This window comes from Sparus aurata, chromosome 6 (assembly GCF_900880675.1).
Source record: "Sparus aurata chromosome 6, fSpaAur1.1, whole genome shotgun sequence".
Classification (NCBI taxonomy): domain Eukaryota; kingdom Metazoa; phylum Chordata; class Actinopteri; order Spariformes; family Sparidae; genus Sparus; species Sparus aurata.
The window spans coordinates 35,006,664-35,070,272 of NC_044192.1; the positions used below are offsets into that span (position 1 = coordinate 35,006,664).

Genomic DNA, 63,609 nt, shown 5'->3' on the forward strand with positions numbered 1-63,609 from the left:
ATGTATGTATGTATGTGTATATATATATATATATATATATATATATATATATATATATATATACATATATACAGTGTTGGGGAGTAACGAATTACATGTAACGACGTTACGTAATTTAATTACAAAATTTACGTAATTGTAATCCGTTACATTACTGGGAGAAAATATGTAATTAAATTACAGTTGCTTTTGGAAATATCAATGATTACAACTTAAGTTACATTTGAAAAATCGGCGCAAAAGCTCGGATTGATCAAATAGTTTTTCGCCCCCCTGGATTCATGTTTGTTTTTAGTTTTTTTCATATCAACATCCTCCTTCCAAAACTATCACTTGTGATTGGCTCTCTCTGGTCATGTGCCATTCAACTCAACCGACAAACCGTACGGCGGCAGTCAGACTCAGCAGCAACAGTGTCGGCGGCGCACAAGATGTTCCTGGGCTGGAAATACAAAAAACACTTCATACAGACAGAAGCCAGGCTTCCCTGTATTACAAAGGTGGCTCTCTTTTAGCCCGACTACATCACCATGGTAACTTATGCTTAGCTCATAACCTGGTCCCGAAAAGGTTCTGTTCAGAGTTTAATCATAAAATCGGCTAGAAAAGCGCCGCTGTTTCACTATTTAACTCATTTACAGGTGGCGTGACCTTTACTTTGAAAGTCCAGTGGAGCTGGATCAGAACGGAGCATTTGTACGGAGGGAGAGATCGCGCTGATCCGCTGCTGTTTACTTTCTCTCTGAGCGTCTCCGCCTACAGATGTTCAGCTGAGGGGATACGCTGCTCAGCTGTTGATCCGACTCGCCTCAGGAGGTCATTTATTAGGCTATAGCCTATTTACTTTTATATACAGTCAGTCACCACTGAAAGAAGTTGTGCGCTCGCAGCAGGACAGATAATTTAACTTAATGTGGCCATGAATATATTAATTGTTCCGCGTGTTGCCCAAACGCAAATCTTGAGTAGTCTACTCTGTTTTCTCACATTTAAAAAGGTCTTTGTACAGAGACAACATGAGATTTGCTTGTAGCTACAGCACCTAAAAAACCCACTGTAACCTATTTTCATACACACACCAGCCTCGCTTTCAATAAAACACACACTGGCATTTTATAATTGCGATCAGTGAAATATATGAAAACAATATAAAACTGTTTAAAACAACAGTTGTTGTTGCTCTAAAGCTTCATATTTAAAAGCAGCTCAATGTAGAGCTGTCAGAAATTAAAATCAGCCTCCTCTTGTCATATTTGCAGCAACACTGTTGCTTCAGGCTGTGATCAGGCTTTTTTGTATCGCTCATACTCTCTCCATTAAAACAACCTGCTCCTCTTGGCTGAAATCAGCCCGCTGTCGCTCCATTTAGTGAGGAAGTGAGCCTCCTTCGCAGTACAGGCCAAAGGTCAGACTCATAATATATGGTTAAACCTTTGAACTGAAAGGTTTGCACACTATAGGTCTTAAAATGTGAAAATGGTTAGCAGTTGAGAGATTTCATTCAAAATTAAGAAAAGTAATCATAATGTAATTAAATGTAATTAGTTACATTACTTTGAGAAAGTAATTGAAATAGTACACTATAGTACACTACTATTACATTTTCAACAGGGTAACTTGTAATTGTAACCAACTACATTTCCAAAGTAATCTTCCCAACACTGCATATATATATATATATATACACATATACACACACACACATACACATATATATATATATATATGTGTATATATATGTATATATATATATATATATATATATATATATATATATATATATATACATATATATATATATATACATATGTATGTATATATGTATATATACGTATATATGTATATATACATATATATGTATATTTTTTTTAATGCCTCGTTGCAGGCAACCTGTGATTTTTCCACATGCTTAATCATAGCCACACTCTGGTTGAGCACCCTCGAAGCCTCAAGGTGGCTGTGGCTACTTTTGTGGTCAGTTAATGCTGATTTCTGCATGTTCGTGCATCCTCGGACAAATCCGTTGCTCATATTCGCTTTTTTACATATGTCGCAGAACATTTTTCCATCCTCCCTCCTCAGCCAGGAGAACTCTCGCTCCTGTACTCCCGCCTAACCTCCTTGCTGCCGCTTCCTCGCTCCGCCGAGGCCAAGGGCTGAGTTTGTCCGTCATCTTCATCTGCATCTATCCCTCTTTTTTCACCTCTTTTATCAACATCGTTTTTGGGCTTTTTAAAGAAACTTCTGACACTCAACTGCCGTGACATTCTTCTTCTTTTCTTCTTTTCTTCTTTTCTTCTTCTACAAGAGCCAATTACTGTAATATGCTCTTCGCCACCAAGTGGTCAGGGGTGTGAATTGCAAGCTGTCAAAATGACAGATGGCCCTCAGATTTTTCTGTCACCGTTTTAAAAAAACGGTCAATGACGGAAAATATTCGGTTAACGCGACCCCTGGTATATATATATATATATGTGTATATATATATATATATATATGTATGTGTATATATATGTATGTGTATATATATATATATATATATATATATATATATATACATATATATATATATATATATATATATATATGTATATATATGTATATATATAGAGAGAGGAGACACACAGCACTCCACACCACAGGAAAATCAGACACGATGTCCTTTGCAAACATCAGATTATCGGGCCTTTGCTCGCTTTGATCGTAAGGGGGAAATCAGGACAAAAATTGCCCCGATTATCCTGTAGTGTGTACCCCCCTTTAGCCAAAACACTGACACTCCACCATCATAGGGGTTCCTGTTCTGTAATGACCAGTGTTGGGTGTTACAGTAACGCGTTACAAAGTGACAAAGTAACACAGTAACGCGTTACTTTGTAACTTGTCTCATTTATCCAACTAGGCCCGCTGTAGCTCCACCCACATTCAACCTCTCTGCCCATTTTTAAATAGCTCTGCTAACTGTATTGTGTTGAACATGTAATTATTTTGTCGCGATTACAGTGAAAGTAATGAAGCTAAAACATGATGAAAATAAGAAACAGTTAAGATCAAAATCTGATGTTGAGAAAGTTGAATTATCTTGATATCACCAGACGAATGCTCGAGTGGAGAGACGAGCAAAAATGACCTTATAAGGAAACACACAAATTTCTGTGGTGCTAGTTTTTTCAGTGTGTCACTGCAAAAACTCACTTTTGCCACTGACTCAGCATGTAGAATGCGCACCATGAATGCATAGAGAAGAGACTGTCTTAAGTGTGCGCCGCTATCTCCATTTGGTTGTTTATTACTGCAAGACTATAAAGCAATGATGGCAATTTCTTCGAGAGAGGCAGTGTAATACAGCCAACTAGAGGCTAAGACTGTAGGACTTAAACAGCACCTTTGAGTGTGGCCATTCACTTTTGCCTTTAATCATAGTCGGACATCATATTATATGAACTGGTTCATTTCATACTGAATCTTAAGCAGAATTTGTAAACAATAAATGTGACAAAATGACTGTATTTGTGAGAAAATCATAGCTTCCTTGCTTCATTAATCCCTCAAAATGCCTGATTCTTACATAAGAGTCTCCTAGATTGCTACACATTAAACTCTCCAGAGAGTCAAATCTTTACTCCAGCTCAGAATTTGGAAGGAGTGAGTATGTGCAGTCAGGTACTGCCCAGATGGCGAAGGTGGATACATACCTAATATGAGTTTCATTCTGACTCTTCAGAAACCTATGGGTGGCATTGCTGTTTCTACAGTCAGTGGTTGGCTAAATACCCACATCTTTTCAACTCCATACCTCCAGGTTGTAATGCAAGCTTTCTACAAGTTTCTATTTATAATTTTATTTTTTTTATGTATTACTATTTAGACTTGAAGATCAAGCTGAGCTGCCAAGATAGCATAACCACAACATGTTCCATAAGCTGAGTAGCATTCATGACTAGTAAACTGGTGTCATCAGCGGGTAAATGAATATCCTTTCTACAAAGGTCATTATTGGTGTCTTGATATGTATACTTTCAATAGATAATAATTAGACAAAATAGAGAGTTCTGATTTTCCAATTTTAATATCAATAAAAATCAACAAGTGTTGTTGTCTTTTGTCTAGAAAAGTTTGGGAATGCAAACATATATATTACATATTCACAAAAAGTAGACTATCAAACTACTACCCTGGAGCGTATACATCTTACTCAATAAAGTAATAAAATACATAAACATCCACATAACAAATAGTATTTGGTGAATATAAAATTATAAAAACAAATTATATCTTTTACTTTATATCTAAAATTACATTTTCAAATTAGCTTGAGTACAGTATCCTGTGCAATTTATTTCTGAACTGTTAAAGGCTTTAGTACAAATGCAACTTTGTATTTTCTGCTCATCCATTATTAACAATCTTCATTGTGATAACAACATTCTCAACTTCTCAAGCAATGATCTTTTTGGCTAGTGGAGCCTGAACATGGCAAAATAGGAAATGACTGAAAAAATAAACCAATTTATGACTGATGAATACACCAGTGTCTTTTGCTGCATAAACAAATGAATATTCTTGATATGTGCTCACTCAGAGGTCAAGAGATATTCGAAAATGTTGTGCTCTTTGGGCCAGTTCTTTTGCAAACTCTTGAGCCTCATGCAGAGCGTTATTATCTGGGAAGTGCAATGCTGCCCTTTTTGTGGCCACAGCCAGCTGCTTCAGGAGAGCACACAGGTGGTTGCTCTTGCACAGAAGGCTCTGGCTGGAACCTCCACGTTGTGCCTCCCTGCACATGGTGTCCACCAGTCTCTGGCCTACCATGATTACCAGCTTACTTTGCGAGATGAATTTTTCTGGTGGCTGGCCATCTCGGAGACTTTCCACAAATCCCCCAATGGCCTTCTGGAGAGCACCAAAGTAAAGTCGGCAATGCTCAGATAGGGCGGATGGTCGATGTTCTTCTGTGCCACTGCCAGACTCAGTGTTGCCAGCCTGAGTAATGGATACATGGAATAAAGAAGGTGAAGATAGCCACTTATCTTGTCTTCTGGACTACAGTGTTTTCTTTCTTTTTATGACTATATGGAAAGTTTTAAATCCTGGATAGCTACACTGTTTATAGTGTCAGAAAATTTGAGATTCATACACTCCTGCCGTACACGATCTGCAAGTATAAAGGATATTATACATAGTCCTTGTAGTTCAGAAACTATAAGAGCTCTGCCAACTGTATTGTGTTGAACATGAAAGTATTTTGTCATGATTACAGTGAAAGTAATGAAGCTAAAACATTATGAAAATAAGAAACAGTTAAGATCGAAATAAATTAATCAGTGAGAAAAATGGTTGTACTAAGCTGATGTTGAGAAAATTTAATTATCTCAATATCACCAGACCATTGGTCATTGAGCGGAGAGATGAGCAAAAATGACCTTATAAGGAAATAAATAAAAAATATTTTGTTTTTAGAAGTAGAGGTGTGTTTTTGGTTCCTGGTTCAGACACTCACCTGTGCCTTGTTAGAGATTGGTGTGACATTTTGTTTTGGTTCCTTCTGCACTTCCTTCTGCTGCTTTTCAAAGTCAATCTTAGTCTGAGGAAAAGACAATGTGATAAATAATGCATTGGTCAAACTGCTTTGGATTTTTCTTGGTTAATTGCTCATCATTCAGTTACCATAGTACCTGTATTATTTATCATAGGAGATTGGAAGCTTTTACCTGTAACTCTACATAGTCATTTTCATCATCCACTAAGCCCCCTCCTTGTTCACTTGGCAGACCTGTAGTGTTAATAGGTTCTGGATCTTTCTGCGGGGCTCTGAAAAGAAGCTTGCCATTGGCGTTGATGATAGACACCAGGCGCTTGACATCCTCTGGAACAGTGCGTGCCACCATAACGAAGCGCTCCAGTTGGTCAGGTGTCTGGACCTGCCCCAGGTCCTGACAGAGTGTGTTGAGAGGCCAGCCAGCCATGTTCAGAGCACTTACTGTTTGTTGTAGGATCACACCTGAGTCTTCTACAATAGACAACTGTTTATAGAGCCTTGTCTGAAGGTTGGCATCGGTCAAACGACAGGCATTGCCCTTAATGTCAAGGGCAAAGTTCAGGAAGAATGTCAGAGAACGTGTAATCTCCTGTGCTGCTTCTTTGATCTCTTTCAGGTGTTTCTCCAGATGCACTTTGCTCCTCCAGTGACTGCTGACAAAGTCCATGAGACATGGAACAGCCCTGCAAATGGACTCCTGCAGGTCCAGAAGTCTGCGGCAGGCCTCCTCCTGGCTGAGTGTCACTTCCCGCAGAGGCTCAGGGGAAGAGGAGCTCAGAGCCAGAGAGTCACAGGAGCTGGTGGAGGAGCTGGAGGCCGTGCTGATCCTTTGACTGTCTGCTGCAGAGAGACGTAAGGTTCTACTGCGCTCTTCATCATCATGCACCAGTGATTCCCCACTTCCTTGAAGATCATGGAGAGATGTACAGGCCAGGAAGTTTCTCATTCTCTGAAGACGCACCCTTTTGAGTTCATGAGTGTTGCTTGATTCGCCCCTGCACTCAAGAGGTATATGATCTGTAGGGGGATCACTGTGAGCTTGGTTGGGGGTTTCTTCCTGAGGTGGAACTGCATAACCTAACTCTTCTGGAAGCCTCTGTGTAGGTGGCTTGTCATAAATTGGGACTATTGGCAACACTTTGGGTGGACTTGGAAAATCAAAACAATTGGATTTTGGTACATCATATAAGGAGGCAGTTGGACTGCCTCTTTGAATAGGCCAAGCATGTGCTGGAAGAGTGTCATAAAGCTGCCTACAAACAGCTTTGGAGGGCATGGTAGCATAGGGGCCTTTGGGTGGACTTTGTTTCTCAGGACCCACTGGAACATCATAAATCCACTCAGGCTTGTTGGGGTTGAGAAGGGTGCTGTATTCACTGAAGATTTTCTGTTGGGCCTCTGTGGCAGAGGGAACAGGTATGTCATAGTTTGGGTCCAGGGGCAAAGGTGGTGGAACTGCATACACCTGTGAACAAGAACAAAGATGTAGAAAAAAAAGCCTTTAGGGATGAAGTGGTGGAAAGTAAGTGCTTCTATATGCTTCAAATTAAGTAATAAGTACTTGTTGGTTCCTCTCAGGGCTCTGACATACCATGATGACAGTTGGCCATTGGCCGATGTCAGGCTTTGGTGAGCATCTGTGATGCTAGTTTTTTCAGTGTGTCTTGCACTGCAAAAACTCACTTTTGCCACTGACTCAGCATGTAGAATGGTAGTTCACACCAGTTTGCGGCTATCTCCATTTGGCTGTTTATTACTGCAAGACTATAAAGCAATGATGGCAATTTCTTGGAGAGAGGCAGTGTAATGCAGCCAAGTAGAGGATAAGACAGCAGGACTTAAACAGCACCTTTGAGTGTGGCCATTTACTTTTACCTTTAATCATAGTCAGACATCATATTATATGAACCGGTTTATTTCATACTGAATTTAAGCAGACGTGAAGAATTTGTAACAAATAAATAAAACAAAATGACTATATTTGTGAGAACATCATAGCTTCCTTGCTTCATTAATCCCTCAAAATGCCTGAAACTTACATAAGAGTCTCCTGGACTGCTACACCTTAAACTCTCCAGAGAGTCACATCTTTTCTCCAGCTCAGAATTTGGAAGGAGTGAGTATTTTCGTGGCTTGTGTCTTGGAGTAGTTGGAACCTGCAAATAGAACATCACAGTTAACAGTAAAGACATCAGACCCACCCAAGTGGCAGACTATCATTACTTTTGATGCATGTTGTTGTGTATATTATCAGGAGCTCACAGTGAAAAGAGAAGCCCTTCTTGCTTGGCTTGGGACATCGTAAACCTCCCCTTTTGGACTGGACGCCATGCTTGAGAATGAAGGCTGCAGACAGGACAGACAGGCTGTAAAACTGATCTTGATTGTTAACACTTGCACTGCTGTGATCAAAGCTGCCTATACCCAACTGACCTCTACTTCAACACTTTTATGGGGACAATGTCTGCTCTGAAGCTCACTGAGAGTACCAGAGAACCCCTTTATGCATGCACTTTGCCAATTAACGCAGCTCTATAATAGAAACCATGCTGCTTATTGAATATTAGGTGGCTACTGCAGATGGGAACTCCCCTGGAGCAGGAGAGGAAATGGTGAACATGTGGGTATATTTCATCCCACCTTCTACTACACCGGCACCCAGACAGACACTTCTGTCTTTTTGGGGTCCCTGGCGGCATGGGCTGCTGTTTGCAGTTAAAAGTGTCTGAAGTCTGTTTGTCTTTTACAGTCCAATAAAGACTCTGGTGCTGCATGCCTGTCCCCATGGAGAGGCTCTTTGTCCCCATCTGTAAGCTCTTTTGCCAGCAGGGGTTTCACAGCGTTGCATTTCTGCAACTGTGTACCTCTCTAATAATGAGGGCAAACCTTCCCAAGAATATGACTGACCTCTGACTAATAGGAAGACTAACTTCTATTAAATGTAAATGGTTGTATGTCTTTTTTGCTATTCCCTACATTAATTCAGTAACGGTAGTAAAAACTGTTTACCTCAGGTCCTTCTGTGCTGTGCTTAAGTGCTGATGGGACTGGGCTTTTTGAAGCTGATAGAGGAGTGGACGGAACCTTGTAGATTATGTCCATGCATTCATAAGCTTGACTGCTGGAAGCTCGGGGAACACTTGGGATCTGATAGATACTTTGGGCACTGCTATCATTTTTATCATCAATTAATGTGGGTTTTTCTGAGACATAGCTTAAGGAGCCTACAATGGGTCCAGTTTTTTGTGGTAAAAGCTGCAGTCTGTTTGCAGGGGCCAAGCCTTGCCGTCCATAAAGAGAACACATCCACCATCCACTTGTGCCAGCCACGTTCTGATCCATCACTGTGATGATATCCCCTTTTCTGAAGGCCAGCTCATCTGCACACTCTGCAGTGTTGTCATACAGAGCCTTTGCAAACTTGTTCTAAAATAAAGAGCAGAGAAAAGGGGATTAGGATTAAGAGGTAAAGCATCTGGAGGCAGGTAGCGTGGCTAATTTTAAATGAAAAATATGAGATACTTGAGACACATATAGATTACTAAAAGACGTTTCATATTCAACAGTTACCTCATTAATTTTATATACCAGAGGTCCCCAAACTTTTTCCCTTGGAGGAGCTAAACTCAGGCCAAAAAGCCACCACCTCGTATTGAATTGTATAGTTAAGATGGAAAATGGTACTTGGAGCCCAAGTTCCCTTAAAGGAGAACTTCGGCCGTTTTTAACCCATATCCCTGTTGATCGAGGTTACCGAGTGCTGTCATTAGGAAAAATAACGAGAACATTTGGCACAATATTTACCGAGTATCAGAACGGCAGCTAAAGCGAACCTATGGGGGCAGACATAACCGAAAGTGAAACTTAAGGATGCCTGCTCCTATAGGTTAGCTTTAGCTGCCGTCCTGGTATCTGGTCAATATTGTGCAAAAAAATTAACGTTATTTTTCCTACTGACAGCACTCGGTAACCTCGATCAACAGGGATATTAGTTAAAAAAGAAGTTCTCCTTTAACAGTGAATTTCTGTGTCCCTCTGCCTGCCCTGCTCAGATAATGTAACATAATACATAATTAATGATCCTACAAAGTGAAAGAGCAATTTTACATCATAAAGAAAATGGAACATTATGGTGAAATAATGGTCCACAGGCAGTGTTGGGCACGTTACTTTAAAAAAGTAATTAGTTATAGTTAGGCTACTAGTTACTTCTTCCAAAAAGTACCTGAGTTAGTAACGTAATTACTCCACTATAAAAGTAACTAGTTACCAGGAAAAGTAACTATTGCGTTACTTTTAATTATTCCCCCTTTTGAGCTCGGCATTCATTTTAGCTACTCGGCATCCATGTAGCCTACTTAGAAAATGTCTTTCTGCTTGGCGGACCGGTGTTATGCCGAGAAGTGCCTGCATGCCGGGATCTGCATGCCGCTCGCAGCATGAGGGGAATGCAGTATTCGGCAGAGCTGGTTTTGAACTTGCCAAGATATGCATCCCTGGCTATTTATGACAGACACACTGCTTTATGTATGGAGTCCATGTTCATATGAATAAACACTCTTAATTACAATTTCTCTAACCTCATAACAGTGTTTATTTATATGAACATGGACTCCATACATGTAGCAGTGTGTCTGTCTTAAGCAGCCAGGGATGCATATCTTGGCAAGTTCAAAACCTGCTCTGCCGAATACTGCATCCCCCTCATGCTTCGAGGGGCATGCAGATCCCGCCATGCAGGCACTTCTCGGCATAACACCGGCACCTGTTATCCCCGATATTTTTGCCAGTGAGTGCTCTGAAGGAGTATGGCTCAGCTATTGATAACAGGAGCATGTTCTCAACAACATACCTGCCTATCATTGCATTCAGTTCAGTTTGTGTCAAGATTTTGTGAAGCTGGAGCAGAAAAATCCAGCTGTAGCTGCTTGGACAGCTCCGTGTCCTTCTTTGTAAGCGGGGCTCACGTTAGCCACACCAGAGGGGTGTACTGCAGCCAGTTTAGTGGGTTAGCGAGGTATGTTGAGTCTAAAGTCAGGCTTCCCTGTACTACAAAGGTGGCTCTCTTTTAACCCGGCTAAATCACCATGGTAACTTATGCTTAGCTCATAACCTGGTCCTGACCAGGTTATGTTCAGAGTTTCAGCTTAAAATCGGCTATAAAAGCGCCGCACTGTTTCACTGTGTAACTCATTTGGAGATGGCGTCACCATTCATTGAGAACCCGGTGGACCTGGGAGCAAGAATAATTCGGGCAGCACTACGACGTGAGCGGCGTCTTCAAGATCGCGCTGATACGCTGGCATTTCCTGATGAAATTCTCTGTGAGCGATATAGATTTTCAGCCGAGGGAATACGGTACATTTGCTCACTTTTTGAGCCGAGTGTCAGGAATGCCACTCGAAAGAAGCTGTGCGCTCACTGTCGGGCAAACTGTTTGTGTAGCCCTTAGTTTTTTTGCCACGGGAACCTACTTGCATTCAGTTGGTGATGCAGAAAATCTGAGCAAGAAGACTGCGTGTTGCGCCATCCGCAAAGTGGTTCTTGCTCTTATTGAGAAGCTGAATATGTTTGTAGTGTTCTCAAGTCATTTGAGCACAATGCTTGTTAAGGAAGGATTCTATAAAATATCCGGTAATGTAGGCCTACTTTCATACCCCTCTACATAATCAGTAGGCTATTAAGCCTACTTGCATGCATAATGGAATCTAATATAGCCTATAATATAGGCTATGTAACTAGGATTCCCCAGGGATCATTGGTGCTGTGGACTGCACACATGTACCCAGGTGTTTGTACCATATTAATGCGATGGATGGGAGCCAGGCGGACAAGGAGGGAAAGATGGAAAAGGCGGAGGTGGGAGGAAAAAAAAAAATGTAAATCCTCCAACTTTATGTAATGAGCTGTGACGCGTCTAGGTGGAAAAGGGGGAAAAGCCATGCGATAACCAATGGGGATGTCTCGTTCTGCTGTCGTCCCTCGGTCAGGTCGGGAGAGTTATCATACCGTAAATTACCAAATAATAGCCGGGGCGTTTATTTGGGACCAGGTGGCAATTTGTGACAGGCGTTTAATTCCTTCCTCTCAAAACCCGGGATGAAAATGTCACAAACTTCGCCAGCTTCTCGGCGAATTCTCTGGCATCTCTCTGCAAGTGAAGTTGTTGTGGCGGAGGAAATGATTCAGCCAACCAACGCTCGCTGCAAACTCCTCATCTCTGCTGTCACTCACGGTGGCGTACATTTGTTTCGCCCTGATCATCATGCAGGACACTCTCTCGTGGCGTGCCCGTTTGCTGATCACCCATCCCCGCATGTTTATCTCTTGCCTCCAGCAGGTAGCCTGTTGCTGTCCTCCTCGGACAGACGCTGATGCTCAGTTTGATTTTTTCACCAATCTCTCACTCTCTTGGGGTCGACAGAGAAACGTCTAGGTGCAGCAGAAATAAATAAATAAATAAATAAATAAATAGCCTAAATAAATAAATGAATAAAAATAAAATAAAAAATGGCCGTCCATCGGCCCAACGGGAAAAATCCCGGTACTCCCGATGGCCAATCCACCCCTGCAATAGCAGTTCTCTCCAGTGGCTGTGTGTGTGTGTGTGTATGCGTGTGTGTGCGTTATCAAGTTACTGTTCAAGAAGTAACTATCTGTGATCAACGATGTCGGTAAATGGATGGGCTGTGCTACAGCAGTAGTTGCGTGGTGGAACGAACAGGGTGACTAAGCGACTTAGGTGGAGTGGACAAGGTGGACAAGGCGGATTTTCCTCTTTGTGCGCTTTCGGTCTGAACGCACAGACACTGTGTAATATTTTTACACCAGACCACCATTAAATTTTTCATCTCGCGCACCCCCTGGTGGCAGCTCACTTTGTGAATCCCTGAATTAGGCGAACCTAGTATTTATTTGTCACAGATAATGAGTAAAGTTAATTATTTCTTTGATGTGGCCATGAATAAACTGATGAACTGATCAATGTTTCACCCGTTGTAGGGCAGTGTATGCCCATACACAAATCTTACAGGCTTGAGCTATTTTCACTGTCAAAAAGGTCTTTATTGTCATTGTACAGGGACAGTAGCTACATTTGCTTGTTCATCCCGACACAGTGATACAGAAAAAAAAACACTGAACATTTACAGCCTACGCACACTCAGCCTCGCTTTCAATAAAACACACATGCACATTCTATAACTGAGATCAGTAAAATGTGAAAACAATATAGACATCATTCAAAAATGAAAAAAGATAGTTGTTGCTTCAGTTTATTTATTTTTTAAATGGATGAGGGTTGATATGTAAAAGTTGCACAATGTTGAGCTTTCAGAAATTAAAACACTAAGGGCTTAATATAATATTGATCATAATATTTATCATTGTTAACTTACGCATTTACACGGTCAGCAATTTTCTGCCAGCAGCCCTCCCTCGCTCTATTGGCGGCGACAGTGTTACTTTTTGCCGTGATGGTTTCTTTGAATTCTTCATAGCCTTGCATAATAAGAATCTGCTCATACTGAGTAAAATATGTGGCCCGGGATCGATCCATTTTCGCATGGAAGTAGAAGAATATGACGTCAAACGCCCCCTTTTATGTGAACGCGCGCAGAGCACAAAGCAGAAAACCGGACTTGACAAATTAAGTTGATAACCACCGTCGCAGTACCATTTAACTCTGATTGGGGACTTGGGGCTTTGTTGAGCTGCATCATGAGCACAAAGCCTGGCTATGTTGAGCCCCCTTCGCAGTACAGGCCTCTGGCCTGCTGTCATCATCAACCCTGTCAACAACGGTGTTTTTGGCCACTAGTTTTGTAGAAGCGTGTGCCGTTGAGAGATGATTCATTAGATTAGAGATGCTTACAACGGACGTAGACAAAATGGATTAAAGTAGTGTCTGTACTTCCACTTTGAAAACGTTAATTTTCCCTCCGGGCTCGCCATTGCTGCTGCTGACCTCTGCTAGTTAGTGTGAGCGAGGCTGCTGTGTGCGTGTGTGGTTTGTGTGTAAACTGAACACTGCCTCTGATTGGCTTACGAACTCTCACTCTACATTAGAGAGCCAATCACCATCACTTATGTGGTTGTCCCGTCCCTCCCTCACCAAGCTAAAAATAATAAAGTAAAACAGCTTTGCAGTTTAACTGTAACGCTGTTATTCCCAACACTGTCCACAGGCCCAGCTTTTGGCAGCCCCATTCTATTGTGTAACTTGCAGTTTCCACATTAAAGTACTTGAATCTTGCTTTGATTTGCAGTGCCATTCGTTCTACAGTTCCTGCATGCAATGCATTTCTTATTTTGCTGCTGTAGGCCAAATGACAACATTTCCACTTGCAAAATGTCTCAAGTTGCACATCTGAGTTGTCGTGAGATTCACAAGTAATTTTATGAATCATAATTAACAGAACTAGTTGTTGCAAAGTTACTCTTTCTTTTATTCTTAGTGATTGTACAGCAACATAAATCTAAGCAGAGCTCTTTGTATTTTGAATGACATCTTTTTTCTCTATTTTCAGTTCCTATTTCTGTTTCCTACAGAGAGGTCAAAGGAAAACACATTTCTACAAAGCTTCCTCTTGCAAGTTAAAAATCTAAAAAAATAGATTGAACAATGCAAATTCATCCTCATTTCCTCACTCTACATGTTTTAAATGAGATTTGTACTTCAACCAAGAATGGTCACTGATTACTATGCACTCTTGTCCTTTGCAGGATTTCCTGAGAAGTCACTGTCTTGTGTTGAGGCATTCTTCACTGCCACTGACTTTGCCACCTCCATGCTCTTTATTGTATGTGACAAATCTAAATCACATTAGGCATTAGACATAGACCCTTTACTTATTTGCTGTGGTTGCTCCTGTTCTGCACACTTGTCATTATGAGAGACAATCTGCATGGCATCTGCCTCTAAACCAAAACCACTCGGCATAACTCAATTCACAGGCAGCAGCTTGTGGCTACAAAGAACAGGGTGTTTTCACACTTATCTCATATTATTGAAATTCTCAAGAGAAATGTGGATGTTTAGATGACTTAAAAAAATGTAAGCTAAATCGTGTGTGGGTCAGTCATTGTGAATCGTGCTGTGCAGCTAAATATTGTCCATTCTACAAGGACTCTGGCCCAAATTTGGAAGAAATTGAAGACCCAGTTTCTGCTCAGCTGTAGCACTGTTAGGGTTAGGGCTTTTGACTTCCGCACTCTTTTATGTCTCATCTCTTAGATTTTGATTTTTATCGGCATCATACAATTAAGAACCCTAACGTGTAAATGCAATTTCAATATCAGGAAAGCATCAAAATGTCAGTGTGCAGCTTGTGCTGGTCATTTGCTGTCACACAAATAATATGGAGTACTGTCAGACATGAATAGGATGATTTTTCCTACCTCAAAGCTACTTAAGAGGTTATAGGGGAAAAAAGGGGAATGTTGGGTATCTTGTGAAAAAATCATTTTTTAAATATTGTTGTCTATATATGTTGTCTACAAAAATGAACTTCATAAATTGGAAACATGACAATACAACCCATAAGGGATGGGTGAAATGCAGAGAACAGGTATAAGTATGTTATATTGAGTATGATTCTATGTGAAATATAAAGATGCCTCTTCTTTCTTCTTATAAGTTACCAATGATGGTTACATATGTTTATTGTCTTGAATTTAACATACTGTACATAAATAAAACATTATATACCAATTTGGGGGCATTATTTATTATTGTATGTGATTGTGTTTGCTATATTATTCATATTTTCATGTTTTTTTAATCATAAAATACCTTGACATTAAATAATTTATCTATGTAAGCAGAACAGCTCTAGGAATGTCATTTCATCTGTTGGTCAGTTTGTTCACACTGTAATATCTGTACATTTAATGGATGGATTAGCACAATATTCTGTACATTCCTTGTTTCTAGATGTTAATCTTAATGGCTCAATGACTGCAGACATCCATGTTTTCCACAGGATATCATACATTTGGGGAATCTCTCATTTCCAACACTATGTCCTATGATCAAACACCTGCAAAACTAATGGCATTCCCATTGACTTCAGTTGTGTGGTGCAGTTGTGTGGTGTGTTAAGTAATAGTTAGCATAAGTTAGCATGCTAAAATACTACATGGTTAACATTGGTGATAAAATAGATTTTTCTCAACTACATTACAGGGAACCTTTAACCGGTTAGGAAACAGTCTTAGTTTAATATGGATGGCTTTGTATAACCTACATATGCAAACAAGACCATTAGTGGGAAGACTGACTGGGCAACTGTAATAGCAACACAAAAATAGCCAGACTCTGAGTGATCCAGGTTGGATAAGTCGTGAAACTATTTCTTGTGACAGTAGCTCTGAGGATGAATTGAGGAGTCTTGCAGCCTGAGGAAAGCAGCTGCTCTGTAGTCTGGTGGTAAAACACATAAACAAGCTTTTTTTGTTTCCCCATCAGCATCTTTTGTCAGCAGGCCCTGCCAGTATCAAAACAACATCAAAGTTCCTTGTATTCGCTTTAGCTAAGTACAATTCCAGTACCAATGATACTATAAATACTCTACTGCAAGAAAAAGATCTGCAGTATTATCAGTCAGTTATTCGATTTTCATTACTTATGTTGAAAGACAAAGAGAGTCTGTTGATAAGGACTCAAGAGCCAAACAAAAGACACAGAAACTATACCCTCAAATTCATGGACGTATATTGCCAAGCCAACAACACTAGTAACTGGGCTAGTAGACCAGTGGAGAAATATGGTTACAATACGTTAAGTGAAATTACACTGTAATATCTCCAATGATTCACTATAATATGGAGTTACAAAGGTGTTGAAGAGAGAGAGTGAGAGTAGCTGGCAGGAGCAGACGAAGGGGCAGAGGTTGAATTGCAACTGGTGTTTCTGGTGCTGAATGGCTGGAAGAGTGTTGTGTGGCTCGGTAAGAAGTACTTTGTTGTTTCTCATTTACAGAGCCAGAGCTGAGTACGTACATTGTATTTTTGTTTTAGTACACATAGAGGTGGACCGTGAGCTGCTGTTGGGATGACAACACTGCTCTCTCTCTGAGGGTGAATCCTCTGGAACAAAGAGCTCATTCACCATCAGAGCCCAGCACACTCAGCACCTGTTGGGATGCAGGCCTGTGGAGCACACTGACTGCAGCGCACACACACACACACACACACACACACACACACACACACACACACACTATTCCTCAGTAAACTGCCTGCCTAATCCTCTGGGTCATGCCACAGACATGCAAGCAAAAAACATAGGGTCAGATGACAATCGGCAAGCCTATTAGCACTACTTTCATCATTCTCAACAATAAAACCACTGATAGTTGATGTGAATATCAGTGATCTTCTCGTTGGGAAATGCAATGTTCCTGGCATTTCTGGGTCCTGGCATTCATGTGTACGCCACTTTACATGCACCACCCATCCAAACACTGTTGTGGACCAAGTACAGAGCTATTTTGGTCACATAAAGGTTTTAATGTTGTGGTTGATCAGTGTATGTTGTTGTACTTCATAAGTGTAAACTATTCTAAAATGACATTAGCAAGCTCTGCTTGTGTAAGGGTATTTTATCCATTCAGGTCATGATAACGTGTATGTCTGTAAAAAGCCTGAAGAATTTCAGTTTCTGTAACTGCAGTGGGTAAGAAATGCCATTTTAACTGCAGCCTATCATGCAACCTGATAATCTGTGGTGGGGTCTTTCTTTTAACCATGCCCATTGTTGTCAAACCATGACTCAACATGTAAAACTGTCAGAATTCAGGTCACTGATTTCCTCATGCTGATCACTGAGGACAGCAACAAAGTAATATTCAGCTGTGACTCTTTTGGATTCCTGCATACGCCTGCTTGTGCAGATCAGCCCCTCTGACAGCCGGCCTTCAGCACTTTAACTGCACAGCTGTCTCTGCCACTCCCTTGCCTCCCGTCTCTCCACTCCATCCTGTTCACAAATTAACATTGGCCTGCCCAACACAACACGTTTTCACACACAGCATTTCACACACGCAAGAAATGCCTTTAAAAGTCACAGATAGGAGCTTCTGTTCAGGCAACAAGTCTCACCAAGTGAAGTAATGTACTTCAGCCCCTTCAGCCCATCTCAGCTATCAATTTAAGTTCTGATGTGGAGTGGATTATTGTTTTCATGACACAATGTTTCTGTCAGAAGTCAGAAAGAAAACAATTCTATTTTTTACTCATAGCGAGCCCACAAGCCCAATATCTACAGGTGCTCTATACATGAAGTTATTATTATTATTATTATTGTTATTATTATCATATTAATATTGTTATTATTTAAACACATTTTACAGTGTTAAAAAGAAAAAAGCTAAGATTGATTTGACAATATATACAGAAAATTAAAATAATCTTTGTTTAGGACACATATATGTACAACATGGTGCAAACTGGTACGCTGCATTTAACCCATCCCAAGGGAGAGGTGGGTAACGCACAAGCTCAGGGATTAACTCCAGATCTAAGCCACTGCCTTGGTTAGGGCACTGACTGGAAAACCTAGTATGCATGTTATGATGGTGGGGTAAACCAGAGTACCTGAAAGGACACCCAAGCAAGCATTGGGAGAACATGTAAACGCTGTACAGAAAAGCTCTGACCTTGTGTAATTCCAACCGAGGACCTTCTTGCTGTGAGGCAGCAATACTAACCACTCCGCCACCATGCTGCAGAAAGCTAAATTATATCAGCTCTGCTGAACAGCAGCCACAAGTGAACATTATGGGGTGATGCTTAATGCTTTAACTAACTAAAAAGAATATGTTATTTGTATGTTCTACAAAAGCTACATTGTTGAGCTTTAGTGTTCTCATGACACGGCCAACAGAGGTAGAAGTCCACTGCAGACTCTGCGGACTGGCAGCTCCCAGTATTTAACACAGCTGGATTGGGACAGTACAACATAGCCTCCAAGAAGACAGAGGCCAGTTTGACATCTACAATACCAAAGTAGTCTTGGTTGTTTGGCTAACGCCAGCTGGGACTGAATCAGCAAATATGACCGCTCATCTAGCTGCACAGCTAACTGAGCAAACTACCAAACAGCAGCTACACCTCATTAACAAAGATGTCCATCAGGAAACTCCATAAAGCATCTCAATACCGCAACTTGCCTCCATCATTCTCATAGGCCGCATGTGCAGAGATCTGTGTGGCCTTGCCCTCAGAAACACTCTGGTCCGGCAATGTGCTTTTTATACAGACATCCATGACAGCTTCACAAAAATTAAGAGAGCATTTATTGGACGAAAAGTTAGTATATGCCCAGTGGAATAAGAATCATCAACAATTTTTAGCGTTTCCAAGGAAGTTACAAACTCAAAATTACCATTAAAAATCATATTATTAGACCTGCTACTAGTGAATAACTGAGATATATAGCAACACACTTCAACATCAATTTTGGACTCCCGGGAACTTTAAAGGACTAATTATCAAAATTGCTCATGAGTTCAGGTAACATTGTATAGTATACTGTATAGCTAACCTAATTAGGTTAATATACTGCAGCCATTGATGTAATTAATGAAGTATGTTTTAGGAGCACTAAAGAAAGGAAATCCCCGGTTATGAAAGAGTGCCACTGTTGGGTCATGCAAACTTTTCCCCATAAGACCAAGGAGCACCTGTAAAGACACTGAGATTACTGAGTCAACATAACAACATCATGTCCCGGAGAGTCACTAGAGCAGGATCCAGTCCAGGAAGTGGTTGCCAGTGTGGGAACGACACACTCTTGGTTCATTCTGACCTTTTGCCCAGTCTGGACATGACCGTGGGGTCAGGTCAGCACCTCATCCATTTCACAGACACATGCCAGGTCCAGCACAACACCCACGGTGGCGCTGGACAAATCTGTCATACGTGACTAAAAAGTTTGCTAAAATCTAGACAGAGTTGCAGCGGCAGGGTGTTCAGGATGAGCACATAGTTAAGATACTCTCTTTTCTTATAATTGGACAGGAAGTAAGCATGTAAATATAGCATATAAGACTTTCCCACAGTATCTTAGATACAAAGACAGGGGCAGGGGGAGAGACAAGGAGGAGAGAAAGGCACAGGCAGACAAACAGAGGGAAAAGCACAGAGAGATTTGGTGTTCTAGTAAATTATTTTCTGACGTGAGGAATTTGCTCCTGGTCAATCAGTTTTATCTTCCTAAATTATCCTCAGATGTGCTGCATGGAAAATCACCTTTGTCAACCCTCTCTCCAACACAAGCAATTCCAAGAGGAGGTTGTGGAGACAGCAGTGACACTGACTCGCTTATAGCTGGCCTGGCATTTCCTGTATGGGAACTGGTGAGAACTATGACAAAGTCTCATACAAAACCACACACAACCGATGAAAACTCCCTAGGACCTTTTTAGTGGATTATCAACAGTCCATGTAGACTTATTATCTTCTTTTAAAAATACAAGACTAACGAATAGGTAAATGGACCTCATATGTTACCAAACTAGAAAAGAATCCTTTTGAAGGTGGTCTTTTTGGGATGTAGATATTAAGATTTGCTTCACTCTGATGTGTTTATGATCTGTTTATATACTGTTAAATGTTAAAATAATTGAACTGGCAGTTTTTATGAGTCTCTTTGACTTGAGAAGAACTTGCTATGATCCATGAGAATCATAGCAAGTGACAGGAAAGGCAATGAAGTCAAGTGACAAGCTAGGTGTAATTTCCTCCTGCAAACACTGTACTTTAACAACACCATTGCTGTTGTGAGTTGTTGTTGTTGTGTAACCAATTTGTGTTACTACAGTACATGGCTGATCAAAACTACAAAAGACGATAATTCAAGTAAGCTATTGCCTTGCAATCCGAATGGAAGGCTGGAACAATTCCCAACATTCCAACACCAAACAGATGTTGATAAGTTTTATCTGGCTATAATTTAAAAAAAACTTTGCCTAATTTTTCAAGACAAACAGTTAAGGATTCCAAATTAAGGACAGCTGCTCATAATTCATAATTTTCCTGAATTTTTGGGACATCTGCTCAACCTAGAGGAGTAATTTTTATTTTACAAACAAACACATATTGAAATTTTGCGAGTACTATAACTCATGTATTCAATTACATTTTGTATACTAGCAAGCTGATGGAAGTTACAGGTTTCAGTATAGTACAATTTAGACCAATAATGTAACCACGCCCCTACAGACTTTTAACAGTGTAAGAGATCAGACTACTGGTTCAACTTTTTTGTGACGTTTTTTAGAGAAGTACCAGAGACGACCGACAAATAAGCTGATTCAGCTTCATTGCAATGTATAATGGCTGCCAGATGACCTGTTTGTGTTAAATAACAAGTCTAACTTCTGAAACCATGCCTAACAAAATAATGAGAGGAGATAGTTTAAGATGCACTGCAGTGAGTAGTTTCAATCATCTACAGGACAGAATTGTTGCCGTCACAGTGGATGACAGACTGGACAATGTGAGCAACAGCATATAAAAAGTAGACCGCAGGCTCAGTGGTTAGTGGCAGGAACTTATCTCACCCCCCACACTCTGGTTTTATTTATATTCACACTTCCTCTGTCTCTTCTTCTGCCTTTTGTCACTGTGAATATGCTCACCAAGGTCACTTTGCTGATTTACTTGAAGCTGAGACAGTTACAGTGTTTAAGAACATGTTGGGTGGTTAAGATTTTATTACTTAACTTTGACCCATTCGTATAGTTTAAGTGCAGATCATTGTTTCATCTTTCTCACTGCGCAGACACAGAAATTAAAAGATGCTATATTTAACATTTGAAGACGATTACATTCTTATTGACAAGATGATAATAATGTGAAAGTAATGGGGGACATTTCCTATGAACGTGTACACTGCTGTCAATGGTGTGTAACAGGGTCACATTTGTAAGAAAACTAATGGGACTTAGAGGAACCCAGAGGAATTGTGACTCCCATTGGTACTATGGATCAATATCTTGATGAGTGGATTCCTGTGAATCATAGCAAAGTGACTGAAAATACACTGAAGACAACTGATGACACATAATGACAATCAAGCAACCAGTAGAGCTGGTAAATACGGTTCCTTTTAAGGATTCGAGTCATTATGAGTCACTCACTAAATTGAACCGGGTTGTGCGAGTCACTTGAGTCAGTATTGTCTTATCACCATGGAAACTCAGTCCTATCCCATTGTCTCTTAACCACTAAAGTAGTAAAAAACACAATGCAATAAAACATTAAATACATGATTGGAAAAATAAAAGATATACAAAAATGAAACAAAATAAAACAAATAAATGCTAGAGTACTGAGGTAGGAACGGTGTAGATGGATAAAGTTCCCAAATAGAGATAAAAATAGCCTACTTACAATATACTACCTAATATTTATATAATATTTATATATGAATTATTTTATTTTGCAAAGATCGATCGACCTAATTTCATCTTATTATGCTACATCTATACACCAAACCTACAGTAGCCTAGGCTACCTGCAGAACATTGTGTAACATGTTATTTCAGAAGTGGAAGAATGGCTTCTGTTGTACTATGACAGGGATATGCTTTTCACACAGACTCAAGGAAGAGACTTCACTCGCTCGTCCGCTACTCATTCAGAATGGCTGTTTGCGCTATCCTGCTCTGACTGAGTCGCGGGCGTTTCGAGCATTGAGGCTCGCAAGCTAGTGCAAGTCGGCTGTGTTTCCAGCAGTGTGCTACGAGCAACTAGCTACGAGCTTGCTACAAGCTACTAGCTACGAGTGTTTCCCGCATTGGCTTGCGGGCTAGCTTGTGAGCCTCGATGCCGGAAACACAGCCAACTTGTAGCTGACGAGCCTCGATGCCGGAAACACAGCTGACTCGTTGCTCGCGAGCCGCAATGCCGGAAACAAAGCCGACTCTTAGCTCGCGAGCCTCAATGCCGGAAACACAGCCGACTCGTAGCTCGCGAGCCTCGATGCCAGTAGCTAGTAGCTCGTAGCAAACTCATAGCTAGTAGCTCGTAGCATGTAGCAAGCCCAGGGTTAGTGGGCTACGAGCTTGCTAGTATGTGTACGGCTCTGCAAGACATAATTTATCATTTTAGATTTGATTATAATAGGACTCAAGTGATTCGAGTTACTGATACTAGAGACTCGCAACTCACAGGTTATTTTAATGACCCGGGTTAAAGATTCGAATGAGTCACGATTCATACACCTCTAGCAACCAGATGAAAACCATGAGAAGACGAACAAGTGGACGCCTGAAGTTAAGATTTTCTTGTCTCTAAGATCGATATTGAATGTTCACGCTCAAATTAAGGAGAGAACTGCTAGCTAGCAAACATGGATGTGGAAAAGGTGGGTTTAATAGGGTTTCAAAAATTGATAAACTATTTTGTTGATTACATTGATACACAGTGAGAAACACTGAACAAAAACATAGATGTGTTTCTTTTATGAAGAGATTCCACACAGTATCTCTAAAATCACAACAAAATGTTGCTTTACAGCACCAAACGCCATGTATAAAGCATCAATATTGTCGTTGCAATGGAAAGCAACAGGCTTTATGGGATATGCAGTTTGATACTCACTGTCATATTAACTGACAGATGCATTAGTTTGTCACGACAAATGGCTGTAAATACAAAACTGACATATTTCATATGATGATGTTGATAACATGCAGGGGCAGTTCAAGGGTGGGGGCATCAGGGGCCAGTGCCCCCGTGACTCTGAGTCTGGACCCCCCTGTGCCCCCCCTGACAGAGATTCTGCATTAATAACACAATGACAGATTTCTTGCAATGATTTTGTTCTGAAGGGAAAGGCAGAAATAAAGTGTCTCAGCAGTTTACTACCCAATCAAAATTGCTGAAATTGTAAACACTGTTTTGTCTGAATGAGGGATTTATCTTTTTTTCCAGGTTGTATGTGTCCCTTTACAAAAAAGCCAGCCCCAACCTGGCCCCCCTATTAAAACTGGTCTAGAACCGCCACTGCTAACATGTTAGCAAAGTGTTTAGAATGTGTGCTTTCCTTTCATTAATGACAGCACAGTGATTTTGCCGGGTACAAGGCGCATCCACCGACTTCTGTAAGCATCACCGACGTTTGTAATGGCATGTCATGGAGATAGTGGAGTAATATTTAAGTGACTAGCTCAGTGTGTACTCATGCTGATGTGATCCAAATATAAATGTCTAATTGACCAATCACATTGCTCAGTTGGAAGTGCTTGTCAATGAGTAACTATGAGCATTGATTTGGCATCATGTTCATGTCCACCTGTTGAATGTGAGTCCAATTAACACTTTTTACTTCTTATAGTTCTGGTTTGGTTTCACCAACTGGCTCTTAGCTGCCAAGTACTCTAATTCTTGAACAGCTAGTTGCAAACATTATCTGCTTTTTAGTACTGGGCAGGTATATTATAGTGGGTTCAGTAGAGCCCCGATTCACTGAAAGCAGTGAATCAAGGCTCTCTTAAACCCACTTTATATTGCTGTGGCTGGAAACAATGCTGAGGAGAGCTTTGACACTGAACCAAAATATTAACATTGTGGGTCATAAAATGTTCTAAAGATTCTCTGGGAGGTTGTGACTATGACTGACACCTTTGATATTGCACAGTCATTTTATAAATCATTAATATAAAATACTGATTACAACAGCTTTGAAAAGCAGTCGGATGGAAAACACAACCCCCTCAATCTCAGAGAAAAATTCAGTGTTACAGGTGCTGTGCAGGTATTATGTACTTTTGAGCGAATAAACATGAATGCAACTGACTTTAAGGGACAAGTTCACTCAAAAATTCGAATTGAATCATTATCTATTCACCCTCATAAGGAAGTATAGTCAGGCGAAGTTTTGTAATCCAAAAAACATTTCTGGAGTTTCACAGCAAAACAGTGTTGCAGCCTTCTCTTGAACAACTTAAGTCGATTGGGACTTGTTTTAAAATCTAATAAATAACCACAACAACAACAAAAAAAACCAAACATAAAATGGCTCCATATAGCTTGTCTGTCATATCCATGGTGCCAGGAGCCCTGAGATCCCAAATTGATTTGTGGACGTTATACGTTAAACCCCTATTTAGGTCTAAAAGGGTTGCTGTGCACCCTGTCTAAAGCATAACCCACAAGTAGATCACCCCAACAAGTACAGAGAGCATAGCAGCAATTGTGCTTAAGATTTTAGAGATGAGACAAAAACTGTGGTGATCAGCTGTTTGAATGCTGAGAGCTGATGTTAAAGTGAAATATTACTAGGTTCTGAAATGAATAAATTAGTTTAAAATAAACCAACAATAGTAGGGATGCACAGATTCACAAAGTACAAAATGCAAAAACTTACATGCCTACCTAATGTCCCAATTATCTGTTTCTGAGCAGTCTGAGATGATAATCTCACTCCTAAAGGCTTGTGTGTTAATGAGGCTCAAAGTTTCACTCTCAGCTCTGTCAGGGTAGGCCCTCTCAGGTTACAGCCTACAGGAGAGCAGGTTAGAGGGGCTGTGTGTAGAAATAGGCGGTAACTGACACCGCAAGTTAAAGTGAAAGCCAAGCAGGTGGTCTACAGGGACATTCCTCTGGATGAGCAACAGTGCACATCACATCAGAGTAGATACAAAAGATCTCACAGTGTATAGTCAAAACTGAGATTTTAACTCATGCAAAGCTAAAGTTGAATGAGTAACAACGGAAGTTAGATGAAGTTTGTAATTTTAAAGTCAGTAGTAGTGTAGCCATGTCAGTACTCACCATTTTTGTTCAGCAGTTGTATTCAGTGTCCACCAGGGGTTAGCTTTCAGTGAACCATCTCAATCATGCGTGTGTGTGCAAACTCTTGGGTATTTGCTTCTTCTGTGTGTATCTCAAGCATATTGTCTGAGCTGTCACTGAGAACCAGACTGTTTTACACCCAGGGTGGGGAAACTAAGCTCCACGTCAGTGACAGAGCTGCTGTGCTGCAGCCCCATTGGCCAAAGAGACTCCCTCCTTTCCTTAGCTGCTCCACCCCACCACTGTTTTTTTCCTCCACTCAGCCTTATGTTCTCCCCCCTCCATCTTCCTGATAAAGCAGAAGTACGCAATTCAGTAGTTTACTTTTCTAAATAACTGAGGGGATTTTTGTTGTCGGGTTTTATTTTCCTTCCTCTTTTCTTATAAATTGGACACATTCTCCAGTGCGACAGCTTTATGAGACACTGGGGCAGAAGCAAAAATTCTTATGGCTTTACTCGATGTTGTCTGGACAACACAGACAGCAGTGTCTGGGAGAGTTGGGTTGGGGGTTGGGTAATGTAGAGGATTGATGGGCCAGGGTGTCCTTCCAGTCTGAGGGGCAGGACAGAGTAGAGAAGGAAATCCGGCACTTTGAGAAGATTTTCTGTATTCTTCTTCTGTTTTTTGTTAAGGATGTCACTTAATATAAGGTATTTTAAGATTAGAATGTTCTACCAACAGCAAAATAAGCCTGCATTTGAAGTTTGGATTTCCTGTCTTTATGAATGAAGCCACAGCCAAAAATAAATACCAAAAAAAGCAAGCTCATATCTACAATGTTCACTTATTTGCTGTGACAACTGTGGTCTTAATATAGCTGTGGTTATGAACCCTGAGGGGGACTTTTCACCGTCAAATTCATAGAAGAGGCATGCTACTGAAAATTGTTTAATAAAAATCTGAATTACAACAAAGGACATCAACAAAATATAAAAGTGGAAAAGACTAATCACCTCTGCTGTCACCTGCAACACAAAACTGACAAACTGAGTTACAACTGAAGTTTCAGAGCAGTTAATGAAGTTCAAAGTGTTATCAAAAATGGAAATAGATCCCTCATTCTTCACTTTTAAGATGGTACAGCACTTTCTAAAACTCCACTGCACAGCTTCAAATGAAATCAAAATGAAGTACACCACAGATCAGGAGAAAGGGGTCAGCATTCAGTCTGGTTCTCTGAGAGCGGATGAGGTGGTGTTGAAGAAGAGGCCGAGTACAAACATGGGGATTGGCCGTGTCTCAGTCTGTGGTGGTGCGGCGGTACCAGAAGCGGGCTCTGAAGTCGTCGCTGCAGGTCATGAAGCCGGGATTGGTGGGCGAGTGGACAATGCATCGGACGATGTTGTTGTGTCCCAGAGACAGCAGGTTTTTCCTCTCGGCTGTGCGCGAGTCCCAGCAGCAAAGGCTGATTGTGCGCTCGTCGGGCAGCAGCACGTAGTCCTCTGTGTGGTTGAACACACCCTGCGTACGATGCATCTGACGGCCGCTCAACCCCGCCCCTGCAACACACAGAAGGAACATGTCACTAGGAGGGTTCACTGCACTAAAAAGCTGATGCATGTCAACCTTTCCTTTCTCATAAAAAAGCCATTTCTTGTGGTTTTTAAGCCATTTAGAATGATAATGGTGGCAGATTTACAATCAAAATTTTTAGTAGTTTTAGTAGGGCTCCTTGACAGTGATACATAAAAAAGGGCTCCTCATTTCCCGTGGAGGACCATTGATTTTGTTGGCTGAAATGACAACTGTCCCCAGCAAATGTGGTCAGCAGTAGCTTGCAAGCTAATTAAGCATATGTGAACATTACATTTGAAAATGCTATCTCCAGCTTTAACAGAACATCCACAGCTCCCTGCTTATTTACTTGCAAAATTCTCTCTGTTTTTTGCTGGTTCTATGGCTATTGATCGAACTGCAGATTGTGCTTACGCAATTTTTTTAGGCCTGCCTCTATGGACATCACAGTTATTAAATGTTATTTATTGTTTTTTGGGGGGCGATTACTGGAAGCAGCATCAGCCAACACCGATCACTGAGCAGAAGAACATTTCTTTAATTTATCTTCATCTATAGCTGTTAGTTGTTAGTGAAATCAACATTTAGATATTCTGGAAATAAATATTCATCTTTATGTTATATTGATTCAGAAGAAATAGGTGCAAAACATAATGAAACGTTATCTCAAAACTGTAAAGTACAGAATTCAGAAAATGTAAATAGGATAGAGAACTTAGGAATAGTTCTGTGTCTCAGTCTTTGTACCCTGAAGCCAACTGCTCCACCACCTGTGCAATTTTTCCACTAGCACTTTTAGCTGAGTCCAGACAAATGATCGATGGCGATAGACCTCTGCAGTTTTCAATGTTGGCTAACAGTACTTTTAAAAGTAATTCATCATGTTACAAAATATACTGCCATTAAAAAAGTAACTTGTTACGGAACTGCATTTTCTACTGAGAAAAGGAATGCATTAAAGTGCTTGGGATTTACCAAAATGACATGTGCATGTTCCTGAAACATTGACCCCACCTTCATTTTGTTACCTTTTTTAGGGCCCACAATTAGTAGCCTAATAGCAGGAATGACAGATACAATACAACATTTAAAGCTCTTTTTTTGCTAACAATCTGACAGCGAAATGGGCAGAGAGACATACAGTATTAGGCAAAGCTGTTTCAATGAAAACAGTACAGCACTGTGGCTACCAAAACTGGACCTTCGCCAAAACCTTCAAAAGATCCAGAGCAGACAGAGAGAATGAGAAGAGGAAACGCAACAACATCGTCATTCCGTATGTCATAGGAACATCAGAGAGACTCACAAGGATCTTTAATAAACATCATATCCCGGTTCACTTCAAACCTATCAACACACTGAGGCAGAAACTTGACGATACTCAAGACAAAACACCCAGGCATACACAGAGTAATGTAGTTTATTCTGTTCAATGCAGCCAGGACTGCACAGATTTATACATTGGGGAGACAAAACAACCTCTCCATAAACAAATGGCACAACACAGGTCTCCTCAGGTCTAAACTCTGCTGTCCACTTACGTGAGAAAGAGAAAAAACATTCCTTTAGGCGAGAACACAGAATAATTCGTCCTGAACGGACATAATAACAGCTAGTCTCATGCCAGTACTTCAAAACATGAAAACAAGAAATGACGAAACAGAGTGCGTAGAAAACCAATGCGCACACAGTATTCGGCCCCTCCCACACACCGCGCTGATTAGCTAGCACACCGCCAATCAGAGAATCCAATGGCTCAGATAGCTGACAGCCAACCTTCTCAGACTTCGCATGTTGAATCGGATCAGACAAGGTCCGCGCAGCTCAGAAAGCTTCCAACGCAGCTGAACATACTGAACAGATTTGTTCCCGACCTCACCCGAACCTCCCCAAAAACTTCAGACATCCAACTGTTGGGCCGGTGTGTTCCTGCCTTAACCTGTGAGACCTAATGTTACCAGAATTGTTCTGCAGTACCAGTCCATCTATCCCCTCAGTCACACACTGCTTGCTGTCAGGGCCTTGCGAATATATTAGAGCTGAAACGATTACTCAAGTAACTTGAATAATTCGATTGCAATAAATGGTCAAAGCAAAATCTCTGCCTCGTTATGTGGCCTGCTTAGCTCAGGGATAATTTTTCCACACAGACTGTTATTGCAGACACACACCACTACGTTCAAAGTTGGCAGAGTTGGCAGTGATGGCGGAGAGCCAAGAAACTGTCTGTAAAAGACAGAGAATGTCCAAAGTTTGAGGTCATTTCACACTTAAAAAAGAAGATAACAAAGTGCAACATGTCTACTGCAAAGTAGAACTGGTGTACCACAAGAGCACATCAACAATGATTCAACATCCAAACCGAGGGCATCCAGCTGTTAGCACCAGCTCACCAAGTGTCGCCGACACAAGCTAATGTAAACATTGATGTTAGCTAATTTAATGAATAATGAATGCTATCATTGCTATTGATAAAACGCCTCATGAACAGTTCACAGTCGCCACTTAATGTCAATTGATTTTTAGAGTGTATCATTAGATACAGACTTGGACTGCACAAATTAATCGCAAATGAATTTAAATCACATTATGGCTATATAGTGCAATATCCAAATCTGCAATTAATTTATAAAGATAAATGTGTTATTATGTAATTTAGTAGTGCTGTGGAGATGCTCCGGCCTACAAAGCTTGTTCTCCAGATGTAATAAAACATGTTTGTTTGGCAGAGAATGGGAGAAATGCCAGATTATTATGATTTTACTAGTTTTTCAATGATAATGAAAATGTGATGAAAGACACTTTGTTTGATGACTGAAGTTACTAGTTACAACTCTGCCGATTCAGATTATTTAGAAAAAATAAAAATCAAACTAATAAATTGATGTCTGTTATAAAACTGTTGTAGATTAAGGTAAAAAGGCAAATAAAAGCAATATGAGCTTTGTCTTATCCAGTTCAAGTGATGAACAAACTAATACATTTGCAATTATATTCCAGTAGTTAATTATTCAGAAGTGCATTTTAATGTTTTGGAAAACTATATTATATACATCCCTTCCCTCCATTCACTGGTCACCAGCAGTGGCACCTTCTACCAAAACTGAAACCTTTTGCTAATTTTAAAATGTTAACACCTAGCTGCTCTGTACAGTATGTCTGTATTCAGTTTGGTGTATTATAGGTTTTGTGCATTTTGAAATTTTCTTACCCTTGGGTTTTTATGCTACAAGTGCAATAACTGAATAATGCACAGCTAATACTGCTATCTGCACACACAAGACACAAGTGCTTATAACCTCAAAGTAACATTTATCCTTGTCATTTACAATTCGCAATTTTACAATTTAATCTTCATCTACCATGCAATACAGACAAGTACAGTGTTTTTTTGGGGGGCATAGGGATGGGGGGATGTGCTGGAAGTTATTGCCTCACCTTGAGCAATGCATCCCTATTTTCCCTTGCATGTAAAATATACAGCATAGTCTGTTCAAGTTCATTCTCACATATGTCACTTCTCTTTATCCGCTATATGAACCTGCACTGTGCTTCTATTAAACACATCCTCCTTACCTGTGTACTTGACCAGCGTTCGGCCTGTCGAGATCTCCCACAATTTGACCACGGAGTCTTTGCCACTGGACAGAATATACTTGGAGTTCTTGGAGAAGATGGCGGAGCAGACCTCAGCTCCGTCATGGGCCTTCTCAAAAGTCGTCACGCAGCGGTTGGAGACGCCATCCCACAGCTTGATGCTGCCGTCCTTGCTGCAGGTGACGTAGCTGTTGGCGGAGGGGTTGTAGCTGACGCCACTGATGGTGTCTGTGTGCTGGTCCAGTGGATTGCACGACACAAAGCACTGGAAGGTGTTGACATCATAAAGGCGGAGGGTGGGGTGCTGCGTTCCCACTAGGAGGAAGTCACCTGAAGGGTGGAAGGAGATTGATCGCAGCATTTCTGCTTCCTGTAGGGAAACAGAAGAAGAGAGGAATATGTCAGTGCACATCCAATTTCTGATAATAACTATGGAAGGTATTGAGGACTGCTTATGAAGTAAATAGGAAAATGACAATTAAGCTTAGCAAGTAGTGATCTAAAAAGATATATGTGCTTATATATACACACACACATATATCTATATATACACATATGCATACGAACACACACACACACACACACACCACCGTCTCAGCCCAGTTTACATTAGCTTAGGCAATTTCTACATAGCTCAGCATCTCCACTTTCAACAGAATAAATGTTCTTAGCCCAAACCTACCTGTATATATTTGAATGCCCTTTTAGCAGAGGGCTTTGAATAGTCAAAGAGTTTGAGGGTGTAATCTCTTGAGCCAGAAGCTAGAATCTGTTCAGTCGGGTGGAAGGCGAGGCAGGTGACCTCGTCTACATGGTCATACAGTGTTCGAATCACAGGGTGATTCTCCATGTTTTGCTGTGCTGTCTCATTCATCATCACCTGACATAGAAAAAAACACCAACAAACAGTTAACATAAGTCAACTGGAATGGATGGAAAACCTGAAGTTTACACTGATCTCAAATCTGCCTCACCTCAATAGGCATGGCGCTCTTGGCCAGCATGCGTTCAGTGTCCAGGATCTTGATGGAAGCATCAGCAGAGCCAGTGGCTATCAGCTGGCCATCACGACTGTATGAAGCGAAGCGGCATGGACCCTTATGGGATGTCACATAGCAGGTCTCATACTCTGATGCCTCTGGAGACATGGTCTGGACATCTGCATCAAATTCCAGATCAATACCCACACCAGGGGCTACTGTATCTGAGCGCCCAATGGCATACTGAACTGCACTGTCATCGTTCTCCATCCCTGAAAAAAAAATAAATTTCACAACTAGGGTCTCATAAACACTCACACACTACTTAAACATGCAGACATAAAGAATATGTATCCTACCGATCTTAGCCAGCTGCATCAGCTGCTCAGAGGGAGACACGACACTCTGCGGTTTGACTTCATTAACAAGACTGTTAGCGATGTTGGTGTATCCATCGTAGAGCAGCTGGCTGATGATGAGCTTGTACAGGTGCTGTCGGTCCTTCAGAGTTGGTTTAGGACGATACATGATGGGTCAGGTTGACCAGCAGCGGGCTCTTACCAGTGGCAACTTATCTGGCTGAGGAAAAGGACACAATAACTGGTGTTTATTTCCGTTTCACAAACAACATTGTTATCTCGCGAAGTAATAAGTATGCAAGTAACAGCTAGTTTTATAACCACATCTCCCATACGTTTCAAACAAGTGATAAATTGGACTGTATGCCACAACGACTGAATGGAGCTTATGCCTAGCAGTAGCAGTGTTGCTAATGACGTTAGCTTTGTTGCTGCAGTTGAAACGGGGCAAGAACAACAGTAGGTTGGCTACGGATAAAACCACAAACGGACTACACATCTGTACTATGTAACAGCGGCATTATGTAATGTTTAAAGACATGAGCTGAATATATTTTTTTCGCTAGAAACTGAAAAACATTGAAAATATCTGACCCTCTTCCAACTTGCAACGGCGAAGCAAGACCCAAATGTGCGTTACGTACGAGCGTCACGTTGTACGTACTGACGTTATACGTCACAGCCATCAAAGGTTCTTCTTCCCTAAGGTTTTCATGGCAACTTGTATCATTGGTGTTGCATTACTGCCATCTTCTGGAGGCAGTTAACTCCGGCAGTGTCCGCCAAGTGTGTTTGACCTCTATTGAAAACTTAGCTCTGAAAAAACAGAAATTGACAAAAACTATTCGACTATTCGAAATGTAGAATTTACTCCTAATTTAAGCAGGCCTATACCTTTTTAATTGTGTTTTGTTTTGTTTGTTGTTGTCTGTTGGTGTCAGCTATAAAACCCTCCCACGTCCTTCCTTCTGCCTGTCATATCATGTTTCTCTACTTCTACTGCCTACATATTCTCCATTGATAAAGAGGGTCAAACTATCAGTAAAAAACTGTGGACAGATGAAGCTACAGCAGCCCTACAGGACTGTTAGAGTGCATGGACTGCCACATGTCCAGAGATGCTGCTACTCTCGTGATAACAACATCAGTCAGGACCCAGGACAGGAAGGCCTGATCGTCGTGACCGATTTTGTTATCAGTGGGTGGTTAATATGACACAGAACATCACTGATACCCAATTACAGAGTATCTGTGACATTGGTGAAGTGAGATGTCTGCAAGGAGGATACTAAAAGACAACACCAACACCAAACACAGTCTGTTCACCCTGCTGCCACCTGGCAAAAGACAAAGTATCTGCTGCTGTACCACCAGACAGCAGCTTCATTCCCAAAATCGTGAGACTTCTGAGCTCATCCATATCACTTATTGCCAACAGACACAAGGACTTTAAACATTATTTTTTATTTCCATACATTGCTGAAAGCATGAAAACTGTACAGGCTGTGGCTGCCTTCAAGGTAAATATAATTTTCATAATCAAAATAATCATAATAATGACACACTGATGCAACAGTCCTGGGAAAGAGACACTGGTAATGTGTGTAACAAGCTAATCTGTAATATTGGGAGAAAACTGCAGCTGCACGCAATGACTACATTTCTCAAACTTGGAAATAGCAGATTAAGTTTTCCATGGTTTAAAAAATGTCTTTTATCATTAAACTATTAAAAAAGGACCTGAAGTTGCATTTACATGAAATGTAAACATGCTTTTAGTGCAGTTAAAAACTGTCTTTAACTTTGCTTCTTTACAAACAACTTTGCCCAATGATCAGTGCTGAAATAATTTGTTGATTGATTGAAAATTAACAAGAATTTGGATATCTGATGTATATTTTTACATTGACATTGCTTTTGCTTTTGTCCAAAGTGACTTACAATAAGTACATTTGTCATAAGAAAAAGACACCACAACATATCACCGTCGATAGAGTAAAAAGGAGTAAAATAGAAACAAAATTCAAGCCCTCATGTGAGCATAGTAGCTAGTCATCAGGAATACCTTAAGTGCATTAGTGCTATGATTTAAGTGCTAAAGGTAAGAATGCTATAAGTCATGCTATGTGGGGTCAAGGTATGTGAGCAAATGAGTCTTTTATGTTGGCAGAATGCCAAACATTGCTGTTTATGGGTTAATTGTGAGGATTTGCTGTGAACTCTTTGTTTGAATTTTCTTTATTAATATAGTTTGCTTTTGCAGTGTTGCTCAGGCTATAAAAGCCATATGAAAATGTCACCCACGTATTGAGCAATTGTAATGAGAATTTCTCTCTTCTTTCTAACATTTTCTAGATTTGATAATAAAAACAAACAAACAAACAGATTGATGGATAATATAAAAAACTGCAAAAGTCAATGCAGCTTTTAATGCCATGGATTTTACTGACCTCAATTCTACCACCTTTACACATGTTTTTAAACCTTACAGTATTTTACTGTAGGCCTACACTCATCATGACCCAGCAGGGGGTGCACAAGTGTGCAGCATCTCAATGATATAAATAAAGAAAAGCTGTAAGCTTCTGCCCAGGATTTGATCTGTTATATCTGCTATAAAAAAAAAACTGCAGTTTGTACGCTTATTTAATCATGTTGCTGAGCTAAATGAAGAACAAAGCAGGTGAGACTGTGTACTAGTAAACTGACAGACAGAAGCGATAATTATGGATTACGGTTTGACAATGACAGGTGTTTGACAATGACAGGTGCGCACACTGTGTTTGGTGCCTGGTTTTAGTTGGTGATGAAGACAAAAGTAGGGTGTGAGACTGATTTTCCAAAAGCTGCTGAAAGGGCATAAGTAAAGATGTAAGTGGATATAGGCCCCCAGCGACTTAACAGCCACCCACACACAGTCTCCCAGTTGCCACCCCCTGCACATTGGCTCATCAGTTCAAATGCTGGCCAAAAAGACAGAAATGTAGTGTCATACAGAAGATTAGTCCATTCAAGAGATAGGCTCATTCACATTCTACCTCTGTTAATTATCATTTCATGTACAACAAGGAACAGATCAACACTAGTGAAGCTAACTGGACGTTTGCCTTGAAATCTTCAATCTAGGACTGTGACTTGAAAGAGACTGTCAGTGGCAGACAATATTACAGTCCTCACAAACTAAGTAAAGAACAGGGAACTATCTGTGTCTAAACATTTATGATATCATTTATATAAAAACAAATATAAGTGGTATGACTCTTTTTGTGTCTGATAAGTCCACTCTATGGCTAAAAATACATACACGAATATAAGTCAAATAAATGTCTATGAAACTGCAACATACCATTGCAGAGAGTTCAGCAAGAAGACCAGAATGAGTAGAACAACACTTTTTATTAGTATATGGTCCCTGCTGACTATCAGCTGTAAAACTTGACTCAATATTGTATCCTAGTAACCTGGGTAAACCACAATATGATTTATCAACAACATTAAGTGCATGCTGACTGAAGACGACATCTGTAGAAAATAGACTATAGACAATCTATGATTTAAAGATGCTGAATCTGACTCACTCTGTGAAAACATGCAAGCATGCCTGAAACTATACCTCCACCCAGCAGGACTGCGAGCTGTATGAGGATAGTAGAAAACATGCGTGGTTGGTGGTGTCTTGTTACCATGTCAACACAAAGCATGCTCTCAGTGGGCCAGCCTGCAGTTGCCTTGGAGACCAGCTCGAGTCTGAAGCAATGAAATGATATAAAAACTATTTGTTTTCTTTCAGCAGATGTCAGCTGATGATTGCATGGTCTCTCCCAAACAATGACATACTGTTAAAAAAATTACTTACATCAGAATTGCTGAGAGTGGGTATGTTTTCCATTTAAGTTCAACACTTACTCACATTTAAGGAAACAGAATAAACTAAACTACTAAAATAATTTTGTATTAACATTGGATCAATTGATTTGGTATAATATGAATGCAGTCTTGGCACTGACCTACAGAAAATTATCCCTGACTTTTCAGTTGCCCTCTGTTGACCGTTTAAGTGTCCTTCAGCTCAACATTTACTGTCTTGGTTTAGTCTCAGTGTTGTTTTTCAAGCAGTAGCATTCTGAGCCAGGTATCCTTCCCAGTCGTTGGAGACATGTATCTTGCCTGGCCAGGCAGCTGGATTCATGAGATCATGCAATCCAATTAACCAATCTTCTTCAGGCCTCAAGCTTTGTGCTATGTGTTTTGAACACATAATGGTTGAACCAATCAGTGTGGTTTGAGTAAATATGGTCATGCTTTAGGTGTGACAAGCAGCAAGAGAAGCATCTGTTCAGCAGCTCCTCAACAGGTTAATGTTGCTACTATAGCATCAGTTATATCAGAATTGGAGAGAATATTTTATTAAAAGAAGAGCAAACAATGGCACTTATGGCTTATTTTTTATGGAAAACATGTTGTCCCTCTTCTCTTGAATGACTTCAATAAGCGTTTGATTTACCAACTGGCTATGCTACTGGTAGCGCTTCCTACTGCTCTTGTTAAAAGAGGATAACCCATAATAAATGGTGATCGACAAATGTGTCATCCTCTCAACTGCCAATTGTTTTTTGAAACAGTCTGCCTTAACATTCCTAAGAACAACTTCTTACATGGTTCTGTGTACAAACCATCTAGCACAACAGGTTCTCAAACTACTTCAAATGAATGCAGGGATGATATGTCAGAAAGTATGTGTTGCTTTGTATTTTGATGCTATCATGAACTTTAAAAAATAGAAATGATCTGTCCATCAACAATTTGGTCAAACAAACAAGCTGGTTGTGTACAAATCGGGGATCAAATTTCTCCTGTAGGTGTTACTTTATTGACATGGAGCAATGACAATCTGACTTGATTTCACAGATCTTTGTGAGTGAATGTTCTGGTGTACACTATGACATGTTGAGGAAAACAATATCCTTAGGATTTTTCAGATTCCTTAAATGAAACATTTAGATTTTTTAAAAATGTACTATTGTACTACTGTGTACAGTGTGAACTTATATACCTGTGCAAAAGGATAATATTGCAATGGGGGCTGTGGTAGGAGGTGGGAAATTCACTCCAGCCACTCACAACTCATACATTTGTTCTCTGTCTGAGAGAGTGAGAGCTGTGCAGTGCACTTGCTGCCAAGCTGCTACATCAACATTAGCTGTGCTGCACCCTTGTCTATGTGGGTGTATGAAATACAGTGCGTGGGAGGAGGTAGGTAGGTGGGAGAGCGAGTATAAAAGTGAGCTGGATACCGCCTCAAACTGTTGATGGTAAAGTCAGTCAGTCAGTCAGCTTGTTGAAGGTAAGCTTGCCTCTGTAATTGCACTTCCTCTTCCAAACAGTCGCTTTCACTTCCGCACAACACTTTGTATCATCCTTTTAATCCCTCCATCTGTGCTCAGGGCCTCTGCTCTCTTTCACTCCTGCTGATCACTCTGTGTAATCTATGTTTTCAACTTGTCTTCCGGAAGTCTTTGTTTAACAGCCACACACCCACCCAGCCACCCAGCCAGCCCTTCTTCTTCCCTCACTCTCCTCTTCTCTGCCTCACCACTTTCATAGTACATCTTCTCTCTCATTTGCATTTGTTCCGCTTCCTCGTGACAAGAAATTATTCTGTCAAAGAGCTGTGCAAGAGAATCAGAATGGAGAAGAACACACAGTCTGGATGTCAGAACAGATTGAACTGAGCAGGTACACTGAGGATATGACCGTTCAGTGGAGAAGACTTTTCTAAACTGGATAACTGTTGCTGATTGAAGTGCAGAGCAAGAATGTAAGTGACTTCTACTGTTCCTACTCTCTCTTCTAATATGATGGCAACATTAACACATATTTTTCAAATGATCCATTTACAAGATCAGAGCAATTTAGTAATGAGATTAATAGAGTAGACAAGCTGAAACAAGATGATAAAAGAGTCCTCTTTTATTTACATTTTGATGCTTGCAATTTTTGCTTAATCTTATTCTGACTGTAAGCAGAGGCTGTTTTTCAGTACAGTTTGACCTCTTTTTGAACCCATTTCCCCCTAGGACGCAGTTGTATACCATTAGAAATAACTACAAGTCACTGTAGAAAAAATATGCCCTTCTTAATGATTCAAACTGCACTGCATTTGTATTTGTAAGTACAGCATGTAATAAAATGACAAAGTTACACAACTGTAAAGAAGTGAAAGTACATAACAGTGAGAGTGTAGAAGTTCCCATGTAAATAATGTTTTTTTTTTAAAGAGAGAACTCACTTGAATATGAACAGAAACTTTTCACAGCACTACAAAAAGTATCTGACGTGGGTGTACTCATGCTGTAACTAAGAGAGTGTGCTGCATGCCAACTGTAGCCCTGAGGCTGAATTATGCAAAATCACAATACATAAAGAAGCCGCATCACAGCAACAGGAAATTAACTGTGCCCTACCTAATATGACAGCATTTATGTTTTTATGTAGGTAGCTTTATGTTTTGATTTGATTACTGCATAAATATGACAGGAGATAAAGCCACCACATACTGCTGAAAATATTAAGGCTTTGCCATTTAATTGGTGCAGACGGGTGGCAGAGGCAACAGCTAATGTCAGCACACATTTCAATTAGGTAGATTAAAGCCTCTGCTCTATTATGGGAGAATCTGATCTCATTCCCTCATCCCTCTCCTGATGTGAGTCAGTCTACTACATCACCTCCTGCTTCTCCATGTGTATAAACATTTCTCTCCATGTTGTGTCTCATATGTGTCCACTGCATGCAAAAAAACCCATGTCTTGAGTTATATTCCTGCACCACCTGCTCTTTAAATGAAACGGTACAGAACACATCTATTCCTCTCTGCAATTTGTAACCTTGGCTATTATTGCTCATGACAAAAATAATGTCACTGAGTTTAGATAAAGGAGAGATCCAAACTGGATTAATTGCTTTACTAGCCATCTGTCATTAACGGTACTGCATGTCTATTATCATTAACTGCTTAAGTACATTTATTATGCATCGCTTTTCTTTGTTCCACTGGAACAATTGCAAAATATTCACTAGGAATTAACTTTTCAAGACCTAGAGACATCCACGATCACATAGACAGATCTGCTCCTTTGCTATGTGGCAAAGCAGAGGTGTAATACAACATGTTCTTATCTTACAGGTTATTAGAGACCTGGCGCTAGTATATCACGACAGCAGCAGTGTTACCATGGAGACAAGCAAGCCAGGATTGGCGCATGCTCCAGTGCACATCAACTCTGTAGCAGCGCAGACAGAAAAAAGGATGGAAATACAGACCCCTCTGACGGCTGTTTACATCCACACAGTGCCTGCTCTACCAGCACAGCCTTACCCCCAGCCTCCTGCAGCTGCCCGGGAGCCAGCCACACTCCATCTGGCCATGCCACCGCTTTACTCCAAGGGGACGCTTCCTTGTCTCACACTCCATATTGCTGGTGGGCTGCAATCTCAACGTGGATTTAGTCTGGCAGCTGCCTCTCCTGCAGTTAGACCTAAGTCTTCAGGAAAGCATGTGTGTCCTCACTGTGGACGGGACTGTATGAAGCCGAGTGTGCTGGAGAAGCATCTCCGCTGCCACACCGGGGAGCGGCCTTATCCCTGCACTATTTGTGGAATTTCTTTCAAGACTCAGAGCAACCTCTACAAACATAAGCGTACTCAGGCTCATGCTCGCCTCTCATCTGAGTCAGAGCAGAGCAGCCTGGGCAGCCTAGAGACCTTGTCCAGCTCCAGAGAGACTTGCACCTCCAGTTTGTCTCTGGATGAGCACAGCCAGGAGTCAGGCAGCAGAGAAGAGGAGGCCACACAACCTGCTGCTGAGGTCAACTGTCCGGTCAGTCCTGCAATTGTCTGCTCTGTAAAGACGCATGCTGCTGTTGGTGAACAGAATGAGTTGACCCCTACAGATCACAAGACCAAAGAACCAAATGAAAGTGGAAAAGAAACAATAAAAGGGGAAAAACAGAGGCTAGAAAATAAAAAACAAACACTAACTGCCAGTCGACATCTTCCCCTTCAGAGACAGGAGGCCACTCTGTTCTCCAATCAGTGGGAGAGCTCTGTAGCCAGAGGGAAATCCCAGAGCCATGAAAGCACAGACTCAGGCTTCAGTGAGAGCAGTGACCACAACCCAAGCCCTGGCAACATTTTACCCGATCACAGTATGGATTTCCTCACCGAATCCACCAAGGAGCATGTTGAAGAAACCACCAGCATGCAAACACAGTCACAACCAGTCCAAGGTGGGCAGGAAGCCAAAGACACTGCAAGGAAGCAGAAGCATAAGACATTGGAGGAGCGTATATCTAAGCTGATATCGGAAAATACAGCTGTTGTGGAGGACAAACAGCTGGAGAATGTAAGGCCTAGGAAGACAGTTCTGTCAAAACAGGGCAGTATCGACCTCCCTATGCCTTACACGTACAAGGACTCCTTTCACTTTGACATGAGGATCAATAAGGCTCTGAATGTTGGGCTCCAAAGAAACAGGAAACCCGGCTACTACAGCTCTGTGCCCACTCAGCACTCCACCACCATGGAGCATGCTCCCTTAACCCGAAGCAACTCCCTCCCTTTCAGTGTTACCCTCCTGCAGCCTGAGAGGAGCAGCCAAACCTCTTCCTTCCAGAGTGATTATGGAACAGTTGTCCGGAGGGGAAGCTCTGGCCAGATCAATCCAACAGGTTTCACAATGAAACCTGTGAACCAGCAGTCATCCACCCACCGCCCACTGGTCCGGCAGGCAGCCGTAGACTGCAACCACGCAACAGATGGTCTCTTCATGAATTCATCTGTGGAGGAGGCGTGCACTGGCAGTCTGAGCTGTGATGGGGACGGTGGTGACATTTGTGGAGAGCCAAGCAATAGAAAGTTCCGCAGGAAGAAAGCACAAAAGTTTGCCTACAACAAGTGGTACATGTATGGGGGAGGGACGTTTAAGAAGCTCTACACTGCAGAGGAAGGTGGTGAAGACAATGTTATCAAAGGCAGGAAATGTTCAACAAACCCAACACATGAGGCTGTTCAAAAGAGGCCGTCGGTCCACAATGAGTCTGAGGCAACAACAAGCTCAACAATGATCTTTACCAGCAGCAGTACAACAGTATATCGTCCAGACTACCCAAATTCCAAACTATCCCTTGGCTCTACTGTGGATCTAAACTACTCTAAACTAAATCTAAACTCTCAAAATAAGCCGCTTCATACCCCAGGGAGCTCTCTCAAGAGCACACTCTCAAGAAATCTGTCTTTGTCAATACTACCATTACCTATAACTGAATCACTGGTTAGCAACAAAACAACCAGTATGAGCAGAGCAGAGGATGTGAGACTTACAAATGAAGACAAACATACCGACTCCAGCTTGCAGCTCTGTAGAGCCCATACTCCCTCTGACAGGAAAAAGCAGAAAACAGATGAGAAAATAATTTGCACCCTAGAGATGGATACTAATCCAAACACACTGACTAACTTGCCTTCCTCTGTCACCAGTAATGCACCTAAGGATACAAATCTTAATTATATTAACCCTGAAAAAGATGCAAAACATACTCAAGTGAAAGGAGCTCTATTCCCACCATGCATAATCAATGCAATTACACCGTCTGTTAGCACCTCGCCAGCCACTTCCACTGCCTCCAATAGGAAGACCAGCTTCCTGCCCAAGTATCAGCTAAAGCTACCCAGTGCTCCTGAACCTGAATCAAATCCTTCACTGCAGGCTCTGGATATTCCAACAGGGGCTGATGACTACAATTTCAACTCCTCTCTGCCATCATCTCACACTGAGAAAACCCCAACCTCAGTCACAACTTCTGAAAAGAAATGTCCTGATGCGGTTACCTCACTGTTGATGCAGAGTTGTGATATTAAAAAGACAAATGCTCCCAGCTCCACACAAGGCCAGTTTTTCTTGCCTTTTACAGCCACAACCCTTTGTCAGGCTGACAAATCAACTCTCAATAAAAATGTGACATCTACAAGGGCTGAGGTGCACAGGCAATTTGCAGCAACCACAATAACCACAACCTGCGTAAAAGGTTATCAAGCAGGATTATGTAGCACTTCAATACAGCACTCAAAATCTGGAGGAGGCTTAGGACCTATGCAGATACCCAGACCTGTTGCACCCGTGGTTACAAACTTCACTGCAACACCTACCATAACCGCAGCAAACAGACATCAGACATCTGCTGCCACCATTATAGCTTTCTCACAAGATCAACCTCGGCCTTACTCTACTCTCTCACACACTCAAGTCTCGGCAGCATCAGACCAGTTAAGTCATGTAAATGCCAGCTCAAAAGCCCCAGTTGTACCATGTCAGGTCATATCGTTTGACCAGATGCAGCCAGCTGCTCAGAACGTGTTTCATGTTCACACAGCAGACCTCCAGATCTGCCTCCAGATCATATCTGACGAGCAGCTGGCTCTCATTGAACCCCAGATTGAGAGGCCAGAAGCTAGCACCCTCTCACAGAGACATGGTGTGGATACTGTGATCCAGAATAAAGCTGAAAGCTCATTCATCATGAAAAGTAGCGAGGGAAGTGACTATCAACAGTCAAGACATCAGAAAGACTCGTACCAAAATGAGTCTTTGCGCACAGTGAACATGGAGGGAATAAAACCTCCACTGTCTGTACAAACTAGAAAAGCAGAGCCGAATCTCGACAGTAATTCTACTCAGGCTACGGTATCTGCTGAATCAAAGCCTCCTGAAGCACTTGGCTTGTCGCAACGCCCACATGAATACAGTCATACAGTCACAGAGACTCAAAGCTGTATGGGCAATATTATGTCAACTGCTGCTTCACTCAAAGGTGTAAAGTCAGGAGGAAGTCAAACTTCAGAGGAGGAACATGCCCTTTCTCTCAATCATTGTGCTAATGAACAACTTTTGCTAGACTGGAGGGTTAGCAAAGGTGGAGCGGTCTCTCACACACTCTCTGGCCAACACAGCCTCAGCAGGAACTCTCTCTCTCTCAGCACAGTAGATCAAAATAACACGGGAATTGATTTACTGAGAAAAGAACTAAAACTTAAAAATCAAGAAACCACACATAATGTCGGCATAATGAATGTAAAGGGTGAGGCTTCTTTGCACAAGAGCAGCAAGTTACAAAGTGGAGAAACCCAGAACATTCAGTCCTCCAGTTCTGCATGTCCTGGTGCAGTTTCTTCATTTTTCATCAATAAATGCAAAACTCTGCGACCACTGAACCCACAAGCATCAATCAACTGCAATAATCCAGTGGGATCTACATCATCAGAGGGTCTGAATTCATCTAAACATGCAGACATGGGATGTGACAGGGTGAGCCATATGGACAGTTCTGACCCTTCACAGGAAATGTCTCTAAGTGATATAATCCGCTCAGCCCACTCAGAAAAACAACTTGGCCACTTTGCTTCAGTGTCTTCTAACATCCAGGTGGAGAGATCCAAAGACATCCCATCTATGTGTAGTATTCAGAGCCCTACTACAGGTGAATATGACTATTTTAATTAAATTAAGTGCTCCTAATTGGGTCTGGATGGATGGAATATACAGTGCAGTGTTTGACTTTTTGTCATTGACTTGGTTCTGTACCCCAGCACACTGGATTTAGACAAACATGTAAAAATTGCCACAAGAGGTCTTTTAATTAAAACAATGACGTTGTGAATTAGTGTTGGATCATGGGAATTGTTGTCTTCAGTTTTCTGATGTGTTTTAGAAAAGAGGATGAGGTAACGTTTTAATGTGTCCCTGTAGCAACATGTTTCCAAATCAAATGCACCATTACCTTTCTCTGCTTTGAACACTGCTAGAAACACTTGGAATAACTTAAAAAAAAAGTGTAACAAAGGTCCAATTGTCTATGGATATTTTAATGCAGATTGTTACATGGTATATCCTTTAACTGATGCTATGATTATTGAGGTGGTAAAGGGAAGTGAGTATACACAGCCCTCAAGGGTGGAGGGCCCAAAATTATACTGGAATGAATAGCTATATGGATTAGGGAAGGGGCCTATAGATAATGTACAGGGAAGAGATTCTTTAAAATATGTTTTGCTAAGTCTTCTATCTGATCATGTATATTGCTGGAGAAGACCAGGCTGTTGGCAAAAAAGATTCTGAAATACAAGGCAGAATTTTTATGGCCCCAGGGGGCTGCAAGACTCTAGGGTTGACTGAGTACAGTTTGTGTTAATTTGGGCCTCCTCTGTTATTACAGTATCTTGAGGCTCTGCCTTGTGGAAGGGCACTGTGTCAAGTTTTAGTATCTTCATACATATATACATTCAAATATATTTGTAGAAAGAGCTATAATTACTTTTGTTCTGGTGAGGATGCAAACAGTGTCAGGTTTCAGTACATTCTGCACTGCATTTGCTTTTACTATCAAGTTTTCATCTAAGCACCTTTCAAGACAGAAGCCAGATTTTGCCACAAGATGGCAGTGCTTGGTCACTGATTTACAGAGTGAAGCCTTATCGAAGTTGGTTTTGTGTTAAGCAGAATCATGAAAAACTAATTATTATGTGGAGGTAATTTTGGTCTTTGCCAAAGAAATTAAATGCGCTAGCATCAACTATTTTAATTATAGATTAAATAATAAAATGTCAATCTGCCTAAACATCTCTACATAATCAAATGAAATCATGGTCAAAACCTGTCCATGTGGCTCTAATTTTGTCATTCATTCCCCATCACTGGATACAGAAATGTAATCACTCTTTAGGTTAAAGGGCTTAATACATTATCTCATTTGTGAACATCTGTAACACTGCCTAAAATCTATTCATAATCAAATGAAATAATGGTAAAAACCAGTCCACGTGGTTCTAATTTTGACTTTAATACCAAACTACTCTGACATGTGAGCTGCTTCATAGAGGATTGTAGTGTCCTTCATTATTTTAAAGTATCCCTCGACCGCCATCCCTGGACACAGCATTTTGATCACTTTTTAAGTTAAAGGATTACAGACATTAACAAAGTTAAAGGGTCACCCGGGGGAGGAGAGGATAAACACAAGGGTCTTGTTCCTGTCCTTGAAAGACATGTCAATGACACTTGAGTTCATTCACATGGTAGTCCTGAAAATGTGTTCACTGTAAATTAAATTTTCCTTTATTATTATTGTTGCCAGGTTAAGGGATAAAGGTCACTCTCTTGCCACTAGTTTTTCAGTAGCATTATGCAGGCGATTGATGGATAACTAAATGCACAGTATGTAACTTCTGCTGCTAGGAATATCTTAATCAAAACAAAGATATAAGCTTGGTGATGTTAACAACAGGAGAATATTAGAATTTCTCTGAGTTCTCTGTTGTTTTCATACACTTTACTGCAGAAATATTAAATTGTATATCCTTAAAGGCAGTGGACTGGGAAGGAGAAGGCGGCAGGGTGGTGCTGGTCTATGTGAACTTTCTGACAGCCCTATGCACTAAGCATTTGCCGGACAAAATATATTCTACAAGCCTGTTTGTTTTTCATCAACACAATTACTGTTAATATATATCTTCCAATGCATATTATATCTGATCAGATTAATCCATGTTTATATCACATATATTTATATTTTTGTTGTACTTTTATCCAAAAGTTTTAACCAACAGCTATAATTTCTACATTCAGGTCTTTACATAAGGTGTATAACCTTTACTAGGCTTAAACTGACTGGCAGGCTACAACATTGTGGATTCACTGTTCTAAAGGAAACTTCTTTCTTTTTCTAGGGCTCATGGATGGAGACTCACTGGTGGGATGTGCAGCCCAGAAGGAGCTGCAGACACTGGGACATGGAGGGACCCCTGGGCAGCCAAACAGCACAGATTGGAGGCCAAAGCAGAGCCAAGAGGCTGGAGCAACAAACCACGACTGCATGGAGGGTCAGAGTGGGGGAGAGGTAGTGGGAGAGGATAAGAATGAAGGAATTATGATAGACATGGAGCCAGGACAGTTGGGCAGGACCAAGTCTAACTGCAGATACACAAGTTTACAAGACATAACAAAGACTGAGGTGAGTTTGAATGAGTTAATTCCCTGCTCACTGGATACATGTTTGCTATCAAATTGTTTTGTTCTTGATATTTTAGTGTTTACATTCCAGAACAAAAAAACTCCTGTCCCCTTAATAGAGAGGCGAAGTCCTGCCCTTTCTAGTGTGCCCCAAGGGACCTTATTTTAAAAAGAAATTGCACAGTGGCCACTGGAGAGAGACCAATGCATGTTTGTATAGTTCCATGAATTACACCTATGATGTTTGTCAATTTAAAAGATAATTTTGCGAGACAAAAAAGTTGGTTTGTCAAAAAGTAGAATACCATTTAGTTCTGTGTGAAACCACTCAGTAAACTATAGTGTATCGCTCAATTCAAAAGTGTTTAAAAAAGAGGAAAATCACAAAAAGGCTGGCATATTGAATACAGCTGTTAGGCCAGCGAAAAAGGGAGAGTATTGTGAGCTAGCTATTACACAGGGCCAGCACTACAAGGTTTTTAGTTTTAGGTTTCAGAGAATGTTAAACAAGACAAAGCCACTGACAGGATTGTTGGGTGTATAGTTTTTTTAATTAAATATTTTCACAGTCCTATACCTCAAATTGCAACCTTCCCAAGTTGAATAATTATCTTATGAATTGAAAAAAATGATTTGTCCCTCACCATTCACTACCACACATATATTTTAAGGTCCCATGGTGGTTCACCAGGAGGGGCTTGACTTTGCTGAAACATTTTTTCCTGATGCAGAGAGGACAGTTTGCGGGAATCTTTGTTCTGTTTTTCCCAACCCTTGGCCTTCCCCTTCAAACATGTCCATCCACTGGTGTGCAAAAGTTTGTTCTGTGAGTGTTTATATTCCACACATCATTTAAAGTGAAAAATGTTAAAAGGCAAATTATAATACAGCTCAGACACAACAAGTAAACACATCAAGAACATCTGTCAGCTGCAGACAGGGGATAGAGAAATTGCGCAGTAAGGATTCTTTCCAATTTGGCATTCTTTCTAAATACTTTTTATTGTTTTAATTATTCTTAACCCCTAAATCTTTCCCCAAATCCCTCACCACAAGATATATTTAGGCTGCACTGATCCAGAGATCATGTGCAAGCAGGTTTCTGGCAGAATGGGTTGTTAGTTCATTTTTTTTAAAGACGTTTTCCAAAAAAGAAACCCAAGCCAGGTTTTTGGGTTTTTCTCATGGAATATTTGCAGCACAGTTAATATATGATTCCCAATATGTGCTGAACAAAAAGGAAAAAGATTTACACATCATGGCAAATTTGCTAAATAAAAATGTTTATCAAAGAGCCAGACATTGTGGCAAATTTGAAACAAATCATGAGGCTTCATGCACCATTTGCCAAATTTTAAAACATCGGCGGTTCATTATCACAATACCAGGACTAGGCAGCTGACATCAGTTACCAGTGCCGGCCCAAGCCTTTTGGGGGCCCTAAGCAGAATTTGATTTGAGGCCCCCCTCCCACTACTGCGGAGTCACCTGTGCTTGACATTTATTGACACAAATGTCACACTATAATGTTAAATTATAAATTGTATTAATACAGTGAAAGATTGTGAACTACTGTCCCCCTGGGCACAGATGCATAAGGATCCCCCACCCCTTATTTGTATGAAAGTGGGTGCAATTGGGGAAGGGGGGTCTGGAGATTCATTCAGATTCATAGCCTTTTGCTTTTTGACTTGCTGGGGTAGTGACTTCACGACACGACTTGGGCTTCAGGGCCCCTTCACCTCTTGGGTCATTCAGGTTCATTCAGAGGAACTCCATCCAAAATCCATCCTTGCTTTGTCTCTGCACACGAGGTGTCTAGTTTATGCGCATGACTCAAATGGTGGCAGACACTACAGTTGTAGGAAGGTATATTGATCATGAAATCAGAATGATCTTGTCTTAAATTATTCATTAATTCATGTTACTTGTTAAATGTAAACAAAAAAAAAAAAGTTATATTTTTTTTTTCCCTTGGGGCCGCCTGGTGGTCAAGGGGCCCCAAGTGGCCGCTTAGTTCGCTTATGCCTCGGGCCAGCTCTGTCAGTTACATAAGCATAATTCTGTTTCATGGCAGAATTTCTTCCAGATTATTTCAAACTTCACGATGTATATGAATAGTTGAAGAACAATGAATGCTTCAACAATCTGATAGCTAATCAAAGGGTTCAAGGAGGAGAATGTATGATTGTGATGCTATGATTGTAGTATTTCTACCCATATTCATCTTTTATTAACAGGGAGAAGACAAAAAGGCTAAGGTGGATTCCTTAAAAAACTCTTGGCTATCGAAGCAGCATACACATCTTTCCCAGAGACACACTGGAATACCTGAGTCCCCTCAACAGATATGTCAGACTAGCCTTTTCAATTCACCAAAGCCCCCAACAGAAGTGAGCAGCGTCTATTTCTCACAACAACAATGGGAAAGCGGCATCATCCATGACCAACAAACACACGTCTTTTGTGAAAAAAATTCAAGTCAACTCATGAAAGCACAGGCCCAATTAACAGAAGCACAACATGCCTTTTCACAAATTGAGTCTAAGCCTCAACAAACTAAAACATTTTCACATAAACAGACCAGCATCACTCCAGATCTTCAACAAGGAAACACCACTGCAGGCAACAAGGTCACAGCAGCAAGCTGTTGTACTAACTTAACGTTAGGAAGTCACAAAAGTCTCTTTCTTGATGTCAAGACAGCATCTAGTACACACCCCACTCAAGTGTCTTATCCTGCTCAAGTCAACAGAGCTACTGATGGATTAACAGGGGATGGACAGGCATCAAACAACAACATGCTGGATAACACTCTCCTGCCATCCAAGACTTTCACATACCCACAACCTATTGATTACCAGGAAACCAAGGCTAAGGCACCAAATGATGACACCAGTCAGAGCAGTAACTCTGGAAGATCTGACATTACCAACCCTAACTCTAAATACCAGTCTTTTCTCTTTGCTGGCCAGTTTCATGGCTACCAGCCAGCTGAGTGTCTGACCATCGGAATAAGACCTGTTCAAAGCTGCCAGGATGACACAGACGACACCAGCAGTAGTGACGATGAAGGGAAGTTAATCATTGAGCTTTAGGTGAACATACACATATGTTATTTGGAGTTTTTTCTGCTGTAGAGATATATTTTTTTAGAGGCACAATTGCTCTGGAGGGAGAAATAATGTCTATGGATAGTTTAAGTTAGTGGACAGAGCCAAAGAACTACATGTGTAAACTCAAATTAAGTTGAAATATTAATGAAATATGAACTTTCAATTACTTTTCATATCTCTCATTACAAATAATACATTCAAATGTAAATTGGCAACTTTTGAATTTCAGCTATTATTTTTCACGTGGTCAAAAAGAACCCCATAAATCAACAAACCAGTCACAAAACAGCTGCAAAGCCACCATAGCTGGCAGTTACTCCAAAATAATTCAATAAATAAAAAGTGGTAACAACAAAGTGGTATGAACACCATCGCCTCTTGACCTTTTTGTGGCTATGTGAGATTAGGAATATAATGATGGTGGTACAAAGTAGGCTAATGGCTGTTTTAGTGCCATTCATATATCTACTGTAGGATACATGTGAGTAACAGATGTGGTTGCTCAGTACTACTAACTTTGTGGAGAAAGCTAAAGTCATCAACATTGCTTGTAATGTTTCATACCACCAGACTACAGAGCAGGGACGTGCACATGATTATAGAGAGGCAGGGGCTCAAAGTCAGGAAAGGGCAGTACGTGCGCGGGCACAGTGCACGTCAACATTTTTTTCAGGCCATAATAACACAATATGTAGATTAATTAATGTAAAATTAATAAACAAAGTACTTATAGAAAGCTAACTACTTAGTTGTGCATCTTGTGTAGCTGTGAGTGAAATGCAATTGCCATTTCTTTTGTGTCAACAAATTATTGTCAACATGAGTTTATTCACATTATCATAATACTGAGCATGGGCGTAACCACGCATCCTTTGGGGGGGTCGTGTCCCCCCAAATATTGAGAAAATGACTGAAAATGAATCTGTCCCCCACAATATACAGTAAAAAATATGTTAAATATGTCAACAGATCTGTCTTGTTATTTCCTCTTTATTTTATTTCCTAACCCCCCCCCCAATTGTAAACTTGGTTGCGCCCATAAGAGGCCCACAGGTCACGGGCTAAAGTTAACTGGAGCAGATGAGAGCGGGAACTAGGGGTGGGCGGATCGAATCTAAATATTGATAACATTGATACCAGCGTTGGTATTGTTATTTAATTGATACCAGTGTAATGACATCGATACTTTAGTTTGAATTTCTCTCCCTTATGCACTGCGGCGGTTTCATTAAAGTGGCGGACCTGCTGTCTGTGTCCGCTGCTTTCAAGTGCTGCTCATCACAGAGCGGAGCAGCTATGGAGCCAGAACAGTCTCATAATGGATAAATGCACACATAAAGGAATAAAGGAATGCACGAAAAAGGACTCACAAATGTATTTGGGGAGTGTTATATATATGTGACTCGATACACAAATGCATTTTCAATGCACACACAAATATGCTTCAATCCATATATAAGTAAAAAAAAAATCACATATGAAAATAAGATTTGTAAACATATTTGTGATGCGCACACAAATATTTCTTGTTTTAAATATGTGCAATAAAAATTCACAAATGTACAAAATGTCCACTGGCGGTGTTCTGTCTCTGGTTGCCTTGCAACTGCATGACTGACTGCTGCCGCTAAGCTAGCCCTAAACAACTAGCGTTATGTCACAAACGCTAAATTGTTTTTAAAATGAGCTCAGGTACAACATGTGCCGTTGTTGGTTGCCACAACAATTCAAATTGAAGGTTTTTTCAGAAACGTCTTGTGTAGAACATCAACCACTTAGACAAACATGGTTGTGCCCTGCGCCCTACACGCCATGCTGAGGAAGGAGGAACGGAGACTAGCGTGGTTCGCGGCTTTGACACTAAAATAAATATTTGGGTTCATGAATGTCTTCCACAGTATAGCTGCTGCATGACCGGATGACTTCCCTAACCCGGCAATGCACGAGCAGCCGCTTGTCTTCACGACTTCACTTTCCTTCAGCATTATCCACCCTGTATGTTTAGCTTGATTGACACTCTGGCTGGGCGCTACTGCTGCCTTCCTTCAGAAATATAAACTCGCTGTGTTTCTTCAACAGTACTTTCCCTATTTTGTTACTGTGCAGGTAGTTGTATGCTTCTGTGCTTTTGTAACTACGTAATTCTCTGCCGTCAACACCTTCAGATGATATCAGATAATTAACTATGTTGATGTAGCTAACGTCGGGCCATTGCTTCATGTCATCTGCCCACTCCGTGAGAACTGATGGGTGAGGCACTGTGAGAACTGTCCTCACAACTTTTTAAAACATCCGTACTGTGTATTCACCTCCAATTTTCGTCCATTTTGACGCTCTCTTTGTGTTAAAAGCCGGTTTTTAGTGCGATCATGACAGCTACACTAGCGTAAACACCAAGTTCAACTGGAAGAGCAAAGCTGACTACCGCTATGAACCATGTGTAAACTCCTAGATCCGTTGCGCGCTGTAATGACGTCAGTTAAAAACCCCTCCTGGGGAGGCACTCATGTGATTGGCTGTAAAGGAGTGAGACATATGATTGGCCGCAGACGACCCCCTTGTAGAAAAAACGTGCTAGATGAGTCTCAAAAATCCGCACACAAATGCAGGGAGGTTTACAAATTAAAAGCACTAAGACAAATGCGCGTTTGACAATTCATATATCAATATAACAACTTCCAAATATGTATCTGATGAAAATTGCATATAACTGACGATTTGTACATTTGTGAGTTTTTATTGCATATATTTAAAACAAGAAATATTTGTGTGCTTATTTTTATATGTGATTTTTTTTTTATTTATATATAGATTGAAGCATATTTGTGTGTGCACTGAAGATGCATTTGTGTATCGAGTCATATATCTATACAACACCCCAAATACATTTGTGAGTCCTTTTTCGTGCATTGATTCCTTTATCTGTGCATTTATCCATTATGAGACTGTTCTGGCTCCATAGAGCAGCACAATGAAAGAGGCTCGGCTAGCAGCATGCGAACAGCACATAGACGGAGCCGAGGAGTGGCAGAGAGGAAGAGGAGCTGTGTGGTCACATTTTCAGGCCAAAAATGACACAACGGCGACCTGTATCATTTGTAAGAAGGGAGTAAAACACAGTGGTAAAACTACAGATTTGTGCACATGAGCAATCATGCATGAAGAAAACGAGGAACTAAAGACATGCAGAGAGGCGAGAAATCCCCCAAACCCTGACCCTGACCCTGACAGACCCAGACCCCGACCCAGAGGCAGAGGCCTTTCAGTCCAGCAATATCCAGGTAGATAATGGTGGTGAAAATAATATTTTAGTCATCTTCAGCATTAGTTAATATTAATTTTTGTAAGTGCAACTGGTCAGTTATCATTTGTTAGCCAACTCAAAAAGTATAAATTAGGCTTAGACCATGATAATAATAACAAGGTTAATAACCTTGATACATTCCCATTGAAATGTGCATTTAAATTTGTGTTTTGCGCCCTTTAGTGAAAGATTTTGTTTTGATTAAGGCACTAAATGTATCCCTATATTACCACAGATGAACTGTTCATGTTGCCATATCTTTTGAAGTAACAATGCAGAACACACAGTAATCTAAAAAGAATGGGGAGAAGATCAAATTAAATTCAGTGTATTGCCTAAAGACTAGAAAAAAAAAATGGGAACGGCACAGGAGTGGGACAGGACAAGATTTTTTTCTGTGGGATTGGGACGGGACAGGAGTGAAAATTAAAATGATCATCAAGGTCAGTCATTGTTCTTCTGGTAAAATAATGGTATCTGGTCACAATGTAGGCAGCACAGAGACACAGGGAGAGGGAGAGGCACGGTGAAAGCAGTGGCCAGGCACGGACATGCTCTGGGGATACAGATGATCAGGTGAGAAATTTGAATGAGAACTTAAACAGCTTGATAACATTAGTTTTAACCTAGGTCTACATGTCAGCAGTAAATAAAACTAGTACTACTACTACTGGAAAAGTCATAATTGTAATTGGTAGGTGTGTTTAAAATCAGCAAACAGTGAACAACTGACCAATACAAAACAAAGTGGAGGGGCATCCACTGTCGCAGAGAATTTCACAGAATATTCCTTTACATGTGAATTCAAATGGTCAGTGTTGTCCTCAAAACTTCTAAATACGTTAATTTTCATATATAGAAAATCATAGAATTGTGGGAAATATAAACAAAATTCAGGGGAAGGGCTCTCATTTGGACCCCCCCAATATCTATACCATGGTTACGCCCTTGATAGGTTTAGAAGATATGCAATTCAGCTGCAATTCTTAAAAAGCAATAAAACACTGGTTTATTATTATTTTTATTATTATTATTATTATTATAAGTGCGAACTAGAAATACAGGCTACACTTCTAAAAATGTGACAAAACCAAGAAATGACTACTGTGACAGCTACTTTGACAGTTAGTAGGAACAGCAATGTTTACAACAGCAAAGTCACAGAAAACTCAATATCTGAAAGAAGTTTAAGATTTGTGGCAAGATAAACAGCCGACACAGACAGTTGTCAGATTATTCCTAACTCTCATTAACAAGCAGTTAGCTTAACAAGCACAAATGGGCGCTCTTCTGAAATATGACTCATATTTAAGCACGTTGAATACGTGGAAGGCGACTTGTTAGCCCTCACAAGGAAGTTATGTTAATGGATTTATAACTCACAAAGGTTCAAGTCGCTCCACTGTCAAGTCTCATCTACGTGCATGGAGGAGTTCCAGATAAGGCAGCTCTCCCTCTCTCTCTCTCTCTCTCTCTCTCTCTCTCTCTCTCTCTGTCTCTTCCTCTGTGAGAGACAGAGTGGAGCCATAGCGGGCAGAGAAGCGGCTTTATAGGCTCAACACACTCTCAACACCATATTATGTACGAAATACGTACGGTAGATAAGCTTGGCGTTTTTATACCGCAATTTTTCACATCCCTATGCACAACATGAATTTATTTATTCATAATAACACACACACACACACACACACACACACACACACACACACACACACACATACAAAAAGGGCACTTTATAATACGAGGCAAAAAGGGCAGGGGCTCAAAGCAGCCCTTGGGCCTTATGGGTGCACGTGCCCGCTACAGAGCAGCTTCTTTCCTCAGGCTTTCAGACTCCTAACTTCATCCTCAGGACTCTGTAAAGAAAAATAGTTTTAATGTTATTACATATCATTTTACGGAAAGTCCAGCCCAGTGACAAGAATAAAGAATATAGAAACAGCTAAACTTCTCATTGAATGTCTTGTTTGCTCATGTAGGTTATCAGTAGGTATCAGTATCAACAACTGAGACTGTTTCACAGTTAAAAAAAATCATTGTAGTAGGTTCACTTACTTACCTAGTGTGTCTACAAAGTGGGAATGCTGCCAAGTTGAAATAGTTGGAGGGTTTCCCGTCATTCCTATCATGCTGACATGCAGCATGACATGTGAACACTTGCCTGCAAGCCTGCAGTGCCCACAAAAATCAAACGTTCTTTCATTTATGACCTTGACAATCAATTTAGAGGGTCAGTAAGTTAGAAGGTTAGTTAAGTGGATCACCAGTGGAGCTATTTTGACAGCTTCAGTCAATTAGCTTAGTTATAGCTATTGTAGATAACCTAGCAAAAAGATGGCTCATGCATCACACAGGTTTCTGTCCTGTATTTATTTGTGTGTTAATTTATGATAATAAAGATACCTTAAATTAACTGTTACTATTTAGAAATCACTTGCAATCACTGGAAAACAGAATGTTTCTGTTAGCAGGTAGTGTGCTTGCTTCACATTAGTAACAGAAGAAGAATCTTTATGTCGCATAACATACTAGCTCTAGTGGATTTAAGTCATCTTTTTGACTTGGTTTATTGAGTGTTGACAGAATTTTTTTTTAAATTTAACCCAACCAATGACATTACTGCTGCCCCAAAGGAATTTTTTTTTATGTTACTGCTCATACAAGCTTGCACACACATAGTTTGCAACCTTCTCACACTCTCTCTCTCGTAAAATTAGTCTGTATTACTCAGTAACCTCTACAGACAACACCTGTGTGTATGAATCATGTACACATACTGGCAAATACCCATTAAGTTGATCTTTGCTGCCAATCACCCAGGTAACACAGGCATTCACTGGAGGGGCATGACCCTTTTCCCAGTCTAGGTTTTGTGATGAATCAGAGGCATGAAAAGGCACAGGGCACATGGGAACAGGAAGTGGGTGTATGTGACCATTTCTGTACATAATTTCACAATGAAAACTAACGCTGACTTGCTTGTCAATTCTCAGCCTATTAACTGTCTGGAGCTTCATTTCCAATGCATCTGTTCAGGCCTGTTTGATTTGACCTGCCAGATGAGTTTTCTGTACTGTGACACAGAGGAATAACAATTATAGCTTGGTTTTGTTACAAATATATTTGCTTTCATTTTCTAATTGTATAAACTTGTTACAGATTGCATGAGAAAGAATAATCATAATAAATAATAATTTTGTGTGAAAGGTAAATTAAATTATACTCAAAACCATTGTTTTCCTGTCCTGATTGTTTGGCTCTGACCTTCCATTAAATCTCTAACTGTTATTTTATTATTACAAAAATATAAATTCTTATCAATATGTTAATGCATTAGCCAACAACAACTTACTGTATTTATATGACCAACAGACAGAAGATTTGTCTTGTGTTTGTTTATCTGATGAATCTATTTAATTCAGGAACACCATCATCATAGTATTACCCATTTATTGCAACAAATGGAAATACAGTTATGCATGGTGCTGATGGCTCTACTCTTGCTCCCTTAATTGACCCTGCAGCATGCTAAACCAAAACAGTGAACCATCAGGGTAAACAACAGTGAGCTCTAGGCAAGACAGTAAATGCAGTATTCATTTTTATCCCCTTTTTCTTTTTTTAACCATGAGCACTGATAGGACTTGACAGCAGTGTGTGTGGCAGGATTTAAGGAGGACGTATGTGAATGAGAAGGGAGTGGTATCTATTCTTACCACCTTGTGTCACAGTGCACAAGGTGGCACAGTGATGTACCTGCTGATATCCTGATTATTAATTTTCGTGCAAACAAAGTTTCTGTGTAACACCTTGTGGTAAGAATAGCTGTGGTTGGTGTGTGACTGATTGGTAACAATTAACCGAATGGTGGCTGTCAACCGGCTACAGCTGGGACATATGACTTCTGTGTCCTGCATGAAGTAACGCTAAGCTCCATTTTTGCTCCAGCTGTGCTTTTCCCCATTCTGTATGTTCATATCAGATATTTGTATGAACAATTTTGTATGAATATTGAATATTACTCCAGACTCTCCTGGAAAACGTACCAGTCATTTAGATTTATGTTGACACCAGTTTAAATGATTTCAACTTCCTAGAAATCATGTTTTCTCCATCATTTTTAGCATGTTGTAAAAAAAGCTGTATTTACTTAATTGAACAAATCACAGTGGCAAATCTGAATCCGAACTGATTTCAGATGCAGAACTGTTTTTTTCAACAGTCTAGGTGCTTTGCTGTCTGGTTTAGTGCACTGTCACATTTTGTGGTTTGTCCGAGTTCAGTTCCTATTTCATCCTGGTGTTTTCATCACTCATTCGACATTTCAGGATGTGATGTACCTGCTGATATCCTGATTATTAATTTTCGTGCAAAAAAGGTTCTGTGTAACACATTAAACTTCTTCTGGATTTTCTTCTGTGAACCCACAACCTCCGGCTTGCACCTCTGATTTTCTCTCTGTAACCTTTTTAACAAACATCAGCACATGAAAATGTGCAGTCTGTATTTATGCAGTGTTCAGTGTCTGTTTATTAGATACACTGTCCTTCCAAAAAAACAAGTCACATTCTAAAAGGTTGTTGTTGTCTTTAGCTTTGATTACATTTCTGTCAAGACTTGCATATATTTTGCGGCACAAAACTTGTATTGATGATGGGGGAGTTGGTCTGATGCGTAAAGTCCTCTCCAGCACATCCCAAAGATTCTCAATTGGGTAAAGGTCTGGACTCTGTGGTGGCCAATCCATGTGTGAAAATGATGTCTCATGCTCCCTGAACCACAATTTGAGCCTGATGAATCTTGACATTGTCATCTTGGGATATGCCAAGCACGGGAAGAAAATCAGGGAAGAAGAAAACCCATTGAAAGAAAAACCTGGTCATTCAGTATTTTCAGGTAATAGGGTGACCTCATTTGTAGGGCACACAATGTTGTTGAATCTACACCTGACCAACTGAATCAACCCCAGATCATAAGACTGCCCCCAAAGTCTTGTACGGTAGGCACTAGGCATGATAGGTGCATCACTGCATCCACCTTCTTCTTACCCTGATGAACCCATCACTCTTGCCCCAAAGACCAATCTTTCCTGGTCAGATCCTGGTCAAACTCAAACTGTAAACAATGGTGGAGAACAACAACAGAGCAGAAATATGCCCCACCATTGCCCATATTAAAGAGAAGACATAAGAAGACTGATAAAGAAAAGCAGTGTAAAAGAAAAAGAATTAGACCGAGCCAGAAAGAAAACAAGGATAAATATTGGAGCGTCATTTCAGAGGTGGAGGGAGCTGCGGGATTTGTAAGGACTCAAGAGTGACACAGAGTTGGCTACTTTTCTGCTGGACAAGTAAGGACCCCTGCTTTATAAATGTTTTATTCTATTTTCTAACCACAAGGCTAAGATGGCGGCGATTACAGTAATACTCGCAATAGAGCATAAGGCCTTACAGACATCTGTACCTGTCCCAGAATGTCTAAAGTATTCACCATTGAAAGTGTCTATGTTCACAGTGTGCTGAGGACAGTCAAGTTCTGTTCCATAAAAAATCTCATCATGTTGCTCATCTGTTGCTTTACAGGACAGAATGTGTGGACTACTTCCGGAGAGCATCACAAACACATCAAATGCATCAAATTCAGACTGGCATTGAAATAAAAAAATGTTCTGTTCCACAAACTCTTTTCAGTTTAGGGTGATTCAGACTGGTAGCAGTGATTCACTGACTGTCTGTCAATGCTATGTTTGGCAGACAAAACTTTGACTGTCCATCAATGTTAAAAAGGGAGCCTTGGCTATTCTGTAGTTTTGGTGGGATTTGATGAGGTTTGGGTGTGTCTTGAGGTTTGTAAAGGACCTGAAGTTGTAGATTTATTGGTGTATGGTTCTAATTAGGGTCACAAAAAGATATAGCCACCCTATATATCATATTTGGTACAACCAAAATAGTATTGTAGATGATCTGTATTAAGAAAAGGTAAAGATCTTGCTTTATTTATGATGTTTTAACTAAAACAGGAGTTGAACAGGCATGTGTGCATGTACATTCAGTGAGCGAGACTTATGAAAATAAAGTGCATACTTCTCGATAAAATGTCATTAGAACACATTTTAATGTAATACCTATCTTAAAATGATTGCATTTTTCACTGGAAATAACAGGAATGGCAGCCATGTTTTTTGCTTTTGCAGCCAGAAAGTTGAAGATCACATGATGTGGCCAGACAATAGAAAAGAATTGGCCAAAAACAATTGTAGTCATCTCACAATTTAAAAGGTGTTATTGTCAAAGTACTACATTTTGCCATGTGGACCAACGTAGCTTTTTTACATTTTCTTTTTTTTAATATAATCTCTTTTTAGCTTTTCTAAATTTTCATGTGATACTGGGTTGCAGGCAGGCAGGCTCACCCTCCCGCCCCCCCGCCAAAAAAACTTCCTGTATGTCTTGAAGACAGAATGATAGAAAGATGGAAAACCTTACACAATTAAACAGAAGACTTGAGCGTTAACGCTAAGCTATTCTGAAAAAGATTAAGTGCAGGTAACACTACACTACATACAGCTACATGTGTCTCTGTTTTCAATGTTAATGCTTATTAGGCGGCCATGCCCGAGGGGCCGAGGGAACGCATTTCCTAGGACCAGCGGTGCTAGGAACCCTATTGTAATCGTTAAGATTTTTATTTGTATTTTTCTCTGGCTAAAAGTGCTGCTGCAGGCTAAACCGTGCAAGGGAAGGCGGTGCAATTTGGAGGGTTGGTCCAGACTCCTGCGAATATCTCATACACAAAAAACGAAATATATCAGCCTGCAGGGGGCGCTATAACCTAGGAAAACACGTTTTTGCCTATAACTCCCAAACCGTATGTCGCACATTCAAAGACCTTGTATCCCCAGATCCCCTGAATGGAGCTGAATCACTTTGCATTTGGCCAGGCCCACTTCCGGTTAAAAAGTTTTTTGGCAAAATCACAAAAACTGGAAAACCTACTTTTTCGAACTCCTCCTTGGGATTTTGTCCGATCTGCATAAAACTTGCCACGTACACTCTTCAGCTGGACCTGATCTAAAGTTATCAAAAGAATTTTGCTCGGTCAAAAAATGCGCACATTTTTAACAAACACATTTCTGTAGCTAGCTATAAAAATGTAAACTGTTTGATATCTCGGTCAAACCAATGCTATCAACACCAAATCTTACATCCTTGGTTACCATGAGACTAGGAAGGGATGAGCCGAATTTGACGAATTTTGGCTACTATGGGGTGCTAAAAATATGGGAAGTTTGTATCTCTTGAACGGCTACACCGTTTTTCACGAAATTTGGTCGGTATGATGTAGGGCCAATCCTGAGGCCATATCTTGAAGTTGGTCATGACTGGTCAATGTGGGCGTGGCTTATTACAAGATAAACAACAAACATTAATTTCAGCCAAACTATTATGCTGAGAGCTTTGAAATGTATATGGACAGATAGAATAGGACACAGTTCTTCCATACCAAAAATTGCACATGTACTCCACTAGGTGTCGCTAAAATGGATGCAATCGCATTTTTGCCTGTAACTTCCACATTTCAAATAACACATTTGCAAACCTTATACCCATATGTTCCCTGAACACAGCTGGGTTTTCTGACATGGGACACGAACACTTCTGCTGCAAATTTCCTACGCTAAATCGCCACATATGCAAAACCTACTTTTTCCAACTCCTCCTCGGGATTTTGCCCCATCTGTGTGAAACTTGGCACGTACACTCTTCAGCTGGACCTGATCTAAAGTTATCAAAAGAATTTTGCTCGGTCAAAAAATGCGCAACTTATTAACGAACAAATTTCTATAGCTAGCTATAAAAATGTAAACTGTTGATATACCTCAGTCAAACTAAATGCTATTAACACCAAATTTGAAATCCTTGGTTGCCATGACACTGGGAAGGGAAGAGCTGAATTTGGCGAATTTTGGCCACTAAGGGGCGCTCAAAATATGGGAACTTTATATCTCTTGAACGGCTACACCGATTTTTACGAAATTTGGTCGCATGATGTAGGGCCAATCCTGAGGCCATATCTTGAAGGTGGTCATGACTGGTCAATGTGGGCGTGGCTTATTACAACAAATCCAAATCGGCACACATTCAGCCTTTTGCACTTCTAGTGCACTTCCCATTACAGCGAATACCACGGCTCAGACACTGGCCTGTTTCCTCACTTTTGCCCCGAGCCCGTCATCCTTTGGGGCCAACTTCCGTGGGCTCTGCGGTGTGTGGGGTCCGAGTCGCGCGCGGGGGCTTGGCCCCGGGTCATAACTGCTTGCAGTTCTAGTTGTATATTATTTCTATAACTACTTTTCAATTGCATTAAAGAACTGTTTTTAGGAGGAAATTGTAAATTTCCTAACTTTCAGTGAATGCGTGTTCTGTGTTGCCAATTGCCATCAGCCTCTCAGAAAAACGTATTAGTGATTTCTTTTTAAAATGTTTTATACCTAAATTACATAGACAGTGTCACAGCAGTGTTAATAATGTTTTGGAACTCAGCATTGTTAGTGGTAAGTAGTGAATAGTGAGGACAAAATAAATGAAAACAACCCCTAAATATACTGCAGTCCACTCCATGGATTTCACTATGAATTATACTGTAAGTTGATATGATTTGTGTCATGTGAGTTACGTTACTTTGTTAAAACTAAGAAGATAACATTGATTCATTTTCCCTCTTCTCTCTGGCATTTGGTGCATGAGGCCACAGCTAAGAGGCCAACACAGGTATGTACCTTTACACAACCTTTAAACTATCTATACACATGCACTTATTTCAGCACTGAAATAGTTTGGAGCAGTTGTAATTCTGACTGTATGAGTGGCTGACAGCTGCTCTAATCAACATTGCAAAGCATGTGGGACCCAAATTCAGAGAACAGAGACGAGAAGTAGGTTGCAGGTAGGTAAGCAGGCAGGCAGGCAGGTAGACACGCTTGAGTGATTTTTAAATGTTTCTGACACTGTCAAACCTTGTAATTTAGGTTGCTGAAATATATGAAAAAAAGATCAAGGACTAAAAAAAAACCATCCTCCTCTTTTTTTGAATACAAAAAATAAGAGCATTGGGACGGACAGCCTGAGATAGCGGACAGGAAGGACTTCTGTTCAATCAAGGAGTGAGGAAACGACAAATGTGAGAAATGAGATGCATGTAAGGAAGGACTGGCACCAACCATAACACCTTCAACAACAAATCTATTGCAACCCAACAGAAACTTCAACTTTTTATAATTGATGCCATTAATGAAAGGAAATCTTCCAGATACTGTTACTTTCGAACATTCACATACCCAGTTCTACATAATCAGATGGACCTCTAATCCTCATTTTCCCAAACTCATTCAGGTTCATCGGGTGGAAAACAGGATTGAAGCCTTGGGTAAGTGCATGACAGTCAGTACGTTTAAATGCACAGTTTAGTCGGATTACAGCCATAGTTAGACTATGCTACTCAATCAGACAGCTGCAATTATTGTCCGGAGCATGTCATACCCCGGTCCAATAGGCGCTGTACCCATTTCAACTAGTGGTAACAGAGCCACCTCCGGCTGACCTCTTTACGTCCCCAGCAACAACAAACTGCCTTGGAATTCGAGAAAGATGGCGTACGAAGAGCAAGACGAAGCTACATCTTTGTACATTTCGTATGGTGTACTTGATAATTACACAAACTAGATGCACGATGGCACCTTTTCTTGCGGATATTTCGGAGGAAAGACGCTGCTGTCGCCATCCTTCTACTTCCGGCCCACGGCCCCGGAAAAGAAATCTTGCGCCTGCGCAGAACGCAAAATCTGGTCCGATCTGATAGAACGTATACATGCAGGAGTAATGCGACTATCAATCGAATAATCTAGGTGTCTCTTCTTCTCTGTTTTTGGTGAATGTCAAGCACCACCTATAGGCCTGGAATATGAACTACAGCGTTTTCTGTTGTTTTCAGTGGATCTGTATGGACACAAATATTCTTGAAACGATGCTGAGGAAGACGGAGGAAAAAAAGATAGTTTTTGTCCGTGTGGACGGCCCCTGAGAGTCCCAGGTGAAGTTGGATGGTGGTAGAGGTGTGGGAGGCTGGGTTGTGCTGATGCCAGGGACTATATCCAGGGGCGGACTGATCACTGAAGGAGATGAAGAAAAAAAGAAAAAGGAAAACAAAAAAATACACAAGGTTAGGATCACTGAAAACAAAGCAAAGGGGAAGTAAGCGTTACACTAGAAGACTATGCAGCGTAATTGTCTCACAAAATAATCTGGCAGTGAGAGGAGAGGGAACCAGGTTTTTTACCTGCCGCTGATTATCTCAATGTGCTGCAGGTGTGTGACAGGTATCAGCCAGGCCATATGGGAAACCAAGCCCAGCAGCTCCACAGCACCTCTGAAACACACAAGCATGAAAAAACTCCCTGTTTATTATGAAAAATGTAATTAACTTTTATTTGCAGTCATATTATTGTGCACTGAATTTAAGTCTGGCATTGTTTGACAGAGAACTGTTTTGGTGTCCATCAACTTATTATGGAAATATCAGGATACCAGGAATAGTTGGTATTTATGTTAAATACCAAAACTCAGCAGGTATAGGGCAAGGCAGACAATTAGCACACAGAACAGTTCAATTGTCCAGCAAAGTCTCTTCAGAAAGTCAGTGGCAGACTGGCCAGGCTGAATCAGGCTGGGAAACAGGTGAGTGAGCGGTGGTGTTGTCTCAAATACTGGCAAGCCCGGTGGGCCGTCGTCTCAGCTGCCAGCAGTGTGCTCCCATTCACTTTGGCTATCAGTGTGCAGTGACTGTAGGCCCAGGCTAATATCTTGGTCATGATTAGTCTCCATCTTCTCATGTGCAGGTTGATCTGCAATGACATGAAATGTTTTTGTAGATACAGTTAATTTACATGGAAAGCAGAAAATGATTATGTACAATGCGCCAGTCGCTCTTACATACTCACACAGGCCCATGTCATCCTATGTTATCTTGAGGATTAATTGTTTGAGTCCATTATATTCCACCATGACACCTAATAGGTCATTAGCTTAGCATTACTTTGTAGCAGGAACAGCCCACACTTTCTTTTAATGTGTCACTAATTAACCTCTCAGAATGTTTAAAAAACAGTTAGGCAATAAGATCTCCGGTAAAGGTCTCCGCTTTAGTCTAGAGAACGATTTCTGGTAAGTAGTCACTAATCAGCCCCTAAGAATGTCTGATAAGGGTCTAAACAAGGTTGTATTAGCAACAAACACAACCTAAAGTTCAACCAAAAGCAAAGTACAAACC

At 40.7% G+C, this 63,609-nt stretch overlaps 3 protein-coding genes across 6 annotated transcripts; 1 reads left to right on the forward strand and 2 right to left on the reverse strand.

Annotated features, from left to right (window-relative positions):
- Nucleotides 1-4,045: 4,045 nt before the first annotated feature.
- On the reverse strand, nucleotides 4,046-26,117 carry cass4 (Cas scaffold protein family member 4). Of its 2 annotated transcripts, none has more exons than XM_030421018.1 (7): nucleotides 25,325-26,117; nucleotides 8,549-8,965; nucleotides 7,802-7,885; nucleotides 7,579-7,695; nucleotides 5,712-7,004; nucleotides 5,501-5,584; nucleotides 4,046-4,983 (listed from the first exon to the last, which is right to left on the reverse strand). In XM_030421018.1, the coding sequence occupies exons 1-7, from the start codon at nucleotides 25,325-25,327 to the stop codon at nucleotides 4,579-4,581; spliced, it is 2,403 nt and encodes an 800-aa protein (XP_030276878.1). In that variant the 5' UTR covers nucleotides 25,328-26,117; the 3' UTR covers nucleotides 4,046-4,578. The 2 variants fall into 2 exon arrangements, with proteins under 2 accessions (XP_030276878.1, XP_030276879.1); XM_030421019.1 differs by lacking the exon at nucleotides 25,325-26,117 and adding an exon at nucleotides 24,926-25,305.
- Nucleotides 26,118-26,223: 106 nt separating this feature from the next.
- On the reverse strand, nucleotides 26,224-35,492 carry cstf1 (cleavage stimulation factor, 3' pre-RNA, subunit 1). 2 transcript variants are annotated; one of them, XM_030421025.1, is made up of 6 exons: nucleotides 35,378-35,492; nucleotides 31,800-32,019; nucleotides 31,435-31,712; nucleotides 31,143-31,340; nucleotides 30,440-30,830; nucleotides 26,224-26,847 (listed from the first exon to the last, which is right to left on the reverse strand). In XM_030421025.1, exons 2-6 carry the CDS (start codon nucleotides 31,966-31,968, stop codon nucleotides 26,588-26,590), a joined length of 1,296 nt encoding a protein of 431 aa, XP_030276885.1. In that variant the 5' UTR covers nucleotides 31,969-32,019; nucleotides 35,378-35,492; the 3' UTR covers nucleotides 26,224-26,587. The 2 variants fall into 2 exon arrangements, with proteins under 2 accessions (XP_030276885.1, XP_030276884.1); XM_030421024.1 differs by lacking the exon at nucleotides 35,378-35,492 and adding an exon at nucleotides 32,394-32,499.
- A 1,465-nt stretch (nucleotides 35,493-36,957) lies between these two features.
- Nucleotides 36,958-49,945, forward strand: znf831 (zinc finger protein 831). Of its 2 annotated transcripts, none has more exons than XM_030421005.1 (4): nucleotides 36,958-37,143; nucleotides 38,986-43,333; nucleotides 45,579-45,862; nucleotides 48,102-49,945. In XM_030421005.1, exons 2-4 carry the CDS (start codon nucleotides 39,034-39,036, stop codon nucleotides 48,957-48,959), a joined length of 5,442 nt encoding a protein of 1,813 aa, XP_030276865.1. In that variant the 5' UTR covers nucleotides 36,958-37,143; nucleotides 38,986-39,033; the 3' UTR covers nucleotides 48,960-49,945. The 2 variants fall into 2 exon arrangements, with proteins under 2 accessions (XP_030276865.1, XP_030276864.1); XM_030421004.1 differs by having other exon boundaries at nucleotides 36,959-37,617.
- The last annotated feature ends 13,664 nt before the right edge of the window (nucleotides 49,946-63,609 follow it).

What these genes read in the sequence shown, in the direction of transcription:
- cstf1 (XM_030421025.1), bottom strand. Translation starts at nt 31,968, where the DNA reads ATGTATCGTCCTAAACCAACTCTGAAGGACCGACAGCACCTGTACAAG. An exon ending in GATGCAGCTGGCTAAGATCG is followed by an intron (nt 31,713 to 31,799) that starts GTAGGATACATA and finishes TTTTTTTTTCAG; the next exon opens with GGATGGAGAACGATGACAGT. An exon ending in AGAGCGCCATGCCTATTGAG is followed by an intron (nt 31,341 to 31,434) that starts GTGAGGCAGATT and finishes TTTCTATGTCAG; the next exon opens with GTGATGATGAATGAGACAGC.
- znf831 (XM_030421005.1), top strand. Translation starts at nt 39,034, where the DNA reads ATGGAGACAAGCAAGCCAGGATTGGCGCATGCTCCAGTGCACATCAAC. An exon ending in TATTCAGAGCCCTACTACAG is followed by an intron (nt 43,334 to 45,578) that starts GTGAATATGACT and finishes TTCTTTTTCTAG; the next exon opens with GGCTCATGGATGGAGACTCA. An exon ending in AAGACATAACAAAGACTGAG is followed by an intron (nt 45,863 to 48,101) that starts GTGAGTTTGAAT and finishes TTTTATTAACAG; the next exon opens with GGAGAAGACAAAAAGGCTAA.
- cass4 (XM_030421018.1), bottom strand. An exon ending in GCAGTCCAGGAGACTCTTAT is followed by an intron (nt 7,005 to 7,578) that starts GTAAGTTTCAGG and finishes TCTTGTTCACAG; the next exon opens with GTGTATGCAGTTCCACCACC. An exon ending in ATGACTATGTAGAGTTACAG is followed by an intron (nt 5,585 to 5,711) that starts GTAAAAGCTTCC and finishes TCTTTTCCTCAG; the next exon opens with ACTAAGATTGACTTTGAAAA.